The sequence below is a fragment of the Cynocephalus volans genome, chromosome 8, assembly GCF_027409185.1.
Source record: "Cynocephalus volans isolate mCynVol1 chromosome 8, mCynVol1.pri, whole genome shotgun sequence".
NCBI lineage: Eukaryota > Metazoa > Chordata > Mammalia > Dermoptera > Cynocephalidae > Cynocephalus > Cynocephalus volans.
The window spans coordinates 115048925-115121013 of NC_084467.1; the positions used below are offsets into that span (position 1 = coordinate 115048925).

A 72089-nucleotide genomic window follows, 5' to 3' on the forward strand; every position below is an offset into this window, starting at 1 on the left:
TAGGGACTCAGCCAACGGTGTTTATCATTCCTGTTGTCGGGTCCACTGTCCTTACTCACTGATGGTTGGGAATGTCACAGCTCCTAAAACAGTGGCTTATGGGAGGCATTCTCTGAAGTGGCTTTTCCTGATCTCGAAGTGCCAAAGAGCTTATCTCTTTGGTCCTGAGCCACTCTGCTGTTCTATTTGTGAGGTGTTTCTGCCCTCTGATGGTGAGAGAGGTGAGTTACAGATGTGCTGACAGATTTCTGGGATCTCAGCAGTTACCACCCTACTGTGGTTCATCTTGTAGGATTGTCACTCACTGTAGGGTTCCCTGGATGCAGGGATCTGCCCCAGGCACAGTTGCAGACTATAGGCACACAGACCTTGGCCCCCAGCAGGACAGCATCTCTGTACTCCACCATGCGTCACTCCCCAGACTCCAAACTCTGGGCTCTCTGAGCCCTAGAGAAAGCCCAGAACTGCCCTGAGGTGATGTTGGAGGTGGTTCAAGAAACAGGGTACTAGATCTTACTCAGTCACTAACTTACCAAGAAACCTTGACCAGGCATGTTACTTGGGGTATCTTTTTAAAGCCTCAAACTATTCTGTGAAATGAGTATTTTGTCCATTTTACAGATAAGAAAATGGAGGCTTAGAGCATTTAAATCAGTGCTTCTCAAAGCCTTTTAGTTTCAGTAACTCTTCAGAATCTTCAAAATTATGAAGAACCCCAATGAGCTTTTGTTTGTGTGGCTTATATTTATCCGTATTTACTGTATTAGAAATTAACACTAAGCTTTAAAAAGTACTTATGAATTTATGTAAAATTAACAATGACAAACTTGTCATTTGTTAACATAAATAACATTTAGAGAGAAGAATGGCATTGTTTTAGGTTTGCAAATCTCTTTAGGACACATCACATAGCCTCTCAAAAGCTCTGCTGTACGCTCAGGAAGGAATGAGAGGGAAAAAGAAAAATAACACCTTAATATTTTTTGGAAATAGTTTCAACCTCATGGATACCCTCAAAAGGTCTTGGGGGATCCCCAGGGATCCCAGGACCACACTTTGAGCCCCTCTGGCTTAGATCTTTTGCCTGTGGGTGCACAGCTAGTGTGGCCTCCAGGATGTCCTCTGAGCCTCTCCTCTTCACTGTCTGCCTCACTTACCACCTCTGGGCATCAGGGGCCTCCTCTGTAAACTGAGAGTGGAATCTGGGGGTGGCTTCAGGCTCTTCTGGCTCTGACAATTCATGAGTCTGTGTGGATGGCAACAGCTCTGATTCCTGGGCTACTGTCCACTTAGGGAATCCACAGTTTTTGAGCTTCAGTGAGCTGGAACAAGGGAGACCAGCGGGGGTCTCCTTCCATTCTCACACCCGCTTGATAAGGCAGCTCGGTGAGTCCCAAACTTTTCCAGGCATCTCACCCCATGCTCAACTTGTGGCAAACCATTTCAGCCCGACACAGCCAGTCAGTGCTCAGGGCTGGGAGAATGGGAGTGGGCGGCAGTCCCCATGGCTGTCACATGCTTATAGACAAAGTCCTGAAGACGGACCCCTCTGCGCTCTACTCCTACCTCCTCCACACACACACCCTTAAAAAGCTACTGAGCAGAGAAAGGTTTACAAAGTGCATTTCAGGTGGAAGGAATGAAATGGGAGAGTCATAGGAACAGGAAAGTGCCAACAGCTTTGGAAAGTTTTGTTACTAAGCCAGCATTTCACCTGGTCTTCTTGATGCAGTGTCTCCCTACTCCTATTCTTCCTATTTCACCCATGTCAGGTTTATCTGGAACATTCATTTCACTGGTTACTCCCTTCCTCAAAAACCTTTCCTGCCTCCAACTTGGTTGAGACTGAATACCCTTGGTTTTGTTTATGTGGGTTACATTTATCTACATTTATTGTATTAGAAATTAACACTAAGCTTTAAAAGTACTTGTTACTTATGTACAATTAACAATGACAAACTTATTTGTTGACATAAATAAGATATTTAGAGAAAAGAATGCACTGTTTCATGTTTGCAAATCTCTTTAAGACATGTCGAGCACCCTCTCAAAAACTCTGCCATATATTCATGAGAGAAAGAGACTGGAAAAGGAAAACAACACTTTAATATTTTTATGAAAATACTTTTGACCTCATGGATCCCAGAAAGGGTCTTGGGGGATCCCCAGTGATCCCAGGACCATACCCTTATCACTGGCTGGTACTCTTCTCTGACCTGATCTCCCATTGCTCCCTCCATACACCATGCAGCTGGTGCACTGTCCTTTGTCATGCCTCACGAATGCCCTTCTACTCTGAGTCTAGGCTGTATGTTTCCCTAACATGTCACCTGCTTCAGGAAGCCCTAACCAACCGTGCCAGTCCACGGGGCCCCTCTGGCTTCAGAATGCCTAGAACCTTCCATCAGTTTCCCATCCTTTACCATCTAGTGTTGTTATTGGCCCAAAGGAAGCCTTCAGCCACGTCTGGACAGGAAGCTCCCTGCAGGAAGCCTCTCACTGCCTTCACCCTCTAGTCCCTGTTGCCCACTGGATGCTTTATGCTGGTCACTATTTGTTGGCTCGATCCCTCCCGCTGCAGGAGCTGGAGCTACAGACCTCTCTGTGGGTGCTGAGGTGAAGCCACAGGAGGAGAAAACAGAGGCACATGCACCCCAGGCAGGGCAGTTGCTGCTCATCTCCCACAAGAGACATCACAAAGTCATGCTAGTGGCATTTTTGAGCAAAAAGATTTCTGATAGATAAAGAAGACTTTGCTCAATGCCGGCGATGTCTTCTTTTACAATGAATGCAGGAGGCAGCATGGGAGAGGAAAACAACCCAGGCTTTGCTATGAGACTTGGACAGATAACCAGCCTCTCTGACCCTTTGAGCCTCAACTTCCCTTCTACAGGAAGGATAATACCTTTTCTGTAGGGTAGCCAGGCAGAACAGACATGTTGTATGTTAAGAGCCAGCATACGACAGTACTTCAGAAAGTTTTTGAACAAATAGAATTACAAGACAATATGAATCTTTCCATGACCTTTTTGAAAACTCTTCATTTACTTGATGCTCAATATATAATACCTGTTCTAAAATTCTGAAAATTTCTTCCCAGGAGATCTTATGGATAAGATATTTCCATTAGTGTGGACAATTTGATTATAGTCTTCCATGGAGTTAGAGGGACTAACTATCCTGCTATCAGAATTTGAGGGATAGAGGCTCCCTTTACCTACCTGATGGCTTCAGGACCGGGTTCGCTGACGCGTTGCTGCCCTCTGGTGGCCAGAAGCTTACAATGCCGCCTAGCTGGTTTATCATTAAGTCCCAAATAACAAAAGCTGAGGACAATGTGGGATGTGTGAGGAACCTAGGGAGTAAGGAGATTGTGGATAATGGAAGAAGATGGTTCTAAGCTACCTGGGAGGAGGGTGACTTACGGTTCCTGGGAATTGTGGAACAACCCAGGAGTCATTTATCACATGCACACAACTGGTAAATGAAGAAATATACTTAAGACCAGCTAAGGAATGCCTTAGAGATCTGCCCCACCTCACACCACTGCTTCAACTCTGCTTATTATTGCCTAGCAGGGTTTGTGACATCCAGTCCTACCTATGTCTCCAGCCTCATATTGCTCTATTTTTGCTCTTTCTGTGCTCCAGAACCTCTGACCGTCTTTCTGTCCCATTAATGCAGCAGACTGCTCCTTCACAGACACTTTCAGGAGCTGTCTCTCTCTCTCTCTAGGGTGCTTTACCCTTCTCCTGCCGCACCTCACCTGTTTCATGTCCAGTCATGCTTCAGCTCTCAGCCCAAGCATTACTTCCTGAGGTAAGCCTTCTCCATCTAGGTCAGATTAATTTGATATACAGTTTCATACAGCCAAATTCCTTTTTCAGATAATTTTTCTCAGTTTATAATTAATCATTTATCTATGTGATTATTTCATTAATATCCGTCACTCTCACTATGCTCCATAGGCTCTGAGAGAGGGAAGGTGGGGCCTCCTTCTGCTAATCTTGAGTACCCAGCATCCAGGACAGGGCCTGAACACAGTAAGCGCTCAGTAAATATCTGAGGCACTTGCAGGACAGGACAGAAGGATTTGAAGAGTGTTAAGAGTGCTGAGGATTGTTCTGTCTTTTGCAGAACTCTTCCCCAGTGCAGATACATGGGAACCTTGCCCACTCACAGCAAAGCAGCATTCCCCATCCCACCCCCACAAGCCCCTACGTCCCAAGGAGGCATGCTGAGTTGAGAGGGGTGTGACAGACAGCTCAAGAGCAATGCTAGCCAGCTTTTAATGAGGTGGGCCTGAGCTGCCAGTGGTGAGAGTTATATGTTTTCCCAGGCCATGAGGCTTTTCTGTTCCATCTGCCAATCACTTGTGGTCTGTTTCACCTGAAGCTGGTCAACCACAAAAACAAACACCAGCAGCAGCATCACTACCAGGCACTCAGAAGGCAGGTGGGAGCCCTGACTGGGGTGGGTTCCCCTTGGGTCTGATGGCACCACTACCCTCTCCTCAGCACCATGGGACCGAGCTCCTCAATTTCACTCAAGTGAAAGAGGGACCCATGGTTTGTGATGCAGAGTGCACAGCCCGTATCCCAGGAGAGACTTATTCTTATGATGGGCTGAACATAGTCTCATGATTCTAAGCAATGGGAAAAGCTTTTGAGGAGGGAGGGTCTTGGATTGAGACTTCCAGAGTCGAGTGAATGTGAAGGTCCAGGCAAGGGGACACCTGATATGCTGTTTGTAGGAGGAAAGGTTAACAATGAGGTTGGGTAGAGAGGTTTTTCTCCTAGAAACATACTCACTCCTTTTAGGTAAATGGTCAAATGCTCCTTAGGGTAACCCAAACCTAATTGGATGGGAGTATGGTTTTTCAAAAAACTACCTCTTTAATTTCAATTTCATTTTCAAAAGGAGTTAATTTGTTCCAAAATTAAATGAGAAAACAAAAACATTTAGAATATGTTTTAAAATTTTGCCAGCCCTCTAAGTTGGAGGGTGGTGGAGAAGAGGAGAGAAAAGCATTCGGTGCTTCAAATAATTTTTTGAGAAACACTCTTTATTCCTAGAGTTAGGTGAAGAGTAGGAAGGAATTTACCTGGAATCCAGGATAGCACGAGCTGCTCCACTTCAGCCGTCTGCTGGAACTGAGATTCCAGTATAGCTTCATTATGTAGTTTGGGATGCTCTTCGCTCCAAAGAATTTTGATATCTCACAGTCAACACTTGCCTAAGTTAATAAGAAAAATGGGGCTTTGTCACCTACTTTTAATTCTTCATGTGTTTGTTCCTTTCCTCTGTTCATGCAGAAATCTGAAGCCATTCATAATTTCAGTCTAGCAGATTCACAGAGGAAAAGACATTCAAACTCACAAGTCAGGACAAGCCAAAGAACAGCAGGATGAGTGTGCATTGTAAGGGAGGTGGTGCTAGAGGAGGGGAATGAGGCCCGGGGGGAATGTGCAGCATTGGGGGAGCTGCGGGGCTACTGCATCTCTTCCTGCCCAGTCTCTAGGCTCTTAGAGAGCTCCAAGATGGCCCTGCCTCTTGGCTGCCAGGTCTTCACCTCAATGGAGTCTTTGCCAAGAGTCCTAGATCTTCATGCCATCAGTGTTGCCTCCTTTCTTGTGTCTGGCTCTCTGTTCATGTTGCCTTTGTCTTTGGCTACTTTCCAGACCAGGATTAGTAAGTAGAGTGACCAGAGTCATTAGGAGTGTGAAGAAGAGAACTTTTACTAGGTAAGCAGGATCAGATATGGCAGTGAGTGGACCCTTGTCCCCTAGGAAGGCTGGAAGTTGTGAGGAAGACATAGGTTTCTCAAAGAGAGCCAGATAAGTGGCATAAGCAGAGTGCCCACATGAAAACATGAAGAGAACTGGGCTTGCTCTTTCCTGTATCCTAGGAGTGGGTGTGGAGCTTTGGCCAAACATGAACTGATCTTGTTCCTCACATGGGGCCATTTTCCTCTGGATGTAACAGAAAAGGCAGAGGAGTTTGATCAGCAAGTTTGAACAACTGCTTCCTATGCAAACACAGTCCTGAGATGATAGTTAAATTGTCAAAACTTCTGGGTGTTGCGCAGGGCTTCTGAGGCTTTGTGATGTCACTTGAGAGTGAGGCTAGGGTCTGAGCTAAAGATTCCAGTCCAGAAACCTCTGCCCTCCAAGAACCACCTCCCTTCATGTATGGTCTCCAGATTGGAGAGGGAGTTCCCTATTGCCGTTGAAGATGCCCCTTCTATCCTCTCTTAAAAAACTTTTTGTTTTGAATTAATTTTAGATATATAGGAAGTTACAAAGGTAATACAGAGTGGTCTGTTGTACCCTTCAATGTTCCGCAATGTTATGTCTTGTGTAACTATAGTACAAACTCAAAACCAGTAAATTGACACTAATACAATGTGTGCATATAGGTCTTTGCTATTTTATTGTACACGTAGATTCTTATAACAACCACTGCATTTGAGGTACAGAACTATTTCATCACCACAAAGATCTACTTGTGTCCATATCTACCAGTTCGAGACAAATGTAGAAATCTTACCTTCCTTTAAGTCCCTTACTCTCCCCATTTGTAGTGTAATTTTATTAAATATTTCCTCTGTATACATTGAAATGTGCATTCAGACAATGTTATAGTTTTTGCTTCAGCCAGCAAATGTAATTTGGAAAACTGAAGAGGAGGAGAAAAGTTTATTGTATTTGCTCAATTTATAGTTGTTCAGCATGTGTCACTTATATTGTCCTATCTTCAAATTCACTGATTATTTCCTTTGTTCCCTCCATACTTCACTTGAGCCAATCCATTGAGTTTTTAATTTTGGTAGTTATATTTTTCAGTTCTACAATTTACATTTGGTTTTCTGTATGTCCTCTATTCACTAAGATTTTCTATTTTTTCAAGAGTATTTATAATGGATCATTGAAGCTTTTTTTAAATGATCCTTTAAAATCCTTGCCATATTAATCCAATACTTGGCGTTGTGATCTGCTGATTGTCTTTTTTCATTCACGTTGAGATTTTCCTATTTCTTAGGATGTTGTGTAAATTTTTTAATGCATACTGGACATATTGGGTGTTAAGAGACTCTGGTTCTTATTTAAATCTTCTGATTTAGCAGGCTTCCTCTGACACTGTGCCAGTTGGGAGAGGGGGTGTTACCTTACGAATGCCAGGTGGGGGTGAAGGTCCAGTTTCTCCACTCGGCCTCCTTCAACAACCCAGGTTAGGAGGGAAACGTACCTTCTTACTGCTGGGTGGATGTGGGATTTCATACCCTCTAGGTGGCCTCCTCTGACTCTACCCTGGTGTGGTTGGGAGGGGTGCCTCGTTTCTGCTGGATAGGGAGGTAGTTACCTCTGGACAGGGAGGAAAGTCCTGTTTCATCCTGGCCCCACACTCTGTCTTCTCTGATAACATTCTGGTGAAGGGTGGGAAATGGGGAAGGATATATCATCACAGGTTGGTAAAACTGAATGTTTAAGCTCCCTCCTTGGCCTATGCTAGCAGATGTGGGGGTGGGGCTGTGATTTTTCCATGGTGTTTGGTTGGAGTAGGTCAGTTATTGTTTAAAAGTTTTCTGTCTTGCTGGATTGCCTTTTCCTAGTGCTTTGGCTAGAGAGAGCAAGCAGGCTTTTCTTGGGACTTCATTTTGTCTGTGTCCATTGGCATTTCTGGGATGCTTCTCTAGCACCTAGTCTAAGATATGTGAGTCAAAACAAAACAACACAAAACAAAAGGAAGAAAAGCCCGTGAACTCACTGCCATTTTGATCCTTGGATCTCAAGGTCTCTTGTCACTCTGCCTACTTTTCCTCACCTCTCAGGTCTTCTTATGTTGGTTTTTAGCTGTATAGAAGCCCTTGGTACTATGCCAAGATTCAGGCAGGTGATGGCAGAGTGGGAGCTACAGGATTTGGAGTCCAAAGGCTCAGGTTAGAGTCTGGGCCCTAGTACTTCCCATGCTAGTGACCTTGGTTAGGTCACTTAATCTCTCTGAGCCTCCATTTACTCATCAGAAATGGAACTAGAGTGATGATACCAAATTTATGGGTTTTTATGGAAATGAAATGAGCTGATAAATCCATAATAACTTTCAAGCCATAAAACTTCATATAAATGTAAGTTATTTTAAATAGTAACTAGGACCAAAAGGAAGTGAAATGAAGCGGGGTTTGTCTGGAAAAGATAAGGCAGTTCAATTTTTCTCAAGTAGTTTCTCCTAACTTTCCTATAAAGTCACAAAGATCTGTAAATAAATTGCCCATCCTCCACCCCATTCTAAGATATCGATGTCAATTCCCCAGAACAGATGAATGTTACCTACATGGCAATGATGTGATTCAGTGAAGGATCTCGAGAAGAGGAGTTTGTCCTAGATTATCCAGCTGGGCCCCAAATACAATCACATGTATCCTTATAAGAGAGAGAAGGAGAGAGTTTTGAGAAAGACACTCAGTAGAAGGTGATAAAAAGCAGAGAAGAGAGAGATGTGGCCACAAACCAAGGAATGACAATGGTCACCAAAAACTAGAAGAGGCAAGGAATGGGTTCTCCCCCAGAGTGTCTAGAGGGAGTGTGGAATTGACAACCTCATTTTGGAGTTGCAGCCTCTAGAACTATGAGAGAATAGATTTCTGTTATTTTAAACCATCAAGTTTGTGGCAATCTCTTACAGCAGCCCCAAGAAACTAATGCAGGAACCTTAGAGATCATCTAGTTCCACCCGTTTACCTAACAGATGAAGAACCTGAGGCCTAAAGAAGGGAAGTGACAGAAATCACAGTTATTGACACAGTAAGTTAAGGACTGGAGTTCTAGTCTCTCCTTTCCCAACGTACTAAAATGCACTGTCTATGTCTTCTTTTCTTAGCATCTTTATTGACATATAATTTATGTACCTTACAATTCACCCTTTTAAAGTGTATAATTCAGTGATTTTTAGTATATTCAGTAGGTTGTTTTCAAACATCACTACATTCTTATTTTAGAGTATTTCCATCTGCCCCAAGAGAAACCCCAGGCCCATTAGCAGTTTCATCTGTGCTGTTTATGGCTCCTCATTTCAGGCACACTGATCTCATCTTCCCAACCAGACTAGGCATCTCAACCCCTTACCTTTTGTATACCTTTCTCATTCCCTCAGCTGATGCTTCCCATGAGGCTGTGGTTTGATTGGTTACCCCTGACTCACTTTACTTCTGAAGGACTGGTACTGAGGAATCTTTAGTGGAGCTCTGGACCTGGTGGTTTCCTTGTCTTCCCATGTTAGGTTGCTGAACTTCAGGAGATGGGTGAGCAACTCATGGTCCCCTGCACCAACTACTGAGGATATCAAGTTTGAATTGTTCTTCATTTACTTCTAAAGAGGCAGATCCCAGAAACTGAGTCGCATAAAAGTGCCAGGCAGCTTGAGCTCCCTCCATATCTCCACTGACTCCCACTACCCTCTGTTGGGCTAGGGCCCACAGACACTTCAAACTCATTGTGCAGACTGGGTCACAGCCCCTTCACATGCAGGCCCATGAGCTAGGTAATAGAATAAGATCCTGGGAGCATTGGATAAAAATTAATAGGCTTTATTCAGGTGCAAGCTCAGGTATCTAGCAACAACCGCAGCACTGTGGTGGCCTCCCAGGGCATCCTGATGGCACTGCAGATCAGAGCTATGTCCTCTATACTTTGCCAGTCATAGAACCAATGAACACCTGGTTGCATGTGTGCATATTTACATTAAACTGGCTAGGTCATGCTGGGCAAGATTATGAACATCTGAGGGATCCTGACCATACATATTTCAATTTTCCTTACATCCTCTATTGAGGAAAAGTTTACCCCTGGCTTATGCCAGCATCTCTGGACGACCTGGGTGGTGGTATCTGGAAGCCTCAGTAGAAAAAAAGTAACAGAACATGACATTGAGGATCACTTCTTCCACTATCTTGGTGTTTTCTCTTCTGGGGCAGAAACCCTATTAAACTCACACTCCTGGCCTCGCTTCACTCTGTCTTTCACTTCCTCTTTCAGGGTACAGAAAGCACCCAATTGCATCTGCCTTCAGTAAATTTTTCAGGGGCACACCCCTATGAGTGAGAGGCCTGTAGTTTCCATCTGTAATTATGATGTGGTGTATGTCAGTCTAATCCTGAACTTCCCTGTTAGGAGTTCACTGTGTCTGTACACCTAAGCCAGATCCTCCAGTAGGGTCTTTATTGGTTATGAAGGTGAGTTTTGCCATGTGCTTCATTTCTCAGTCTCCATTGGTTCAGAGCTTGGGTGAGGAAAAGAGAGTAATTATATAGGCAGGTGGGGAAAAGAGAGATGTTATGTATTGGCTGCTTAAGTCCCAAATACCAGGGTCCTTTATGAATTCTAAGCCATGCCCTTAGTCTTCTCACCTGGTTGACAGCAACAGTGTCTCTCAGGCACTGAGAATTTAGTTTAAATTTCTAATGTGGAAGAGAAGAAATTACAGTTTACTGAGCCTCCATTAAGATGCTATCCTAGGTGCTTTGGTATGTTTTATTTATAACAACAACCTTGAGAGAGTAATAGCAATGATTCATTTTGTTATTTTTTTCCTTCCACCAGCTACTGGGCTAAGAGCTTTACCTACATCAGCTCACCTTATCCTCTCAGGTAACTGAGTGTATGTCTACTGCAAATCATAACTAAAGCCAAAATGTTTCATTATTTTAGTTACACTAAGTTTTCCATTTGGATTGTCAGGGCTAGAGGTTAGGGCCCACAGACCTCTCAAACCCGTTGTATAGACTGGGTCACAGAACATTTATATACAGACTGGGTCACCAGACCCCTCATATGCCTGGCTGGGTCACCAGGCACTTCACACATAGGTTCATGCTAGGTAATTGGGAAATATCCCAGGAGCCATTGGCAGATGACATGAGCTCAGTTCTCAGCTTCCTCCGTAATGGCAGTGGCTGTGGTGTCGGCAGCGGTGGCAGCAGCGGTGGCAGCAGCCTCCAGCAGCAGTATTGGCCTCCACATGGCCCCCCTGGGGCCATCCTGGGTGCAAGGGGCACCATGGATCAGAGCCACTCATCCTTTATACTCAGTTCCAATAACCTAGGACACCTGGGTGCGAGTCTGACATCCAAGGAAAACCTGGGTGCACATGCATATTTCTATCAAATGCTCAGCAAGATTCCAAACTCCTGAGGGACCCAGACCATTTATTGTCACTTTCCCTACAATCTGCCCCTTCAGGGTCCCTCACTGAACAATGTATGCAGGTGGAATCTTCTGAGATGTTCCCTAACCAAGGATAAATTACCCTTGCATTCACATAACCTCCATACGTATCGTACGTTCTATACACCTTGAGGCTTATCTCCATAGCTCTAGCCTTTCAGCTATATTCCATCCCAATAGTCCCAGAAGTCTTTAGTTTGTTGCAGCATCAACTCAAAAGTCCAAAGTCCAAAGTCTCATCTAAGACCAAAGGCAAAACTCTTTCCAACTGTGAGCCTGTAACAATCAAAAACCAGTTTATCTACTTCCAAAATATAGAGGGACAAACATTGGGTTCACATTCCCATTCCAAAAGGGAGGAATAGACCAGGAAAGAGGAAAAACAGGCCCCAAACAAATCCAAAACCCAGCAGGGTAAACATTAAGCACAATGGGTCATCTGGGCTCCCAAAGCAATGGTCAACCTAGCTCCTCCAGCTCATTCAGGTGCAGCCCATTGAGTTGCCCTGGTGCCTCCGGCTTTTCCAGCACTGCACATTGCCAGCAGCCCCACAGTTCTGGGCTCCTGGTGCCAGTCCTGCTGTCCTAGCTCCATTAGACATTTATCCAGTGGGGGTTCTCTGTGGGGGCTCCAACCCCACTTTTCTGCTCCGCATTGCACCATAGATGACCTCCATGGTGGCTCTATCCCTGCAGCAGGCCTCTGCTTTTCCATATGTCTTCTGCAGTCTGGGTGGAGGCTGCCACACCTCCACTGCTCTCATGTTCTGCTGGCCTGCAAACTTAACACAACATGAAGGCCACCAAGGTTTCTGGCTTGTGTTCTCTGGGGCTGCTGCACACCCAGTCCATCGAGGAGTAGCTTCCCTGCCCCTGTTCATATCTGTGGCTGTTCTGCAACTGCTGCCACAGAGACAGGCATGTAGTAATGGACACTAACTTTTCCACCTTTTCACCAGGTGAAAACATACTTTAAATTCTGCAGAGGCACCCATCCTTAGGTCATTTGCCCCTCTGCATGTGGCACTCTTTTGTCAGGTTTATATAGCATGTGGTGAGCCTTCTTGGGCTTAAGTGGCACCCAGTGAAACTTCTCGGGTTTAAGTGGTACCTGGTGAGCCTTCTGCTTTTGGGCAAACAAGACATGTGTTTACTACATCTTCTCCAGAGCACACCCCACCATCCATCTCTAGGTCCCATAGCTGCAGTAGCCAGGCAGCTAGGGGCTCTCCCTGTTTCGGCTGCTTTAATGTTTCCCCAAGCCAAACAATTCGACCTGGGTATGTGGGACACAGGTAGTGAATTGAGTCACCTATAGGTTGCCTACTGGTTCACCCAGTCCCATAGGCTGCTGGTGCTTCACTTTCTGGTGAGCAATAGGTCATTCCAGGAGACACATAGTTCCCCCCTCCCCAACTCACTATCAAGTTCATCATCATCTCTGGTGTAGGAAGCAGGAGTTACCTGTTGCAGTACTTCAGCCTTCAGGGCATGTACTTGCATTTCCAACCTGTCTGCCTTCTGCTGCAAATCTCAAAACTGTGATGCTTCATGGGGTTTCTGGCCCATGTTGGCTCACAGTACAGTGAGCAACAGCCAGACCCTGGTCAACAGGAGAGCAAGCCACCAGGCACCACATACCCAAGGGTAGCCCCATTTCCTCCCCCTCCTGAAGGGCTTTCTGCTTTTTTACCCACTTGGCATCCTACCCACGATACCAATTGCTGAGCTCTTTTACCTGCCAGGAATCCTGCCAACTACACCAATTGTATGGCTACTGCAAATCATAACTAAAGCCAAAATGTTTCATTATTTTAGTTACATTAAGTTTTCATTTGTATTGTCAGGGCTAGGGGTTAGGGCCCAAAGACCCTTCAAACCCACTGTACAGACTGGGTCACAGACCCCTCACATGCAGGTCCACACTAGGCAATTGGGAAAGATCCTGGGAGCCATTGGCAGATGACACGAGGTCAGTCCTCAGCTTCCTCAGCAATGGTGGCAGTGGCAGTGGTGGTGGCAGCCTTCAGCAGCAGTAGTGGCCTCCCCTGGCCCCCCTGGGGACATCCTGGGTGCAGGGGGAACTGTGAATCATAGCCACTCATCCTTTATACTCAATGCCAATAACCCAGGACACCTGGGTGCGAGTCAGACAACCTAGGATCACCTGGGTGCCCATGTGTAATTACATTAGACAATAACCAAGGAACACCTGGGTGCACCTGCATATTTACATCAAATGCTCGGCAAGATTCCAAACTCCTGAGGGACCCTGACAATTTGTCTTCACTTTCCGTACACCAAGGCTCAGTGAGATTGAGTCATTTGCTCAAGATCATGCAGAAATTAGTTCTAGAATCAGGCACTTAATTTAGGATTAAAAACGAATTCCAACACACTGCTCTTTTCATTCCAATTCTCTTCCTATTGTAGTGCTATTCTTATATTTCTCAGAAAACTAGAGTTTAAAATTAGAAATTTTTTTCTAATTTTCATTTTTAAGTAAAAATTGTGTCTTTAAGGTGCATGACATAATGTTCTGATATACATATACTTAGTGAAATGATTATTCCTGTCAACCAAATTAACATATTCTTTTCTTCACATAGCTATTTATTGTTTAGTGATGAGAGCACCTGAAATCTATTCTCAGCAAATTTCCAGTATACAGTGCAGTGTTATCAACTATTGCCAATTTATCTTGTATCATTGCAAACACATTCTTAGGGGCGTGCAATGCCTTTTACTGATCACCTGCTCAATCAGATCAGCCAGTGTTTTCATTCCCACACACCTCTTTGCACTCCAGTCTTTCCATTTCTACCTCTGAAGAATTCCTCCCATGTGGGACAACTCCCTTCCTGTATTTTAAGTTCTCTCTGTCAGCCCTGCTAAAACAGGAAGTCCTCACTGTTGGAAGCTAATATGTTCTGTTCATCCTAAACCAATGTTCTCCCAACCCATTAAGGTAGTTCATTGTTCTTTCATTAATTCATTTATTTATTCATTTCAAAATGCTTATGGAACATCTATTTTGCAAAAGAGACTGAACTGGGAGCCCTGGAGGAATCAATGATAAATTTTGGGGAGTTTGCATGATTGTATGTAGTGGGCTCATCAGGCTGAAGAGATGACACAATGATCCTTCCCTAGTGTAGGCACACTTGGGAAATAAGGCAGGCAAACAAATATGTAGTGAAAGCTACATTCCAAAATTATTGCCAGCTGTGTGTATATTATCTCACCTGATAGCCAGGGGCCAGAATATCCCTCCCTCTAGCTGTGTTCTGAGACCCATCCCTTTTGGCCTAAAGGGTTCTTGTTTCTTGTTTTCTTTCTCTCAGTCTCTCAGTCTCACCCACTGCCCCCTTTCTCCTCTCTCTTTCTCTGTCTCTCCCGTGTTTCGAATGTCTTTCTTTCTGATGGCTCTTTCTCCTCAGCATAGAAATATTATTAGTAGTAAAAATGTTTTTGAGCACTTACTACATGCTAGGCAGATAGCATATATGGGAGGTAGAGTAATGATTCCCCAAAGATGCTCACGTCCTAATACCCAGAACCTGTGGATGTTACCTTATCTGGTACAAGGGACTTTGCAGATATGATTAGGTGAAGGATCTTGAAATGGGGAAATTATCCTGGATTATCCAGGTGGACCCAGTGGAATCACAAGGTCCTTACAAGAGTCAGGCAGCGAGCAATGTGACAACAGAAGCAGAGACAGGAAGGCAGGGAGGGAGAGTGAGAGAGAGAGATTGGAAGATGCTAAACTGCTGGGTTTGAAGATTGAGAAAAAGATGCAAGCCAAAGAACACAGGAAACCTCTAGGAACTAGAAAAAGCAAGGAAAGAGATTCTACTTTACAGCCTCCAAAAGGAATGCAGCCCTGCAAACCCATTTTAGGACCACTCATCCTTTATACTCAATGCCAATAACCCAGGACACCTGGGTGCGAGTCAGACAACCTAGGATCACCTGGGTACAGTTCTGATCTTCAGAACTGTAACATAGTAAATATGTGTTATTTTAAGCAACTAATTTTGTGGTAATTTGTTCCACCAGCAATAGGAAACAAATACCCTTTGCCAAGTCTCTTTTATCTAAAAAACAAACAAATAAAAGAATGACCAAAAACGAAAAGCCTCCCTTGATCCTGTGTTCTCTCTCCCTTTCCATCAAAGCCAAGCTTCTCAAAAAGTGCTGTGTCTACCCCTCCTTCCCATCGGCTCCTAAACTCACTCTGTTCTTGCATCCTTACCCACCAATCATTTTCCTCAGGGCCAACAAGAACTTATTCATCCGAAATATATGAGCACTTCTCAAATTTTACCTTGACACATCAGAACTGACCAATTCCTCTTTGTCGAAACTCCTTCCTCCTCTCAGCTTTGGTGGTAGCCTGTCTGCACAATGTTTCTCCCCCCTCGGCTCCTCCTCCTTAGCCCCCTTGCATCAGTTGCCCTTCTGTGTGTTTGGTGTTTCCCTGGAGTCCACCTTCAGTCTCTTTATCTTCTGAAGTCTGTGGGTTATCTCATCCATTCTCATGATAAGCTATGTGCCAATGGCTCCCTGAAATGTGTCTCTACCCAGATTTCATTCCTAACTCCAGGCTTATAAATCTAACTTTCCATTGTCTTGCCTAGTTGAATTTTAAACTTTTCTATATGCATCTTAAACCCATTCCCCGCAATCCCATCCTGATTATCTTCCATCTGTGTCTCTGCAATGTCTCAGGTGTTTATCCAGGTACAGCGGGCATTGTTGGCAATTGCACACACTCCTCCCAGTTGGGCTAAGTAAAGTTGAGAGCAATTCTTGTCTAAAACAAACATCCTGAGGGAGTTGAGGGATGTCTGCTGGGGTGCCAAGGCCATGGCAGTGGAGGAGACAACATCTGCCATGGTCAGGGGCAGGTTTCTTATCATTTTTCTTGAGTACTGACTCCTATGTGTGGTACCAAATATCTCAGATAGAACATAAACAAAGAGTCAGTTACACCTCCTGGCAGGTCCCTAGTGAGCCTGGAGCACAGCTTCAGGCTGCTGGCCCAATGCCATGTCTCATTCCAGGGGCACCTCCAGAACACTCAGAATGAGGAATCCCATCATTCATCAACTTCCAGGCATGACACTTCCCATCCCATATTTGTGCCATGTCCAACCACCTATAGAGAAAGATGTAGCCCTCTGTGCACACAGCACCCCTTCCCTCATTTTATTAATGGGTGTGGAGGAGTTGGTGTTCACTGCCCAGGCCTTATTACTGTCATTGTGTGGTTATGTGAGCTCAGTTTCCCTTATACAATATTGCTCATGAAGCCCTTAAACAGAGGATGAGTATTAACCTAGTAATTGTTATTGTCATCGCTGGTAGTGCACTTCTGGTTCAAGTAGTCAAAGGACCATTGTGCGTCAAAGCACCAGCCCACTGAGATTTTGTTAGTTGTAGTCATGACACTTTGTCATAGAGTCAGTTAAGTTACAACATGGCACCTCTAGCTCCCTCCCATGAGGTGGGTATCAGGTCTTTCCCCGTAAGCCAGGCACAGGTTCTGTTGGTATACACCATGGTTTTAGGGGTGTTGGTATTGTTTACTACTAGCAGGAGTAGAGGGTTTCTCTGGCTGGTGACAAAGCAAGGTCTAGGATGGCAGATCCAGCACTTTGTCAGTTTACCTGTGGTGGTCATAGCTTAGGGGAGCCTAAAGAAAGCATTAGGCTTCCAGGTGTCTACTGCTCTGTCCTTGTGTAAAAAGCAGATTGACAAGTTAGTATTCCACCTCCCACACCTCCTGAGGTCCCTGCCTATCAGACATGGGTTGGCTGAGTTGGTGTGGTGCCCAGCCTGTCTGTCCTTGTCACAAGGCAACTTCTATTGGCACTCATTGTGTTGGAGTGAGCAAGACTGAAGCCATGCTGGGACATAAAAGTGCCTGGGATTTAGAAACATTTTTAAAAGACACATTTTTTCTCTTCTTTCTTCCCATCCCCTAATATTATTATCTTGTTTACTAAGTAGAAAAACAAAGCTGTTTGAAAGAAAGTGAGCTGAGATGCTGGGTACTGTTCAAGTTTTACTAAAGGAATAAAATCTGCTGGGCTGTGCTCAAAGGGGCAGGCAGCCCGGGGCTGCCCTGAAAATGGTGGACAGCCCCAACAATGGGTTTGCGAGAGTTTATATTAGCATTTGGGCACGAAATGTATGGGGGAGAGACCATTAGGTTGATGTAACTGGGTGGAGAACTGCACCTTTGTGGAAGCAAAAGGGGTTTCTGTTTAAGTCAGGAGGCTTCTCATAAAGGGAAGGGAGGAGGGGAGGGGAGGAGATGGGCAGCGCCATTTTGTACTTGGGCTTGTCTAAAGTGGCACTGTTTATGTTGCAGATCTATTACTGTTGAGAGATAAACAGTACCTTGCAGAACTAACAGTCCTCCTCTGAGGCTTGCAGAATTCCGAGAAGTGATCGAGGTCAGATGTCTGGAAGCTGACCATGGGCACCTGCAAGGCCCATCAGAGCCCTGCAAAGCTGCACCAAGACTTTGCAAAGAAGCCAACTCCCTTTGCATTCCACTCCCTCAATGCCCTCCTCAAAAACCTCTCAGTAAATATGAGTCTGGGAGGTGGTTTTAGTCAGGCCATCTCCTTCAGGTTTACTGGGGAGATGGGCAGCCTAACATCTCCTCCAGGTGACCAGTCATGAATAAAGGTACCTTTTCTTTTCACCAACATTTAGCTTTCAAGTCTTTTGTTTCTGTTTGGCAGCAGGCAGCTGGACTTGGATTAAACACCAATTGCCTTTATCATTTGACCCAGACGTTTCAGTGTCAGTCATCCAGTCCATAAAGGGAGGTCATGTCCTGCACAAACTTGACATGTCTGCTAATGTTGTCCACCCAGCCCTAAAGATCAGATGTTCTCTGTGCAATGAGAGTGGCCCTAGAATCCTGATATTCCTTGGTTCTGTCTCCCACCCCTATGGGAGCCTATAGAAGGAGGGCCCTAGGAGATTATAGTTGCCACTGTATTATAATTGGCTGGGACCCTGTATGGGTACTGTGGTGGCCTGAATTGCAAACCCACCCCCAGGACATGCACTCTGAAGGGGGAAAAAAAAAGAATGGCTGGGAATGAACAAAATAATGTCCTGTTCTCCTTTCAATATGTAGTACTGCTCTTGTTTAACAACCCACTGGGGCTCGGGGAACTTAGGTGGCAGGAAGGAGTAGATATGCACCATTGTTATAGCTGGAATCCTTAGCTGTGAAGGGACATGCCCCCTCGGGCAGCAGTGATGTTCTGTGCCCAAGAAGATATCAATGTCTATAATGCAAGCAGTAGTCAGGACCACAGTCCCTGGCACTTGAATTGACCAAAGGGCCCCACCCTTAAGCAGATTAGGACCAGAAGCAGATAACCACCATGGGTTACCCTGTTTGTCCCCAAACTTCCAGATGTCATTGATATTTTTCCACTAAGACGACTTGGAAATATTATTATGTGGGCTCCAGTGTATAAGAGCCCCAGAAAAGTCTGAATTCCCTTCCTTTCTCCTTTGATCTTGACAGGAGTATAAGGCCACTGGCTTCTGTGAGGACCCAGAGACCTTGGCCCCATTCCTAACTGCACCATTCAGTCTGAGACATTTGGGTCTGCAATGTCCCTTCAAACAAGCAGAGCAACCAGGTTGCACAAGACTTCCCGGCCCTCCTCCTTTACTCAGTGAGTCTCGCCCAGTGTGAAGGCCCACTCCGTCCATGTTAGTTCCCTCTCATATGCACCATGGACTGTCTGAGGACCTCTTTCCCATTCCCTCTCAGGTGCCTCATGGTCCATCGGAGTACTCACTTCCCGAGCTCTCCAGCTTGGGAATGAGCAATCACATAAGTGCCCCAAACCAGGGGATCATGTGCTGCACTCCCGTTTCCACATTCCATTCTCTCTGCCTCAGTCCCTGCAGCCAGCTAATACACATCTATGTGTGTGTGAGACCAATGTCCCATCCTTTCTTCCTCATAACTCATCCAGCTACATGTCCAGCCCCTGCAAACCCAGGCTGACATTGCCTCCCTGGGCCAAGTCCTGGGGGGGGGGGGTATTGCCATGCCACTTCACCAGATATCACTAGTTCTATAAGACTGGACCCGGCTCACAGTGCCAATTCTGTGAAGCAGATTCACTAATTACCAGTCCCAAGGGAGGACTCCTGTTTTGTGGAGGATAGCAGAGATTATCACTATACCAACCACCAGGAATGGCAGTCCAAACACTTCTGCCCACTGTATCTGGGGCTGAAGTGCTACCAGTGCCTGCGTCCAATGAGACAGAATGTACTCACATGCTCCAAGTTATATGCAGTGGGTTTATTACTTACAAATACAGAGCAAGGGACAAAAGATGCCTAAGATTCATTGTAAGCTGGTCTCTCAAGGTTTAGGAAAGCTGCCCAGGGTGGATGGAGTCTTGATAGTGTGTGCTCCACTTGCACCACAGCTGAGGGACCCTGAAAAGCAGCCCATCCTGGGTTATACACCCCAGGGGCCATGTGACTCACTGAGCAAAGCTTTGAAGGATATGCAGTTTCCAGCACAGAGAGAATCAAAGCCTGGGCTGTCCTGGGCAGTTCCTCTATAACTCAAGATGTTACATTCACTAGAAGGGACAGGAGCAAGGTCCGTGCTGCTTCAGGCAGCACCTTCCTGGCTCAGGATAGTGCATTCCCAGCACATTCTACAGTTATTCTCAAGAACTACAAGCAAGAAAGGGAGGGGAATTGGGTCAGTCCAAGGCCACCTGAAGAAGTGTTCTGCAGTAACATTCTAGAGATATTACAAAGAAGCGGAAAGTCATTTCTACTACTACTTCAACCACACCCCAGCACACCATCTTCTACCTCCCTAGGATATAAACAGAAGATGATATGGAGATGAAAAGAAAAATGGCATTATTTTAATTCATTTCTGTTGTTTATTTGTAAAGAATATTTATTTATTCTTTACAATATTTATTGCTTACAGTGTTGGAGGCTGGGAAGTCTAAAGTACTGAGAACACATCTAGTGAGGGCCTTCTCTGGTGGGTGGTAGCAGCAATGTAGGGTATCACATGGCAGCGAGAGAGAGAGGGAGACAGAGAGAGCACTCCTCATGTGCTCTCCTTTTAAAGTCCTCATAACCATGCCACTGACCACCATTAAACCATCAACTTGCCACAATCTAATCACGTCTTCAGGGCCCATCTTTCAATTACCATCATAGGATTTCCAACCCTCTTAACACTGTCACAATGGGGGTTGTTTCTAATACATGGATTTTGTTGGACACAATTCAATCCACAGCAGACAGTGATGGAGTCATGTGTCCCCAGCCAAGGGATCAAGTTCTGTGCTTTTTGTCCTCACCTCCTCCAAGTGAGGGAGTCTCCATAAAATCTTTCATAGAAATTGGTGGGCTGGTGAGGAGACACTTGCTTCTCTATCCTCAGTTGGATATCTGCTGACAAGATTGTTGATCTGTTCTCTGTGATTACTGGAACAGGGAGAGAAGTTTGACAGGGAAAGAGCCATCACTCTTAACATTTGGTTTCGCATGGATGTGTGAGTCAAACGAACAGTGTGGAAATCAGTGAGAGTTCCCTGTGAGTCAAACAAAATCAACAGAGCTTAAGCCATCCTGGTTCTCCTCCCCAAAAAACTCATGCCCAAGTCAGGGAATCTAGTTATACCACCATGGGCAGGAATTCAGGAGTTGGGGGATATGGTTAAGGTGGACCAGATTTCCCATCAGGGGACTTCACAGTGGGGAGACCTCGCAGAAAACTAATGATGTGCCCATAAGAACCAGCATTTGGGCACCTTCTGAATGAAGGGTATATCCATGACCAGGCAGCCTTTGCCTGAGAGGCAGAGACAGCCAACAAATGATTGTAATTTCATGCCCATACAGGCAAAAGGAGTTTTGGCCCTCACTCCCCCACCCTCCCTAATTCGTCCTCTCGGTCCCAACACAATAAGTATTTTAGGGAAAGGGAGACTTCTATTAAAGTACAGAACACAGCATTTCCCCAAACCAAGTCCCTCTGCTGAAGTCTAGCTAGTGCTGAGGGGGAAGAAAGGAGTGTAAAACTTGTGAGATTGACATTTTAAAGTGGACTACATTAGATTGGGCTTGTAATAACTAAGTGAACAGAAAACTACACAATGCCAGGGATGGAAAGGAAGAACTGAGAGTATGGTAGAAGGCACTGGTTAACACCAAGTCAAGATTGTGTTCAGCAGAGTTCAAAATGTTCATCAAATTGTTTCTTTATGCTAAAAGTCCTTTAGATAAGAGGCAGCCTGGTGTGTTAAAGGAACTGATAGTATCTGAATATGACTGGAACACAAAGGGAGAGAAGGAAGTCTGCAGGGCTAGGAAGAGGCCAGGCAATGATAGCCGTTTAAAGACGTTTTGATTTTATCCTAGGGGCAAGGGAAGTCATGACATGTTTTAATGATCAAGTTTGCATTTTAGAACGATCCAACAGGGGGCGGATTGGGGACTAGAGACAGTGAAATCATTTAAGCAAGAGATGTTGGTGATCTGTGAATGGCAGGGAATGAAAAGTAGGAAGATATTCAGGTAGAGAATCACGAGCAATTGCTCATCAAGGAGACCAGGGCTCAAGGGAAAAGCCGAGGAAGCATCTCGTTCCATGTCTCTCTTTCCAGCTGATCCCGCAAGGCTGTTCCGTGTCCAGTTTCTGCTCTAACTTCATTCAGTGCTAGACCAATACCAAGCTCGGGTTCTGTTCTCTGGGGCATTGTGCTTTGGGAGGCACCTTGGCCTCGAAACGACTGCCCCTCAGTGACACGGTGGGTTGTGGGTACCAGCAGTACCATTTCCACACTGTCCTCCAGCAGGGGGAGGAGGCAGGATGAGCCTCAAGTGTCATCTAATTTCACACACAAGGAAGCCGAGGTCCCTACGTTTAAGTGACTTGCCTAGGACTCCGCGGCTGGTTTGTTAGATTCCAAATTTTACCCTCAGCCTTAAGGCTCTTTTTATAACACTTTATTGCTGAATACCGAAGTTAAACAAGTGAAAGAATACTGAAGATAAAAGGGAAAGCGTTACTCAAAACCCAATGCCTCCAGCACAACAACAAATAAAAAACAACCAGAAAGCCTCAGCCGGCCCTGGGGTCTTTCTCCAGCATGGCATGCGCCCCAGGTCAAGGTCCACCCGAAGAAGTCTGGAAGTGCGCATGTACCACGGGTCACAGGTCTGCCCCGGGAAAGCTGGGAAAGTGCGCGTGCGTCCCAAATCCAAGGCCCTCCCGGATATGGGTGCGGAAGTGCGCATGTGCTCCAGGTCCCTAGGCCGCTCTGCAAGAGGTGGGGAGCAGACCTAAAGGAGAGGGCGGGTCCTAGCGATCCGCCCAAGCAACCCTCCTTGAGTTACTGTAACCCATACCATGGCACATCCCTTCCTGAGACCCAGGAATGACGCCTCACAGTCTGGCAGTAAGCCGAGCCACCAAGGGCAAACTGAACGAGCCACGGGGCTGAGACGCCCTCTTCTCCCCTGGCTTTCCCGCGGGCGGAGGAAGTGGGCGGAGCCCATTGGCTGGTGGGATCGGAAAAGGCTGGACCACTCCCCTGCGTGCGGGGGACTATGGGTATGGTAGTTCTAGGAACCGTGGCTTTGGAGACGAAATCTTTGAGGCCAGTAGGTCTGAGCTAGCTCAGGGAAGTTACTTGCACCGGAGAATGGAGTGTTGACTAGCTGTGTGGGTGTGGCTTTGTTCGGCTCTTTGTCTTTCGGGTGAGACCTCACTATTTCTGCCTTTCCTTCAGGGACGCTCAGTTCCTCCCATACCTTTGGCTTTTCGCTTTCTAAGACCCTCGTTGCCTGCAGGCACTCTTTATTTTCCCAAGCTGGTGCCCACTAGTTTTAAGTACCTGGTCTTGGCCCTCTAACTCATACAGTCCCTGGCGTCTTCCCCCATCCTCTGTCCCTCGTGAATACCTTGTTTCTGGTCTGGACAGAACCCTCACACTCTGCCCTTGTCCCAAGAATCGTGGGCCCTGAGTAAAGGCTCCCGCACTGAATGTCCGTAGGCACAGGCACATCTGAGCCCTCCCATTTCAGCTCACTTCTTTCAGCTTCTCTTGTATTTGTGATTTTAGCATCATGGTCTCATACTGTTTCAACCTCTGGTCCTTTTACCCACTTCTGATCATCTCCTTTGTCCTTTTCCCTGAGTTGTAAATGAAAGTAGAAAAGACAATGGCTGAGGAAGAAAAAGATTTGTTCATAGTGGCTTTAACCATGGCATTTGCCTTCTGTTTTGGTCTCCTTTAATATAGAAAGTCTTTCCTGACCCCTCACACCCTAGGCTGGGATAGGAGCTTCTCGTCAGGCTTATTTGCCCCTACTTTAGCACTTAATTATGCTGTATTATATTTTCAGGTTTGGTTGTATATCTTTCTTACTAAAGGTAAGCTCCATGTGGGGATGGACTATGTCCTATTCACCATTATGGTTTTAGTACCTGGCATACAGTCAGTGCTCAATAAATACTTGTTAAAGGAATTATAGATGAGTGAATATGAAGCTCTTGTCTTTACTAAGCCCCTTTCAGCCTTGCTTCCCTTTTCCCTATCATTTCTCCATGGCTGTGAGCGTCCTTTCTGTCTTCACTGCTGTCACCCACTAATGGTCATACATGTCACTTAGTTAAACCCAGCCTGCTTGTTGCTGGCTACATGGAAAGGTATTGGATGTGGATGATAACTTTTGGTATCAAGATATGTCAGAAATGCCTATATATTTTTCTTCCAGCCTTCAGTTTATTTTATGAAATTAAAGGATGAAGATTCTATAGGTCCTGAATTAATACTACTCAAAGATGGAATTTTCCTGGTAGAATAGTTTTTTCCTTGCTGCTGGTATTAAAATAAAAGCAATTTTTGTAAGGTTGATCAACTCAGAGTTATACAGTTGTGAAGAGAAGAGGCTTGAGAAGAGGCTGGTATTGCTTTAGTTTGGGAACTGTGTTTTCATTTGATTATATTTAATGTTGGGAAGTCATACCATTTCCCAGCTATCATGACACTGTGGTGTGAAGTTCCAGTTTAGGAGGTACTAGAAATCTTCCTTATTTCGTTCCCTGCTCAATTTCTGTCATCCTTCTGGCTGTATTAATTCTGACATGTCTTCCCTGATAGGTGTAGGTGCCCTGGAGGAAGGCACACCTATAACCATTCCTTGTTCACCTTCCTAATTTTTTGTAAAATCATTTGTCTTCAGTGGCCTCAGTTTTTGCCAATATTTCTTTTCTCTTTTCACACTTATGTCTGAAAAACTGCTCTGGAATTCAAGAACTGTAATTTAGATCGTTTTAAAATCATTAAATAGTTTCCCTCTATGCATTTCATTTTCACTTGAAAAATGAAAGAACTAGACTGGCTGAATGCTGAAGTCATGCCCAGCCCCTTTTGTAACTGAGGTTAAGTTTTGGTGTCTCCCTAATATTAGGTATTCCTTTGGATCTTCCCAGGCAGGTGACTCATACAACCCTATTTGAGGAAGATGTTGCTGGGAAAATAAAGTATACAGTAGAAGGGGAAGTAAAAAAGGGGAGAACAGTTTTACTCAGAATGGTACTTCTGAGCTTAGCTTTCTTTTCAGAGATCCTACAAGATCTAGCCTAAAGTTTTCCTTTTGCTAATAGTGGAATCATTTTATCCTCTTTCTTTTAAGTCCATGGATTCTTTCTAGGCCCCGTGAAAGATTTCCCTGGGTGATGTGTCCACTTGAAACGCAAGTACATGCAAAGAATCCTTATAAGTTGCAAGAAAATGACCAGGATTTTCATAAGCCAGCCTGGGCAGGGGGAGGTATGTAGGGAGGAAGGGGGAGATGTGGAAGGTCAGGACTGTGACTGCCCTAAGTTTAGGCCCGTTTTTTTCTTGATCAAAATGAATATTGGGAGGATGTTTAGTTGATTAAAAGAGTCCTGAGAGAATGGGGATAAGGGAAGGTAGGGGGAGGTAGAAGGGACCCCAAGGAGGTCCACTTCACCTAGACTGTGTACTTCCTTTTCCTAGGGAGCATTCCTGGAATGTGCAGAGTTGTCTTTTAGGAGAGTGGTCCTGGTTGATCTTTCTCCCACTTTAGGCATTTTGATCACAACTTTACAGATTGTGAAACAAATAACTTGTCAAAAAATCTCACTGTCGATGATAGAGCAGATTAAAGAACCAGGATCTGTTTGACTAAAAAGCTCTTACTCTTTCCCTAACACTCAGTTGGATAAGGCAGTTTGGTGGGGGAGGGGCACAGGTTAGGGTGGAGTTGTTCACATTTCTGGTACATTCCTTGTGTTACTCATTAATAGGGAGGGGCTGTGGGGATGTGAACATGGACCTGGGGGAGGTACCTGCTGAATGAGGACATCTTAGGCTGTTGTCTCCTGTCCTCTTGTTCTCCTTATGCTGTGACCTTGATCACTCAGTCAGACATACCAGTGGTGTTAGGCTTACACTGCAGCATCTTGACAGTATGGAGAGACTGAGGCAAGGGAGGAACATTTGGGGCAAATGGATAACAACCTAGGTCCATGGGTATCTTTGGAGATTCTGCTACTTTTCCTCAAGTACTCTATCTTTCATCTGGTCGTGTGTGGGGCAGGGTGGCTGGTGCTTAAAGAGGAAGGGCACCATGTACTGGGACCTGTGACTTCATCTGCTCCTTGGTGCAGGCAAATCCACCTGGGAAATTCTCCCCCTTCCTGTCTACTTATTCAGTCTTTTTTTCCATCCTCAAAACTCCTGGGCTATCTCCTTCCCTTCCTACTAAAAGACCTTTGCAGATAGTCTCCTGAGGGAGGTGATTGAAGAGAATTAGCCCACAGTTTGACTTGTTTCATTTGGTTCTTGGGTTAGAAATACCCACAAGAAACCCTAGTCTTTCCTCTTCATAGCTATGGGAAACAGATTTTGCTTGCTATACTTTATCAGGCTTGGCTGTTTGATTATAAGTTGAAGGTTTTCTTCCTACTTTGATTATAAAAGCAATATATGTATATAGTGAACATTTCAGAAAAATTAAACAATCATGAAACAAAACAAAAAATCACCTGTTTATTTCTTTATCCAAAGAAAACACTGAGCGTTTTAGAAATTTCACTTCCAGTAATTTTATTTTATAAAAACTTAAAAATAATATATGCAGCTATTTTTTATAAAATATCTTTAAAGTCTAAACTTAAAGTTTAAACAAGGCTGTGGAGGAGGAACCAAACTATTTCTTATAGTTGGGGAATGAACAAATCTTTTTTTTAGTTTTTTTTTTTCTCCTGTGAATGCTTACTGCATGTCAGTGGGACTGATAGAACAGGGTTGCCACAATTGTGAGGCCACACTAAATAGAGTGCTAGAGCTTCAGTAAGTCAAGCACCATTGCCTTGAAGCAGCATTGTAGTCCGTGGTTAGATTTTCTCTACCTGTCAGTGCATGGTTTATGAGAGGGCCAGAAACATCTAAAGGTCAGGTCAGGGTGGACAGCAGCAGTCAAAAGATGAAGCAAGACATTATTGTGTCTGGCCTGAGGGTTGAGTGAGGCTCTTCACAGTATGGTTAATCTCAAATTTAGAAGTTACAATGGTGTAGAATAGAGCTACCTAATGGAAATATAATGCAAGCCATGAACGGAGTTGAATTTTTCTAGTAGCCATGTTACAAAGGTAAAAAGAACCAGAAACAATTAATTTTAATATATTTAAACTGACATACCCCAAATATGACCATTTCTACATGCAATCAATATTTTAAAAATTATTAATAAGATGTTTTACAGTGTTTAAAGTTTCAAAATCTGGAATGTATTATATACTTAAAAACTCATCTCAATGCAGACTAGCCATATTTCACATGCTAATGGTTACCATATTTGATAGTGCAGATCTAGGGAAAGTTGGGGTTTTGTAGGGAGAAAAGGGATAGTGTAAGTGGTTTGGAACTAAGGACGTGAATAATGTGAAAGTGTTGAAGGTCTGTTTTAAGGTGCTGCCAAACTAAAATGCATGAGTTGGGCTCATGACTTAAAAAGAGCTATGAGGTGCAAGGATGAATAATTTGATTCAGTGTTATTGACTTAAAACAACCAAATTCATCATTTTACAGTTCTCAAGGTCAGAAGTCTGAAATGAGTCTCACTGGGCTAAAATCAAGGTGTCAGCTGGCCCATGTTCTTTCTGGAGTCTGTCTAGAAGCTGTCTCCATTGCCTGGCTCATGACCTCTCTCTCCATCTCCAGAGCCAGCAAAGTTGGGATGAATCGTTATTATGCTGCCATCTCTCTGACTTTTCTGCCTCCCTCTTAGTTTTAAACACCCTGTGATTACATTTGGCTTATCTGGATAATCTAGGATAGTCTCCTTATTTTAAGGTCAGCTTATTTCAATCTCAGTTTTATCTGCAACCTTAGTTCCTTTCCAGGTAACCTAACTATAAAGCTACACAACTACACCAGTTGTCAAGTAGGGCAAATCATAACTAGATCCAAAAATGTTTCAGTATTTTAGTTATACTAAGTTTCCATTTATATTGTCAGGGCTAGAGCTCATAGACCCCTCAATCCCATTATACAGTCTGGGTCACCAGACCCCTCACATGCAGGTCCAACCTAGGTAATTGGGAAAGATCCTGGGAATCATTAGCAGATGACATGAGCTCAGTCCTCAGCAGCAGCAGCAGCAGCAGCAGCAGCAGCAGCAGCAGCAGCAGCAGCAGCAGCAGCAGCAGCAGCAGCAGCAGCAGCAGCAGCAGCAGCAGCAGCAGCAGCAGCAGCAGCAGCAGCAGCAGCAGCAGCAGCAGCAGCAGCAGCAGCAGCAGCAGCAGCAGCAGCAGCAGCAGCAGCAGCAGCAGCAGCAGCAGCAGCAGCAGCAGCTTACAGCAATAGCAACAGCATTGGCAGTGGTGGCAGCAGCCTTTCAGGGCATTCTTGGGGCACTGGCAGCAGCAGTAGTGGCCTCCCTTTGACCCCCCAGGGGCATCCCAGGGGCGGAGGGCACCGTGGATCAGAGCCACTCATCCTTTACACTTAAGTCATAACCCAGAACACCTGGGTGCACATGCATATTTACATCAAATGCTTGGCAAGATTCTGAACATCTGAGAGGCCCTGCCCATTTTCTTTCACTTTCCCAACACCTAACATAATCATAAATTCTATGCATTAGGACATGGTTATCTTTGGGGGCTACCTAAGTCTTTCCAATTGCCATAAGCGCTTACCCCTTGACTGTAAGTTTTATGCACGCAATAACATTGCAATACAGTGCGTATGTGTGTTTTTTCCCCTCACATCAGTCAAATGGGTGAAGTCTTTTTCAGCACCACTTCTCCAACACCAACTAAGCGTCCTACGATTCAATTCAATTCTGACGCTAACTACTGAGAGTTAGCATCAGACTCCACAGGTTTAAGATCTCTATCCCACAAGACTGCTTCCATTTCAGATGCCAGTCACAAGAATTGGGTCCTCGGATTCCCCACTCTTTTGTTCCACTTGGCTACAGTTGAGAGTTCCCCTTGTACACCCCCCTTTCATGTTTGGTAATTTGCTAGAATGATTTGGAATTCAGGAAAATACTATTACAGTTAACTAAAGCATGCAAATGAACCATTAGATGAGGAGGTGCACAGGGCGAGGTCTGAAAGGGTCCTGAGCACAGGAGCCTCTGTCCCTGTGGAGTTGGGGTGTGCCATCCTCACACCATGTGAATGTGTTTACTAACTTTGAAGCTCCATGATCCTGTCATTTAGGAGATTTTGAAAGTTTTATTATGTAGGCATGGTTGACTAAGTCACTGGCCACTGGTGATTAACTCAATCTCCAGTTCCTCTCCCCTCCCCAGAGTGGGGGGATGGTGTGGAACTGAAAATTCCAAACTTCTAATCAAGGCTTTGTCTTTTTGGTGGCCAGCACCCATTCTAAAGCTATCTAGGAGCCTACCAAGAGTCACCTCATTAGAACAAGAGACTCTTCTATCATCCTTATTACTCAGGAAATTCCAAGGGTTTTAGGAACTCTTCTGCCAGGAATCAGGACGAAGACTAAATATCTTTCTTATTATACCACAGCATATACTACTCAAGCAGCTGTAACTTATTGGTGCTTTGTTTGTACCAGAAATCATGCTAAACACTTTACATACAGTATCTTTTAAAGTATTTACAGGTGCTGGCTGGTTGGCTCAGTTGGTTAGAGCTTAGTTTTGTAACATCATGGTCAAGGGTTCAGATCCCCATATCAGCCAGTCACCAAAAAAAAAAAAGAAAAGTATTCACAAAAACCTCTATGAAATAAATATTAATATATACACTTTACAAGTGGAGAAACTGAGACCCAATAAAATTAACTAAACTTTCTCAGTTACATAGTTAGTACTATATATGTTTTTGGCAAAAACCAAAAAGTTAATATGCAGTTTAAATAGGTGGAGTTTGATCTATTTATCTATATACATCAAAATTTAAAAAACTTACCCCTTTCGGAACTTGCACAAAAGTCATCAAATTGAAAGTGCTTGTATAATTCAAGTTGACATTTTTTATGCTGATCGTTAGCCAGGTCTCCACCCCAACCCCTACTCTTGTTCATTATGTCGTCAAACATCACCTGTGATTGGCGTGACATACAGTTGTGAACAAATGTCATATAGATTGGCATGTCCAATTAAACTGTGTATTCAGTTACTTAATGTGAAGGACTTTATTTTTAAACATTTGACTATTACAGCTGTTCAAGGAAAAAAATCTCATTTTTTAAATTAAATTTATTTAACAAATATTTTGTTGACTGCCATAGATGTGCTTTGTAATGTTCTACATGCTGGGTGTACAGCAGTGAACACAGCAAAGGCCCTCATGTTGCTTACATTGTAGTGGGGAATGACAGACGATGAATAACTAAACAACTGATATATATAATATGACATCAGGTAATTATAAATATTATAAAGAAAAAGCAGTGTAAGGACATAGAGAGTGACAGGGAGGATGAGACACTTCATGTAAGGAAGACTCACAGAGGACGTGACATTTGAGCAGAGTTCTTAAGAAGGTGAGGGAGTAATCCATGCTGATATCTGAGGAGATGAGCATTCCAGGTAGAGAGAAGCAGGGCAAAAGTCCTGAGGTGGGAACTCGATTGGTAGTTCTGAGGAACAGTAAAGAGGCCCATGTGATTGTTATCAAGTGAGTGAAGAGAAAAGGGTAGACAATTGGGTCAGGAGGTGTGGCGGGGACCAGATCCCATAGGCTTTTGTAGGCCACAATAACGGCTCTAAATTTTACTCTCCATAAGATCTCAGCCATTAGAAGCTTCTGAGCATACAAATAATGTGATCTGACTTATTTTGAAGAGCTCTCTCTGGCTGTTAATATCATGGACTGTAGGATGCAAAGATGATCAGAGACCAGTGAGGAGGCTGTTGCAATAGTCTGAGTGAAAAAAAAAAAAAATTGGCGATATGGACTAGGGTAGAGGTAGTGGAGGTGGTGAGCAGAAACAGGATGCTGGATGCATTTTAAAGGTGGGGTTTATGGATTTCCTGATGGGATAGATGTGGGCTGGAGAAAAGAAAGGAGTGAAGGATGATTCCAAAGTTTCTTGTCTGAGTAACTGTAGGAACAATGGTGCTACTGATTAAGAGGAGAAAGCTGGTATAGCATAGTTCTGGGGGTGGGGGAGGAATCAGGAGCTGATGGTGGACATGTTGGGTACTTTTGCCCAAAACATGATAATGTGCCAAATCCTTGCACCATCACGATCGATTCTAGTAACACAACTCTGTGAGGGGGCATTAATTGACTCAACTTTCCAGAAGAATCAATTAAGATTCAGGGAATTTAAGAATCCTGTCCACATTGACACAGCTGGTATGAGTTAGATTTGGTGCTGAGACAAGGACTTCCTGCATGGTCCTGTAAATTCTCTTAAAGCTCTCTGATTTGCCTCAGCTGCTCACCACAATAAAGCAAAACAATCAGGCCTCCAATGTTCTGTATTGATCATGACCTGAACTACCTACTTCAGCCCCTCCCACACTTCCTCCTAATTTGCTTCAAGTTTTCTCTTTTCTCACCTTGTGATTCATACTCCCTCTTTGCCCTCTCAAAGTTGATTCCAGACACCACTTGTCAGACAATAATCTTTTACCTTGTCAAGTTTTCTGATAGACTGTTCCTTTTGAATTCATGGCAGCTTTGTAATTGAAAATTGAAAATTTTATAACACAGGTTAAATATGGAACATGTGTCTCCACTTTTGCAATTTGTGTATATAATTCAAATCTGGGGTTTTATATTCATATACAGCCTTGGAAAAAGTTTCAAAAATATCTTACATACATATTTTTATATATATTTTATCCATACAGCCATTTTACTGGGTCTGTACTTTGGATGGGAGTGCTGGCAATTTTGCATGATAATTTAACCTTCTCATAGGTTTAACCTAACATTATAAAGCTTAAAAAATCAGGAAGTTGCCAAACAGTTATATTAGGTGATAATTCTTGAGTGTGGGAAAAAAATAAATCACTAGGTTCTTTTACTCAAAATATATTCTCTGCATGTGAGTATTTGCTACCAGATCATTAACAATTTGGCAGAGAAGCTATTAGGCAACATAACCTAAGGAGAAAATAAAACTTTGCGTTTGAAGACCAATCTGAAAGACAAGTCAGAACATCCTAAAATGGTTAAGTGAGCCAATGTGAAACCAGCATTTGATATTCACTAAACCAATTTTCACTAAACTTTCTGGGAACATACTTTTTAGTCACTGACATATGCTTTCTTAAATACAAAGTAGTAATTGCATTTACCTATTTTTCATTCAATAATGCTAGACACTGTTTGGAGGGAGACATAGAAGTGAACAAATCTGATAAAAATCCCTGCCTTCATGGAGATCAATCTCTAATGCAGAAAGATGTGTTCAGGGAAAAGATTTAAAGTCCAGGGTGGGTAAGTCCAGGGATAGAAGAGGACATGTTTGAGTATTTACGGGATTCTGTGGTAGAAAAATTTTTTAAAAAGTGAGGGACACGGAGGGGGTTACAGTGTGTTCAGTGGGTGAGATAGGATGTCAGGATGGAGGGGAGTCAGCCTCGAGGTGGGGAGACAAATGCTTAGTCTGAGAGAGCCTTGTTCAGTGGGAAATAGCATTTAAGATCTACTCAGTGCTCATTACATATTTATTGAGTTGAAAAAAATTCATTTCATTTCTCCTTGCCCTGAGAACTTATTTTATATATTCTTTTTGTTAAAAACTTAAAGAGAATTCTCTGTCAAAGGCTGTTGAAAGATTGAATCATAGAAATATCAGAGGCTAGTTATTTTATAAACTGAGGAACCTGTTTAGAGACACCAAATATAGAATGGGGGCAAGTGGATTGTTTTTTAAATGGGGAATAGATTTTGGGTGCTTCTGGCAGTCAGAAGAACATACAATTTTCAGTACAGATAAGTTCTACGATCTTTTCCCTTTTCTGAAAGAGGTAGCAAGAGGTAAGTTGGGAAGTCGTGACACAGAAAGCATTGGTGGTGTGTCAGGGCTCCATCAGTAACCCGGCCAGATGCCCCAAGCTCATAGACTACACTAAACTCTCCAAGTATTCAATCAGCCAAGTGAGGAGTTTCAAACAAGAAAATTCTCACAAAAGTTTATAGGTTACAAAGTGGAAAGTAAGCCTATAAATAGAAAAATATAAAGGTAACATACTAAGGAAGAAAATAATGCAAGGTATTGTTGATATTAAATATTCCAGAATAACACTTGAAGTACTGACAATAATATTTGAAGAAGAGAAAACTCTATGTTTAAAAAAGTCTCTTAAGGCTAATAATACATAGACAAGATGTACAAAATAGCTACAATATACGGAACAAATTTTTACAGTTGGGAGGGGATCAGAGGTCCACTGGCCACCCTATTCAAAGTTACCTACCACATACCAGGAAAGGAATGGATCTCAAATTTATTTCAACTGATTTTCCAAAGGTACGTAGTTTTATGCTGTTGTAACTGAAACAACACCAGGCACCACTAAAAATTCCACATCTTGGAAGCCAATCAACACAGATGTATTCTTGGGCAAATCCATGCTTAAACAGAGCAGGGGACAGCAGAATGAGGGAGAGAAATGAAGCAGGATCTATGTAGAACACTGAGTAACCCTAAAGTAAGGAAAAGAATTTTAGTTTATTTATTCGTGGCTGTAGATAAAGGGAATTGACCTCCTAAGCACAGGCTAAAAACAGTATGAATTCTTAGTGTCTAAAGATGACTATTAAGAAAAATTGGGGGTACAGATAATTAGAGTATAAAACCAAGAAGAGCATGGGCCAAGGATGGAACATTTTTAAGGAAAATTGAGAAAGAAAAATGAAACTAAATGGACAATGGATTAGAATTATACCACCAGCTTTCCTGGACTTCCAGCTTGCAGAGGGAAGATTTGGGGACTTCTCAGCCTCCATAATCATGTGAGCCGATCAGTCCCTCATAATAAAGCTCTGTGTATGTGTGTTTGTGTGTGTGTGTATGTACTCTTGGTTTTGTTTATTTGGAGGATCTTCCTAAGGCAAATGCACTTCCCCAAATCATTCATCTCACTTGTTTTGGCCAATTTCCTACCCCAAACACACACCCTTGGTGACATGAATAGTACTCCTGAAAGGACGAGTCGACACCAGTTGACGATCCACTGGAGAGAGCCCGTTTATTAGGCAGCACACACACACATATATAGGGCTTTAAGGGGAAAGCTGATTGGCTTAAAATACAATCCCTACTTAGCATACCGCATGGGGTTTGGGGGGAGCTGATTGGTGTGTAATTTGCGCCGGCAGGAAGGAGAATACGGAAGAGAAGGGCAACCAGCGCCATGATGGGGTGTGGCCGAGAAGGGCTTATGTGATCGGGGTGTGATCACTTGGGGCATTTGGGTCCCTACATTTTTTCCTTTTTCTTGTTTTAGGAAAGGGGACGTTGAAGTCATCGAGCTACTTCATGCTGAACTGGGGCGTTGTGGGGGGGGGCAAAAGGAGGAAGGTACATAAATACCCATTATGAAACCCCAAAGGAGGGTGGAGAAACAAGTAATTTCAAAAGGGGAAAAGTCCATAAACGTTCCTTGAAGCCACAAGTCGAATATGCACTGGTTCCATTGTTCGTAGTTGGAGACTGGAGGGAGCAGCCAGGCATCGGTGGCAAGAACTTGTAGGAATGCGTTTCCTCTGTAAGGTGGTGTCTCTTCAGCATCGGCTGAGGCGCTCACGAGATGAGGCGGGGGGTTCATCGGTACCTAGAAGCTGGTAGTTTTTAAGTAAAAGCTGGTTAAAAGCCTGATTAGAAATTTTTCCTACTCGGGCTTGAAGAAACCTAATGATACAGGGCAAGAAAAGGCAGGTTATGAGGACAATGATTAGAGGTCCCAAAATGGGCCAAATCCAAGTTAGGATAGGGTTTAAGATAAAAGAAGAAAAGGGGTTAGAACTGGATGTGGTTCGTAGGCTGGAAGCTAAGTCGGTGAGTTTGATGATGTTTGTTTTTACTAGACCGGATCCATTGATATAATAACAGCATTCTTTTCCAAGGAAGATGCAAGTACCTCCTTTTTCTGCAGTGAGGAGGTCTAGTGCTCTACGGTTTTGGAGGGTGACCTGAGCTAAAGAGGTGATCTGTCTCTGTAGAGAGGAAAGAGATTCGGCAGTGGAAGTCAGAGCCCCTTCAAGTTTAGTATTTATGTCTTTGACCGCCCATAAACTGTGTCCTAAGGCTCCTCTCGACAGGCGGGCTCCGACCGCTGATGTTGTTAAGGAAATACCGACCATGATTGGGAGGAAGGCGGCCCTTTTTTGTCTTGAGGGTGGGTGAAGAAGATGGAACAGTTCTGAATTGGAGTACAGAGTGAGTTGAGGGACAATGGTGACAAGAAGGCATGGGGCAGTAAGATTAGGCAGGATGGAGGTAGAGAGGGTTCTATTGTACCAGAAGAAAGAGCCTGGTGGGGTGAAGGTGTGGTTATAAATGGTTGAGGAAGGGAAGGACAAGGAGAAGGTTCATGTGTCCAGAATTTGGGGTAAGGAGACAATTTAGTTAGTATGGTTTTCTCTACCTTTCCAGATGCCTGAGGTCGGTAAGGGCAATGTAGGTGCCAGGGGAGAGAAAGTGACTGGGAGAGTTTTTGTATTATCTGGGTGGTAAATTCAGGTCCATTGTCAGATTGAATGGAAGTGGGCATCCCAAATCGTGGGATGATTTGGGAAAGGAGAGTCTGGGCTACGGTGGACGCCTTTTTATTGGATGTTGGGAATGCCTCTACCCATCCTGAAAAGGTATCAACAAACACCAAGAGGTATTTGAGGCGCCGGACGGAAGGCATGTGTGTAAAATCGACTTGCCAGTCGGCTGCGGGTGTGAGACCTCTGGCCTGGTGGGAGGGGTATGGCCCAGGTTTGAGAGGGGTGTTAGGATTGGTACGCTGGCAGATTGTGCATGTGGAGGAGATTTCTCATAAGTGGGCTTTGTCAGATGGGGTGATTGAGAAGAAGGCCTGTAAAAACTGGGATAAAGCTTGGGGGCTAGAGTGAAACAGGTCATGGAGCAAGCGAAAGACAGAGGACTTATCATCATTAGGTGGTTGGGGCTGAGAGGGTGTCTGTGAACCCTGGGGGCCGTAAGGAAGAATGGGAAGTTGGTTTTGTGTCTGTGGGTGCCGTGCCGCAGTGCGTGCGGCGAGGTCAACCTTACAATTCCCGCGAGTGATTGGGGAATCATCCCTCTGGTGGGATCTGCAATGAATGACTCCTAATTTACAAGGTAAATGGGATGCCTCGATTAATGTGGAGATTAAAGCTGAGTTGGTGATTGTGTTATCCTTGGTGTTAGAAGTATATGAAAGACATATTTGGAGTCAGTGTATAAGTTAAGAGTTTTTCCTTCAGCTAGAACGCAGGCTCGCGTGGCAGCGATAAGTTTAGCCTGCTGGTTGGTAGTACCCCTGGGTAAAGGTTGGGCTTCTATAACCTAATTCGGTTAAGGGAGACTATGGCATAACCTGCGTAATGAGTGTTTCCTTCCTTGAATGAGGATCCATCTGTGAACCATGCGAGATCAGCGTGAGACAGGGGCCCCTCAGTGATGGAAGAGCGGTAAGGTATGAAATTCTGAAGGCTTTCTATGCAGCTGTGCAAAGGCATGTCGGGGGAATCTGGTATAGGCAGTAGAGTAGCCGGGTTTAGGGGTGGGCAGGTATTGAAGGATAGGGCAGGATTTTCCAGAAACGAGGTTAGGAGGGTTAGAATTCTGGAAGGTGGGAGGGATTGGAGAGCCTTATAGGTAAGGAGGTCTTTTAGGTGATGTGATGAGAGAATTCTGTCCTAGAATGCCCAGAGCTTGTCATGAACATAGAGGAAAAAGGGTTTAGTTAGATCAGGGAGATGAAGTGCAGAGGCTGTTAGGAAGGCCTGTCGAAGCTTGAGAAAAGGGCGCTGAGGTGAGGAGAGTAAAGGTTCTTCAGGAGGACCCTTACTCATATTATAGAGAGGTCAGGCTAGCAAAGAGAAATTGGGGATCCATGCTCTGAAATATCCAGCTAGACCCAGGAAAGATAGGATTTCTGTTTTGGTTTTGGGGATGGGCAGGTCAGTAAGAAGCTGTTTCCTGTCCAGGGTGATTTCCTTTTTTCCCAGGGAGAGGAGAAAACCAAGGTAGGTTACAGATGGCAAGGAGATTTGGGCTTTGGCAGGGGACACTCGATATCCCTTACCCACTAGGAAGTTAAGCAAATGGGCAGTGTCAGCTTGGGATTGTTCCCATGAAGGACTGCATAGAAGGAGATCGTCCACATATTGTAATAAGGTGGACTCTGGATGGTTTAAGTGAAAAGATTTGAGATCCTGTGCTAGGGTCTGCCCGAAAATATGAGGGCTATCCCGAAATCCCTGTGGCAGGACTGTTCAAGTGAGTTGTTTGGAGTGGCGGGAATGGGGGTCGGTCCATGTGAAGGCAAAAATGTCCTGAGTGCCGGTTTCCAGGGGTATGGAAAAGAAGGCATCCTTTAAGTCCAAAACTGAGAAATGAGTAGAGGTCGCTGGGACCTTGGAAAGAAGAGTGTATGGATTTGATACAAGGGGATGAATGGGAATGACAGTGGCATTAACAAGACGGAGATCTTGGACGAGACGAAAGGTGCCATTAGGTTTTTTTACAGCGAGTATGGGAGTATTGAAAGGGGAGTGAGTGGGACGGAGATACCCCTTTTTTAATAGGTCCTGAATGATGGGACTTAACCCGAGGAGGGTTGCTGTGGTTAATGGATACTGAGCCTGGCAAATATATTTGGAGGGGTCTTTTAGTTTTATGTGTACAGCGGAACACTGGGCCAGAGCGGGGCTGGCAGTGTCCCAAACTGTGGGGTTAACAGGGTGCGTTAAGATGGATAAGGAATTCCTTGGAGGGGTGGGATCAGTAGTATCTTGGGCTTGAACTAGTGCTAGGAGGAAGGAAATGGGGGAAGAGGAAGAGGACAGGGGCAAGGTAATGGAGACTTGAAGCCGTGATAGAATGTCCCGTCCCAACAAGGGGACGGGGCATTGTGGCATGACTAGAAAGGAATGGGAGAAAACGTATTGAGTGCCTTGAAGGCAGCAGGTTAAAACAGGGGTTTTTTGGGGAAAGATTTGTTTACCTCCTACCCCGACTATAGGAGAGCTGCTGGAGGTGGTGGGGCCTTTATATTCCCTTAAGACCGAAAAGGTGGCTCTAGTGTCCAGGAGGAAAGATATTGGGTGGCCATCCACAACCATGGATACCCTGGGCTCCTGCTTTGTTATAGAGATGGTCGAGAAGGGCCCAAGGCTCTGTCAATCCTCCTCAGCAAGGCCCACCATAGGTGGTGTCCACGGTTCGGGGGACTGTGGGGCAGTTGGTCCCTCACCCCTTCAGGTGAGGGGGCAATCAGATCCTCAATGTCCCTTCTTTTTGCATTTTGGACAAGGAGTGGTGGGTGGCCTGGGGGTGGGGCAAGCCTTTGCCCAATGCCCTTCCTTTCCACATTTAAAGCAGGCTCCAGGTGGAGGCTTAGAGGTGGAGGCTGTGGGAGGGTGCCCAGGGGGTTTGATAAGCCGGGCCAACATCTGGAAGTTGGCGTGGTTGGCCTTTTGTTTTTGACGTTCTTTTTCCTTCTCCCGATTATGAAAAACCTTGAAGGCCACTGACAGACAGGATTTCGGTCTGAGGGGTTGCAGGACCCTGCTCTAATTTTTTAAGTTTAGTTTTAATGTTGGGGTAGGATTGGGCCAGGAAATGGGTCATAAGGACATGCCGGCCGTCTTCTGAGTTGGGGTCTAAGTTAGCGTATTGTTGAAAGGCCTGAGTTAATCTATTGAGGAACTTGGAGGGAGTTTCCTCCTTTTTTGGACAATTTCTTGAATTTTTTGGAAATTGACAACCTTGCGAGCTGATTTTTTGAGGCCAGTTATTAAGCAAGAGGCAAAACGGTCTCGAGCCTGGATTCCCTGGGCTGTGTTATAATCCCAATTGGATTCCTGTTCTGGGACTGTTTGGGGGGCCTGGCGGGTGATTCGGATTGGTACGATGGGTGTCAGTGGCATGGGTTTGGGCTGTATCCCAGACCCTGCGGAATTCCTCGGGAAGTAGGGTATTGGCTAGGAGCATGAAGATGTCATGATGTGTGAGGCTGTAGGCCTACAGGATCCATTGGAATTCTTTAATGTAGGTGGTAGGGTCGGTAGAGAAAGAGTCTAGTCTTTTTTCTAATTCTATAAGGTCAGCTAGGGAAAAGGGAACATGGACCCTAACTACTCCTTCAGCCCCAGCTACCTCACATAGTGGGGCGATTGTTAAAGGGGCAGGGGGATGTCCTCGGGAATGGGTGAAAGGGGGGCTTACTGGGTCAGGAGTAGGTGAGTGTAAAGACGGGTGAGTGGATGGCGCTGGAGGTGCAGAAGGTGATGTGGATGACGGGGGAGGAGGAGCGGACGCTGGAGGCACTGGGGGAGGAGGAGGTCGGTAGGGTGGGGGTTCATCAGCAGGGTCGAAGGTGGAAGGATTGAGGGGTGACTGTGAAGAGGGTTTACAGGCTAAAAGGACTTGAGAGGGAGCACAGGAGGAGCAGAGGGCGGGGTTCTGAGCCAAGAGGTGAAAAGCCTCGATGTAGGGGATCTCCTTCCATTTTTTTAGGCGCTGGCAGTAGTTAAAGAGGTCAAGTAGGTTTTTCAGAAGGCATTGAAGTGGAGAGTCCTCTAGGGAGGAGGAGGAAGCACCCATTCTGGTCTCTTAATGGGAATTTTAGACAGAAATTGGACAGAGATTAGTGATAAGACAGATCCTTCGGCCGGTTGGGAAAAGCGGGATCCTAGAGGGCATCCCCAGTAGGTTACATCAGTCCTGGCAGGTTCAGGTACGAACCAGGAGGAGAGAAGGGAGCTGTGGGTCGTCACCCAGACCTTCACTTCTCTAGGGCAAAAGCCCGGTGCCTGAAGGAAACCTAGCGCTAGGAATTTCTGGTCGGTCCCGGACCGGGAAGTGGAGAGAGACAAAAATCGGACAGAGATTAGAAGAGAGTGGTGGACAAGAGTGTGAAAGAGAGAAGGAGAGAACAGAATGGGGCTTTTAACCTCCAAAAATGAAAGTAAAAGTTTACTGGGGCTTTGGAACCTGTTATAGTTTGGGAATTTATGGTGGTCGTGAAGACCGTGGTGGAGTGGGTATGGGTGTTAGGGGCTACTGGACGATCTGGACTCCCTGTGGTAGCCTGAAAAGGGCCAGTGCCCTTTAAAAAAGGGGGCTTACCTAATGATGAGCCGGTGGTGAGTGGAAGAAGCCAGCGCCGGAAACAATGGATGAGGGTGGACCGTCAATGGTGAGCAGTGGAAGGGAGGCCGGTCCTGGTGGGACGGAGTTCCCGAGGGGCGACTCAAGAGGTGCTGCTGCTGTGATCTGAAAAGTGTTACAGCTCAAGGGAGCCCTGAGGGGTGACTCGGAAGGTGCTGTCGCTGCGATCCGAAAAGTGTCGCCGCTCAAGAGAAACTCCGTCCCGGGTTTCGGCACCAAATGAAAGGAAGAGTCAACACCAGCTGACGATCCACTGGAGAGAGCCCGTTTATTAGGCAGCACACACACACATATATAGGGCTTGAAGGGGAAAGCTGATTGGCTTAAAATACAATCCCTACTTAGCATACCGCATGGGGTTTGGGGGGAGCTGATTGGTGTGTAATTCGCGCCAGCGGGAAGGAGAATACGAAGAGAAGGGCGACCAGCGCCATGATGGGGTGTGGCCGAGAAGAGCTTATGTGATCAGGGTGTGATCCCTTGGGGCATTTGGGTCTCTACAACTCCATCATGGCCCTTTTCCACAACACCAGGCCTTTATTGCAGATGACTTTCAAATCTTTGTTTGGAACCCACACTAAAAAACACATTTTTATTTTGACTCAGTACACGCATATAATTGTTTCATAAATAATATTTACCTGTGGTATTCGTGATTTACTCTGATAAATTCTATCCCATCCTACTTCAATGTATTCTATTTCTTTAAAACAGAAATACTTGAAATGGCCCACTATCTTGAGTTTGTAGCTTTTTTTTTTTTACATTTTAGCTCTACCATTTATTGACTGTGTAACTGTAAACAAGGTAATTAACCTCTCTGATTCCTAATTATCTCATTTGTGAAATTATAATGTTTTTTTTTAAAATTTTATTTTGTCGATATACATTGTGGTTGGTTATTGTTGCCCCTTACCAAAACCTCCCTTCCTCCTCCCTCTCTTCCCTCCCCCCCAACAATGTCCTTTCTGTTTGCTTGTTGTATCAACTTCAAGTAATTGTGGTTGTTATATCTTCTCCACCCCCAGGCTTTTTTTTTTTTTTTTTTTGTGTGTGTGTGTGTGTGTGTGTGTGTGTGTGTGTGAATTTATATATTAATTTTTAGCTCCCACCAATAAGTGAGAACATGTGGTATTTCTCTTTCTGTGCCTCCCTCATTTCACTTAATATAATTCTCTCAAAGTCCATCCATGTTGTTGCAAATGGCAGTATTTCATTCGTTTTTATAGCAGAGTAGTATTCCATTGTGTAGATGTACCATGAGTGGATACAGAGTTCGTAGCTTTTTAAGGGCTCTTTCATTATAGTTTGAAAAACAGTACTTTAGAGGACATCTTCACAAAGTAAACAAATATTTGCGTTCTGAGGACTTCCAGGCTGGGTGAGAACCATGCGGTTTCTAGCTGGGCAACTTCTCTCACATTACCATTGAAAACAAAATGTGTTTGGTTAAGACCACAGTTGACATATTTTTAAAATAGGACTTTAACTATAAAAAAAATTATTGAGCACCTGCGATGTGTCTGACTCTTTACTGGTACTGGAGATATGGAAATATATGGAGAGGTCCTCATCCTCGAGGAACTCCTAGACTAGTTAGGGAGACAGCTTGGTAGACAGCGGCAGTGTGATGAGGGCTGTAATAGAGGCATCCACAAGGTTCTTTGGAACAAAAGAACTGTCACTTAGCTGAGATTGGGTGGTGAGTAGTGGTGGTGAGGGAGGTTCCTGGATTAAATATCATGAGAAGTGAGGGATGACTGGAAATTAGCCTGGGATAAGAATGGGTAGGTTGCAGAGGCTGGAGTGTGTTACTAAAAGAAATTATATGCTATGGGCCAGATGATTTACATAGCTTATCGAATCTCCTTTATAATCCTCACATGAGATTCTCATTTCATAAGTAAGGAAACTGAGGCTCAGAGAAATTAAATGACCTTCTTGTGAAGGGAAAACCTTGTTTTTCACTTCTCTTTTAGTATCCTTTAGGCCATAGTGTCTCCACTTTTAAAAGTGAAGTAGGAAAAGCTAACTGAATCTTCTTGCTCAGTTTCTCTTGGTGTCACCGTAAATAAAACTCTGGAATTATTGTTTGCAGGGATGTCTTACCTCACTCTGAATATGCCAGACCATTTCTGTTCCTAGCATACCATTGGTTGGGAATATGGGAGGAGCCAAGACCCCCATCCCATATTCCTCAGTCTTAGTGGGAGGCTGTATTGTCTAGTGGTTAAGAACATGGCTCTGAGTTCAGACCCCATCACTGCCACCCTCTAACTGTATAACCTTGGGGAGGTTACTTCACGTTTCTAAGCCTTGGTTTTCTCATCTGTATAATATAGTTAACAATGGTACCCAACTTATTAGGCTGTTGTGAGAATCAAAAGAGAAAAATGAATATAAAGTGCTTAATGTAGTGTTGGCACCTGGAAACTACTCAAGAAATATTAGCAATCAAAGCATTATACTAGGAAGCAAGTTCACTTCTCTAAACTCAAGTTTCAGTCGTTGATCTGAACCGTCGTTGATCTGAACCTTCGCTGATATCTTATCTTTCATGAAGCCTACACTGCAGCCATACGCTGTAAATGAAACAGGAACTCACCACAGGGTCTCGCCATGGTTCTGCCAGAGAAGGCAGGGTAGCCAACTGTATAAATCCATTTCTGCTGCTTATAACAAAACACACGGAACTGGGTTATTCATAAAGAAAAATGAAATTTATTATTTACAGTTTCTGACGCTGGTAAGCCCAAAGCCCATTTGGTGGTGGTGACAGTGACCCAGGGTTTCACATTGCAAGATGGTCAAAGCAGAGAGAGAGAGGAAGACAGACTCTCCTCTTCTTTTAAAGCCCTCAGAACCACATCCTTGACCACCATTTTTAATCCATTCACTGCAGCAAAGTCCTATAATCCAATCGCCTCTTCAAGGTGCCACCTTTCAATTACCATGATAGGATTTTCCACCCTCTTAACAGTCACATTGGGGGCCAAATTTCTAATACATAAAACTTGGGGACACAATTTAAGATTCAATGAGTTTGGGGGGACATAATTCAATCCACTACACCACCCAATTTCTGTGCCACTGGATGCAGCTTTTAGCCCATAGAATGCTACAGACACATTTCTATTTGGGATGTAAGTGAGGACTCTAATTAGGAGCTGGGGCAGAAAGGAGGAATGAGACAACAAATTAAGGAATAGGTGGGGAAAAGAATATGGGATAAAGAAGGGGAAATAGTATGACCTGGCAGGATGTTCATATACATATAGGACAGCTAGGAAAAGAGAAGAAGGAGATAGATGAGAGAGAAGGAGAGGGAGGAGAGGGAAGGGAAGAGGGGAGGTAGAAAGGAGGAGGGGGAGAGGGAGGAAGGAGAAGAAAAGGAAGGAGGAGGGGAGAGTGATGGGGGAGAAGGAAATGAGGAATGAAAGATCCCAGAGATAAGACAACACATAATTTTAAAAAAGTCTGGCAGGTGTAACTAGGTGTTTGTTATGTGGTGTTCACTCGTCAAAGGCATTTGCTTTGTAAATTGTGGGTCATGGAAGGGAAAAGGGAAGAATAGAAGATGGGAAGTGCTTCCCCTTGAAATCGAAGTCAGAAATTCTGAGAAAGCAGCATTAAGATGTGTTTCCCTCGACCTTTTGGCACTTTATGAACTTTGTTCCATTTCCCTGATGTCTAAGCTATAAGCTACTTGAGTCACAGACCATGACAGGTAAGCTCATGAGATTAAGATTTTGTCACAAAACTGAAGAATCTTTGAATTGGACGACCGCACTCCATGCAGTAATCTCTTCAACAGGACATTTAGCGGATGGTCAAGTCCACCATGGACTTCCCTAACAGTTCACAAAAAGTCAGACCACTATATAACTCCAGTAGCTACACAATTTTCTGGTTATTGCGTTAAGCTACAATTTGTCTTCTGGTAATGTTTACACGCTGGACCTAATGCCACCAGCTTAAGCGACTGAGAAGCAAGTGAGCTCCTATTTCTTCATGACAGACCTTCAAACACTGGCTAGATATCTAATCCCTTCAGTTGTTCCTCATTTTGATGATTTCAGAAACTTATTCATTCTAAATGACCTCTTCTGGATACAGTATAATTGTAAACACTCCTCTTTGATCAAGGTGCTTAGAACAATACAGCATCAAACATGGTGGACAATTTCTGGCAACAAGGCAGAGTACAATAATAGATCGCCCACTCATCAAAATACATCAAAAACTTGTGAGTGCTGAATGATGTGTAACGTAAAGATTCCAAACAACATAGTTAAGCCTAAAGGAGACTGCCTGTAACAAAGGGAAGCATTGAATACAGAAGAGTAAGAGTGAGCTGACAGAGGGGCAGCTCATAGGTGTTTTGGTCCTGGTTTTGCCCAGGTGCTGGTAGTTTCCTAATGCCCATGCAGGGATGGGAGACTTTGCCATCTGATAGTGGATGGTGACACATTGCAAAAGAGATCCCCTACACAGAGTGGGATCCTCTGACAGGTGTAAAGTTTATGACAAAGGGACAAGAAAACCCTTTCCTGCTGCCCCTAGGAAATGTTGAAAATACTTGCTAGAGTATTGGAGAGACTAAAACCCCAGGCATGTGATGTGCACTGATTTGGGGCCTCAATATTTTGTTGTCTGCATTGAGTATAAACCACAAGTTGAGAAATTAACACAAGAACTGATCCTTAGCCATTGACATTCCTAGGGCCTTGGCAGAAGCAAATGCAAAATAGACTTTTTTACAACCTAGAGCAAATGGCACTCTCACAGAGGAAAAAAATGAGAAAACATCAGCAAAACCCTCTATAAAGATAAGGACAATAAAAAGGACAAGTTACACTGGGAAAAGAGACAGCACACAGTGAGAAAATTTACTTCTCAAGAACTGAAGCTAATAACATAATGTGAAAAAGATAAAATAAGTATGCTTAAAATGTGTAATGAGCTAAAAGAAGGAATAGAAGGCACAATAAAAAATACAGTTTGATAAAAAGAACAGAAGCATTTATAAAAAGAATCAAATCAATTTTCAATATATCCTATAAACCAAATAGAGCCAAATCAAACAAGTCAAAGTTCAGATTATATAGGCATTTCAATAGTATTTGAGTCCAATTGGTTTTGTTCAGGGTGTGATGGCAACCATTTAGTTTGGTGTAGAATGCTCTGATTTAAAGAGTTATTCAATTTTGTTACTCCATGATGAGGTATGGAGTACAGAACTTTCAATAACGGAAGCTTTAAGGACTCAGGAGGACCAGGAGGCCATTCAGTCTTACCATGAACCCACACTTAACACTGGATTTATATCCTCTTAAATACTGATTTTATTTTTCCAATTTAGGTGCATAGCACTGCTTATTTAATAGGTTATCAAAGGTATTTTGACTTGGATCAGTCTTATGGGCTTTATTCAAATTGCATATCTTAACAATTTCAGTATTGGCTAACTTAGCATGAAAATCTGCCAAAGTATTTCCTTGTTACTCAATTCTTGTTCTACAAGATGTTGGGTTAGCAGATTTGTAAAACCAGCTTCTTCATGAGAGTTCTGAGAATTCTTATACAGTCCAATGGCATAACACTAAAATTATTACAAACCTGTACATGTCAAAGTCCTTTCCATGAACCTCCTTGAAAATGAAACATTTCAGGTTTATAGTTGCTCAGGAAATTACCAAAGTAAACAATTAACCAAGACAAAATGGCCACAGTTAAAGACATAATGAGAGTTCATTACCATGATGACACAGTAGACAAGGAAACTTAGCTATTTCTGTTGCATACAACATTTTAAGATACTAACTAAAATCTGACTGATACCATTATACAAGAACTAATAAATTTCTATTAATTTCATACAATTTCTAAAACACACCTCTGTATATTCACAGGTTTCATATCTGTTAATTCAACCAACTTCAGATCAAAAATATTAAGTAACAAACAATACCACAATAAAAATAATAGAAATAAATAATACAGTATAACAACTATTTCCATATTATAAGTAATCTAGAGATGATTTAAAGTATATGTGAAGATTGTGTAGGTTATATGCAAATATAAAAATATAAAAAAAACCCATTTTATATGAGGTACTTGAGCATCCATTAATCTTGGTATCCCCCTGTAGATACTCATTATTTGACAATGCTTTCCATATAATTTAACATATAAAATAAGGTCAGTTAGTTTTATAATTCTCTTTCTATAAGGAGAGGTATCCTTATGAGAAGTTCCAAGGCCCATCTTGAAAATACCAAAGTCAATTTGAAGTCAAGAAAAAGACTTAATTTAGAATTTGATTTTGGGCTCTCTGCTCTCGCTGCTTCCACCATCTTGCAATGTGAGACCCCTGGGTCATTCTTGCCACCACCAGATGGACTTTGGACTTCCCAGCCTCAGAAACTCAGTAACTCTTTCAAAGACATTCTTGAGGCCGTGTGACCGAGCAAGCAGCCCGAGGAGGAGGGAACTGAGAATGGGGAAGGTGACAAACCAGAGGCAGAGAGTAAGCGCCCGACCTGACACAGCCCTGTGAGTGACACCTGGCCTAGCCCTGCTCGGGAGGGCTGACACCCTCCCGGCTTTGGCCTGCATCACCAGGCCACTCACCGCTCCGGGGCTGCCTCCATTTTCCCAGGTGGTGGTAGCTCTGCCCGGCTCGGCTCCTCACTGAGCCTTCCCACTTGCTTGCCCCGGCGCGGGGCTTCCCGGGGCCTGTGGGCTGGCCTCCCCTCCCACTCCCTCGGTGGTTCTCTGGTGGGGCTGGTGGCGTGGGGCATCCCCCGGCTAGTGTTGGGAGGACAAGGAAGTACGGGTGGGGCCGACTGTCACTCCACTACACCCTGGACTCCGGCCCCCGGTAAACTTCCTGTTACTGGTAGGCAGATACCATCTCTGTGGCCACCAGTTCGGAAAAACGCCTAACCAATTTCTGGTTGGGAACAGTGTGGTAGGAGAGTTCCCAAGTCCGCTTGAACCTGCCAGAGATATGATTGCAGGCAGGCGCTAGACTCGGTCCATGCCGGGGGATACAAAGGTGAACAAGTCCCGAGAAAGATCTACAGTGCTACAAAGGCACCCAGAGCAACCGGTCATCAGTGCCTAGCAGAAACCTGGTAGACTTCCTGGGCGAGGCGGTGCCGAGCAGGGCCTTGAAGGCCCAGCTGATAGACGAGGGTTGCAGAAGACACGTCCCAGTCCAGCCCAGTGCGCACAGAGTGGGGAGACGTGTGGCCAGGGAGGCAGAGACTCGACAGAAACCACACACCCTGTGGGGTTGCCACTGCACGATCCAACAGCCTGGGCCAGAGCACACAGAACAGGGAGTAGTCCTGCACAGGAAGTGAAAGCTCAACAGAGATCACACACCCAGTGGTACATGATCCACCAGCCCAGCAGAGTCCAAGCTGACCAGAAAGGCGGCTCCCCGGAGAGGCCCAAGACCCGAGGCAACCATACACACAAGGCACTAGAGGCCAACTGAGCAGTCACGGAGGTAGCCATACGAAATTGGCAACGACAGCAACATCTTAGTTAGTCAATACTCTCAAACAGGTGGACTGTGAAACCCCCTGCCACAATGAATAAACATAAAAAAAAAAGATACCAGAAATAGAAAAAATCAAGAAAGTACACCACCAAAAGTTAATAAATCTCAAACTCTAGATCCTATAGAACAAGAAGCCCTTGAAATGACTGACAAGGAATTTCGAGTGATAATTCTAGGGAAACTGAATGAGAAACAAGAAAACTCAGCTAGACATAATAATGAAATGAGGAAAAGTATACAGGGTCTGAAAGAGGAAATGTACAAGGAAATCAATGTCCTGAAAAAAATGGAGCAGAACTTGCTGAACTGAAGAAGTTATTCAGTGAAATAAAAAAGACAATGGAGAGTTTAACCAGCAGGCTTGTCGAAGTTGAAGAGAGAACCTCTGAACTTGAAGATGGGCTGTTTGAAATAACACAAGCAGACAAAAAGAAAGAAAAAAGAATCAAAGACATTGAAGAAAATTGGAGAGAGATATCAGACAACCTTAAGCGCTCAAATATCCGAGTCATGGGTATTCCAGAAGGGGAGGAAAATGGAGATTCCATTGAAAACATATTCAACAAAATAGTGGCAGAAAACTTCCCAGGTATAGGAAAAATCACAGATCTTCAGATCCAGGAAGTTCAACGATCTCCAAACGTATTCAACCCAAAAAGGCCTTCTCCAAGACATGTCATAGTCAAATTGGCAAAACTCAGAGACAAAGAGAGAATCTTAAAAGCTGCAAGAGAGAAGCGTCAAATCACCTATAAGGGAGCCCCAATCAGGCTAACATCAGACTTTTCATCACAAACCCTAAAAGCTAGAAAGGAATGGGATGATATATTCAAAATACTAAAAGATAAAGATTGCCAGCCAAGAATACTCTACCCTGCAAGGCTATCCTTCCAAAATGAAGGGCAAATAGTATATTTCTCAGACCAACAAATACTGCGGGAGTTCACTACCACATGACCACCCTTACAAGAAATCCTCAAGGGAGTACTGGGTTTGGTTCCTGAAAAATAACTACCACTGCCATAAAAACCCAAGAAAAATCAAAACCCACTAGTATAATAAAAATGGCATTCATGAAGAGAAAACAATCAAACAGAAACGCTATCTACACCCTAAGGAACCAACAAACACAGAAACCAAACAGGAAATCAGAAAGCAAGGAACAAAAGACACCTAAGACAACCAAACAACCAATAAAATGCTAGGAATAAATCAATACCTTTCAATGACAACGTCTTAATGTAAAAGGCTTAAATTCACCAATGAAAAGACACAAACTGGGTGACTGGATCACAAAGGAGGACCCAACTATATGCTGCCTACAAGAGACCCACCTCACCCATAAAGATTCACATAGACTAAGAGTGAAAGGATGGTAAAAGATTTACCATGCAAACAGAAAAGAAAAACGAGCTGGAGAAGCTATTCTTATATCTGACAAAATAGACTTTAAACTAAAAACCATAAAAAGAGACAATGAGGGACACTACTTAATGATAAAAGGACTGATCCATCAAGAAGACATAACAATCATAAATATGTACACACCCAATGTTGGAGCAGCCAGATTTATAAAACAAACTCTATTAGACCTAAAGAAGGAAATAGACACTAATACCATAATTGCAGGGGACCTGAACACCCCACTGTCAATATTAGACAGATCATCTAGGCAAAGAATCAGTAGAGAAACACAAGATCTAAACAATACTCTAGACCAATTGGAATTGGCAGATATCTACAGAACATTCCACCCAACAACCTCAGAATATTCATTCTTCTCATCAGCACATGGATCATTCTCCAGGATAGATCACATATTAGGTCACAAATCAAGTCTCAATAAATTCAAAAAAATTGGAATTATCTCATGTATTTTCTCAGACCACAATGGATTAAAACTAGAAATTAATAACAAATGAAACTCTGGAAACTATACAAACACATGGAAATTAAACAGCATTCTACTTAATGACATATGGGTCCAAGAAGAAATCAAGCAGGAAATCAAAAAATTTATTGAAACTAATGAAAAGAATGATACATCATACCAAAACCTGTGGGATACTGCAAAAGCAGTATTGAGGGGGAAATTTATTGCATTAAACGCTCACTTCAGAAGAATGGAAGGATGGCAAGCGAACAACCTAACACTTCACCTTAAAGAACTAGAAAAGCAAGAACAATCCAAACCTAAAGTTAGCAGACGGAAAGAAATCATTAAGATCAGAGCAGAACTGAATGAAATTGAGAACCAAAAAACAATTCAAAAGATCAATGAATCAAAAAGTTGGTTTTTTGAAAAGATAAATAAAATTGACAAACCATTAGCATGGCTAACAAAAAAAGAAGAGAGAAGACTCAAATAATAAAAATTAGAAATGAAAAAGGCGATATTACAACTGATTCATCTGAAATACAAGGAATCATTCGAGACTACTATAAACAACTATATGCCAACAAATTTGAAAATCTGGAGGAAATGGATAAATTTCTGGACACACACAAGCTCCCAAAACTGAACCATGAAGACATAGAAAATTTGAACAGACCAATAACAATAAAGGAGATTGAAGCTGCTATCAGAAGGCTCCCAACAAAGAAAAGCCCAGGAACAGATGGATTCACAGCAGAATTTTACCAAACATTCAAAGAGGAATTGACACCGATTCTTTACAAACTATTCCAAAAGATTGAAACGGACGCAAATCTCCCAAACTCATTCTATGAAGCAAACATCATCCTGATACCAAAACCAGGTAAAGATATAACCAAAAAGAAAACTACAGGCCGATATCCTTGATGAATATAGATGCAAAAATCCTCACTAAAATACTAGCAAACAGAATACAGCAACACATACGTAAAATTATCCACCACGATCAAGTGGGATTCATCCCAGGGATGCAAGGTTGGTTCAACATACGCAAATCAATAAATGTGATACACCATATTAATAAAGTCAAACACAAGGACCATATGATCATCTCTATAGATGCTGACAAAGCATTTGATAAAGTTCAGCACTCATTCATGACAAAGACCCTCTATAAATTAGGTATAGAGGGAAAGTATCTCAACATAATTTAAGCCATATATGACAAACCCACTGCCAATATCATCCTGAGTGGGGAAAAGCTGAAAGCTTTTCTTTTAAGAACAGGAACTATACAAGGATGCCCACTCTCACCACTCCTATTCAACATAGTGTTGAAGTACTAGCCAGAGCAATCAGAGAAGAGAAGGAAATAAAGAGCATCCAGATTGGAAAAGATGAAGTCAAACTGTCCCTGTTTGCAGATGACATGATCCTATATATCGAACAGCCTAATGCCTCTACAAAAAAACTATTGGAATTGATAAATGATTTCAGCACTGTAGCAGGATACAAAATCAACACACAAAAATCAGTAGCATTTCTTTTCTCCAATAGTGAACATGCAGAATGAGAAATCAAGAAAGCCTGCCCATTTACAATAGCCACGAAAAAAATAAAATACTTAGGAATTGAGTTAACCAAGGAGGTGAAAAATCTCTATAATGAGAACTACAAACCACTGCTGAGAGAAATTAGAGAGGATACAAGAAGATGGAAAGATATCCCATGCTCTTGGATTGGAAGAATCAACATAGTGAAAATGTCCATACTACCCAAAGTGATATACAAATTCAATGCAATCCCCATCAAAATTCCAAAGACATTTTTCTCAGAAATGGAAAAAACTATTCAGACATTTATATGGAACAATAAAAGACCACGCATAGCAAAAGCAATGCTGAGCAAAAAAAATAAAGCTGGAGGCATAACACAACCTGACTTTAAGCTATACTAGAAAGCTATAATAACCAAAACAGTATGGTACTGGCATAAAAACAGACACACTGACCAATGGAATAGAATAGAGAATCCAGAAATCAACCCACACACTTACTTCCATCTGATCTTTGACAAAGGCACCAAGCCTATTCACTGGGGAAGGGACTGCCTCTTCAGCAAATGGTGCTGGGATAACTGGATATCCATATGCAGGAGAATGAAACTAGATCCATACCTCTCGCCGCATACTAAAATCAACTCAAAATGGATTAAGGATTTAAATATACACCCTGAAACAATAAAACTTCTTAAAGAAAACATAGGAGAAACACTTCAGGAAATAGGACTGGGCACAGACTTCATGAATACGACCCCAAAAGCACGGGCAACCAAAGGAAAAATAAACAAATGGGATTATATCAAACTTAAAAGCTTCTGCACAGCAAAAGAAACAATTAACAGAGTTAAAAGACAACCAACAGAGTGGGAGAAAATATTTGCAAAATATACATCTGACAAAGGATTAATATCCAGAATATATAAGGAACTCAAACAACTTTACAAGAAGAAAACAAGCAACCCAATTAAAAAATGGGCAAAAGAGCTAAGTAGGCATTTCTCTAAGGAAGATATACAAATGGCCAACAGACATATGAAAAAATGCTCAACATCACTCAGCATCCGGGAAATGCAAATCAAAACCACATTGAGATACCATCTAACCCCAGTTAGGATGGCTAAAATCCAAAAGACTCTGAACGATAAATGCTGGCGAGGTTGCGGAGAAAAAGGAACTCTCATACATTGTTGGTGGGACTGCAAAATGGTGCAGCCTCTATGGAAAATGGTATGGAGGTTCCTTAAACAATTGCAGATAGATCTACCATACGACCCAGCTATCCCACTGTTGGGAATATACCCAGAGGAATGGAAATCATCAAGTCGAAGGTATACCTGTTCCCCAATGTTCATCGCAGCACTCTTTACAATAGCCAAGAGTTGGAACCAGCCCAAATGTCCATCATCAGATGAGTGGATACTGAAAATGTGGTACATCTACACAATGGAATACTACTCAGCTATAAAAACGAATGAAATACTGCCATTTGCAACAACATGGATGGACCTTGAGAGAATTATATTAAGTGAAACAAGTCAGGCACAGAAAGAGAAATACCACATGTTCTCACTTATTGGTGGGAGCTAAAAATTAATATATAAATTCACACACACACACACACACACACACACACACACACACAAACCGAGGGGGGGGAAGAAGCTATAACAACCACAATTACTTGAAGTTGATACGACAAGCAAACAGAAAGGACATTGTTGGGGGGGAGGGGGGGAGGGTGGTGGGAGACAGGTTTTGGTGATGGGGAGCAATAATCAGCCACAATGTATATCGAAAAAATAAAATTAAAAAAAAAAGACATTCTTGATGAACTGATAATAATAATTAATTCCCTAAATAAATACTGTTATAATTATGTTCCAGATAACATAAATGTCCTTACCCAAATAGCTAAGTAAAAGATACTGTGGAATATCACACAGCCATTAAAAAGAATGAATACAAATTAAAAAAAAAAAAAAAAGAATTTGATTTTGGGAAGTTTGCCAAAAATATCAAATGTTTAAAACACTTGATCAAAATAGCATCATAGGTGTCTGTGAAATAACAATTATTCATTTAACCAAAGTGATAATTAAAAGATTTCAAGGGCAAATACAGAAAGTTAAGTAGTTGTAGTAAAGATCTTTGGCCTTTAATAGAAAGGATTCAGTTTTCTTAAGTGATCAAAATCCCAATAAAGACAACATAAAGCATAGGAAATCATCTTGGTAAAACACAGAATCTTTGTTTCCTTGTCTAGTTACAAAAAGATAAAGAAAAACCTTTCACTATTTTCTGTTAAGAGTGAAGGACAGTACTTCAAGTAAACCTTGTTTTAACATAGAGAACCAAAATCTAGTTTTGCATCAGTGTACTTTTGATACTAATGCTTAATTTTTAGAAAAATATAATTTCCTGCTAATTGAAACTAGCTTGATCACATGTAAAATTCCTTTCACAAGACTCAAGTTCTAGAAACCTTCTACAACTTTCTTATTCAGTTTTTGTTGTGAACTTTTCCTCTTCTCATTTTGTAACAACCAATCTTTCTACTTTAGGACAAAAGTTACTCTTTTCCTCTTAACAAAATCACATCTTCCATTCCTCATAGTTCCACTTACCAAAAACATGTCTTACTTTCCTTGAATACAAATTTATTTCCCTTACTATTTCTTGTTTTAATTATTGTATATTAATTAGAATTTTTAACTCTTAATAACCATAATTTCTAGTAAAATCTCAAGAAGGAAAGCAATTTTGAACTGTCTGTCATATACCAACATTTTGTGAATATGCATTTCATAATTTCTGTAAAAATGTACTTTCTCATAGAACAATTTATTTTCATGTTGACTATCAGATACAAATATATTTAGCTTCTCTGAACTGGGAAAAACCCGATGCCTAAATATTTATATAGTTAAAACTAGAAATAGTAAGGGAAATAACTTTGTATGTAAGGAAAGTAAACTTATGTTCAATAATTAATGTTTCAGTATTTTAACTCAGAAGTAACTCAGACACTTTATAAACATCTATTACTTAATTTAACATAGCATACCTTTAAGATTTCAAATTACTGTAAAAGATTTTTGAAATGATGTCAAGTTCATTTACAAATTTTACACCATTTACATTCACCCAATTTACTCGTTCTTAACAATTATGCTCAAATTCCTCATTAAACAAAGCTAGCCATTGAAGGAGTTCAGGAAATGCCACCCCAATATATGCATATTGGTATACATATTTTTGGTGTATTGATTACTTTGAGCTGACGGTACTTGAAAAACAGTAGAATGCAGCGGCTTTCACAGTTCTCCTCCATTTGCCCAAAGACAGATCTTATAAAAGGAGCTCAATTGTCATGAATCTTCTGAAGATTCACTCTTGCCACATGACAGAAGGTCAGAAGTCCACCACAGCTAGACAGACCCTGTTACAAACTATCACCTATTTTTTAAAAGACCATTCATCTTTTCCAAAACCATTTCCACCGAGAATCTCTTTTCTTCACCCCTGACCATTTTTCCCTTTACAGCAGGGTGAGGGGGAGATGAGTCAAGGGACACTTGCCCTTTTCTTGATTGATCTGCCTGATTATTATTCTCAACAATTGCTAGCTAGATTTCTCATTTTCACCCCCAAAAAACTAATGTGGAAATCTGACCCCCAACTTGGCAATGTCGGGATCGTTTTGGGTCACGGGGACAGATTCCTCATGAAAGGATTAATGCTCATGGCAGGTGGGGGCGATAGTGAGTGAGTTCTCACTCTATTAGTTTCCTCAAGAGCTGATTGTTTAATGGACCCTGGCACCTTCTCTCTCTCTCTCTCTGGCTTCCTCTCACCATGTGATCTGCTTGTACCTGCTGGCTGCCTGCCACCTTCTGCCATGAGTAATAGCAGCTTGAAGCCCACACCAGATGCAGCTGTCCCAGAATCATAAGCCAGATAAACCTCTGTTCTTTATAAATTACGCAGTCTCAGATATTCTGTTATAGCAACACAAAAATGGACTAACAGAAAAAATTGGTACCAGGAGTAGGGTTGGAGCCCTCACAGAGAGCCTCCACCAAGGAAGTGTCTAATAGAGCCAAGGCAGCATGGCTGCCTCCAGGACCCCAGAACTTAAAGGCCATTGGCAACATGCAATGCCAGCCTGGAAAAGCCACAGGTACCCGGCAGAGCTGTAGTGGTGGGGCTGCCCTAGGCCTTGGAGGACCAGATGCCTCACTGTGCCCAGGATGCAGGTCTTGTAGTCAAAGATTATTTTGTAGCTTTAAGATTTGACATGCTCTGCTGGGTTTTGGAATTGTTTGGGGCTTGTTTCCCCTTTTTTTCTGGCCTATTCCTCCTTTTAAAAATGGGAATGTGTACTCAAAGTCTGTTCCACCATTGTATCTTGGAAGTAGATAAATTTGTTTTGATTTTCACAGGTTCACAGCTGGAAACAATTTTGCCTTTGGTCTCAGATGAGACTCTGGACTTTGGACTTTTGAGTTGGTGCTGGAACAAGCTAAGACTTTGGGGACTGTTGGGATGCAATGATTGTATTTTGTATGTGAGTGACATGAGTTTTGGACGGCCAGGGATGGAATGATAGAGTTTGGATGTATTGTCACTCAAAAACTCATGTGGAAATCTGATCCTCAACTTAGCAATGTTGGGAGCATTTTGGGTCATGGGGACTGTTCCTTCATGAATAGATTAATGCTCGCCCTGGGTGGAGGGGGTAGTGAATGAGTTCTCACTCTATTAGTTCCCACCGGAGCTGGTTGTTTAATGGACCCTGGCACTTACCCTCTCTCTCTTTCTGGCTTCCTCTCACCATGTGATCTGCTTGTACGTGCTAGCTGCCTGCCACTTTCTGCCATGAGTAGAAGTAGCCTGAGGCCCATGCCAGATGCAGCTGACTCAGAATCATAAGCCAAGTAAACCTCTGTTCTTTGTAAATTAGCCTGTCTCAGGTATTCTGTTATAGCAACACAAAAATGAATACAGGGTCCATCTGGTCTGTCCAACCTTTGGTAGATTTAACCTTTGTTTTAAAAGCATCACTGTTTATTTTATTCATTCTACTTTTAACAGCTATCTAAAAGTTTTCTACGTTAAATTTGGATTTCCAAAGGGATGGTTTTTAGATAAAACAAGGTACATAATCTTCATTGAGACAGGAGCTAGAGACAAGCTGGTTGTGAAAGGTACTGAAGTGAGTCAGGACTGCTTGGACACCCACCATGGCTCTTTGCAGCTGGAACAGCTAAAGGCGAGGGAGACCATCTGGCAGAAGCAAACCGCCAGCAAGCCAGAGTGGAGTTCTGCCTGTGTCAGGGCTTGGGAATTGGTTGGCAACCTGAACAAAAGGAACCTGAGGTGAGCCTGTGGGGCAGGGCGCGGGGCGAACAGAGGAGAGTGGAGGTCAGAATCGCGTGCTCGACTGAGCTCCGCCAGATTCCCACGCCCAGCAACATTAGGCACCTGCTGTTTATGCTGCTCTGGGGGCTCCCCCAGCTTGGGGGAAGTTTCGAGAGTGAATGGAAGGAGGGTGGCCAGATACGCGCGCCGGGGAGGGTGGAGAGAGGGAGCCCCGCTGGGACTGAGGGAGACGCACGTTGGGGCGGAAGGAGGCGCGGCTCATGGCAGGAGATCGAAGCCCACTGGGTGATCCAGTCTGCGTCTCCCAGCTCCGGGGAGAGGGACTGGGGCTCAGAGCTCGCAGACACCGCACCTCCTAAGGAAGCTCATCCAGCGTTGTTTCTTTCTTTCTTCCTTCCCCTTATGCCGTCTGCTCTCCTGGCCACCCGTGCACTCCTCCAATCTTCACTCTCTCTCAGTCCTGCAAAGGAGTTTCCCCGTACGCTGCCTCCAGATCTCGTCCTTCAACAGCAGCAGGAGGTGCACGGACTGCTTGGTGTGGCTGGGGGAGCTGCAGACCCACAGTTGGAGCAATGACTCGGACACCATCCACTTACCGAAGCCCTTCCTGGTCTCAGGGAAAATTCAGGGACCAGCAGTGGGAGACACTGCAGCACATATTTCAGGTTTACCGAAGCAGCTTCATCAGGGACATTCGGGAATTGGCCAAAAAGGTGCACATAGTCTGTGAGCTGAGGGATGGGATCCTGGGCAGGTATCCAAGGGGAAAGAGTGGGTGCAGAAGCCCAACTGAGAGTCTGTGGCCCCACCTGATGAGACTCTCCACTCTCTCTGTCCTCTTCTGATGTCCTCTTCTGCCTTGAGATCTCCCAGCCACTGACTTCTCACAAGATCTCTTATTCCTTCCTGCTCTACCTCTTTCATTTCCCTGAACTCTGAGTTTCCAGTTTAATCCTCACATCAATTTGTTTTCCAGTTTTTAAAACGTTAAAAAAAAAATTCTATTCTTCTCCTCAGATCCCATTGAGATCCAGGTGTCTGCTGGCTGTGAGGTGCACCCTGGGAGAGACTCAGAAAGTGTCTTCCATGTGGCATTTCAAGGGAGAGATATCATGAGTTTCTAAGAGTCTTCTTGGAAGCCAGCCCTTGATGCCGCACAGTGGGCTGATATGGCCCACAGCGTGCTCAACAGGAAAATGGTGCAGCAGCTCCTCAGTGACACCTGCCCCCAGTTTGTCAGTGGCCTCCTTGAGGCAGGGAAGTCAGAACTGGAGAAGCAAGGTCAGCCTGCCTTCCTTACTCCCTGTGCTCCATTTTGGGGCTCCATCCAGGTCTTTGCACTCAAGGATTTTTATCCATTGAGTGTCAGAGGAAGAGAAGGGCCCAGGATAAGGCTTGTGGGTATTTAGTCATTCCACAGACATTAACTGAGTGCCTTCTGGGGTCCATAAATTTAATTAAATAAACACCAGGTATCAAAATTGAGTCAGGCAGGCAGAATCTCTGCTTCTGTGAGAGGATGAGAAGATAGATTAACAATTAAAGCAGTATTTGAAACCTGCTACAGCTGAACACAGAATGTAATAGGAGTACAGAGGAGAACCATTTACAGGAGGCTGATTTCAGGGAAGGAATGACTATCAGGGAAGTCTCTCCCAGAGGTGACACAAATGGATTGACGTTATAAGAGACTTCATCTCCAGAAGTGGAAATGTGGGAAGCATGAGCCTGGCATGAAGCCTGGAGACTGTAATGGAGAGTGCTTACTTTAAGATCCCCCTTCTCTTACTAGATACAGTGAAGCCCAAGGCCTGACTGTCCAGTGGCCTCATTCCTGGGCCTGGCCATCTGCTGCTAGTGTGTCATGTCTCTGGATTCTACCCAAAACCCATGTGGGTGATGTGGATGTGGGGTAAGCAGGAGCAGCCAGGCACTCAGAAAGGCCAGGTCCTGCTCAGTGGTGATGGGATGTGGTATCTCCGAGTGACCCTGGATGTGGCAGCTGGGGATGCAGCTGGCTTGACTTTCCAGGTGAAGAACAGCAGTCTAGGAGGCCAGGACATCATGCTCTACCAGGGTGAGAAGGAACCAGGACGCAGACTGCAAATGGGAGCAGGAGGTCCTCAGGCATAGAGGAAGGGACTGGGGAAGAGTGGGGCTTGACATACCCAGGATAGAGTTTCATATATGAGGCCCCCAACCAGAAGGGGATTCCAGATACAGGGAGGAGGGAAATAAAGACCTGAAACTCATAAAGGATTGAGATAAGATTCTCCATATAGAAGAATAAACGAGACTAAAATCTCAGAGATCCAGAAGTAAGTGGGAAATAAAGAATCCAAGAGGATTCATTTTTCAGCAGAGAGAAGACCAAAGACCTTAGAAAGGCAGGTTAACAAAAATAGCTGTGGTTTAATGACCGCTTGCTGCATGTGGGCTGACCACTCTGCATACAATAGTTTGTCTAACCATCAGAACTCTCCTTTGAAGCCAGTACTATTATTCTGTTTTGTAGATTCGGAAATTGAGGCTAAGACAGATTAATTGCACAGAGACATGTAGGAAGTAGAATGGCTGGATTTAGACAGGTCTGCCTAGCTACAAAGCTGCTGCCCCTGCCCTCTCTGCTACACTATCATGTGCTGAAGTGAGCTGAATTAGGGATACACAGACCCTGAGAAGAGATGAGGAATTAAAAACTTATGAAGAATAGAAATAGGCTCTTTAAAGGAAACAGGCAAGTCACATGGTGAGAGGAAACAAGAGAGTGAAAGAGGGGAGGTGCCAGGGTCTATTTAACAACAATTTTTTGTGGGAACTAATAGAGTGAGATCTTACTCAGGACCCCCACTCCCAGAGAGAACATTAATCCATTCATGAAGGATCCACCCTCATGACTCAAACAGCTTTTAGCACTGCCACATTGGGGATCAGATTTCCACATGAGTTTTGGTGGGGACAAACATCTGTATTAGTCTGTTTTGTGTTGCTATAACAGAATTACTTGAGACTGGGTTATTTATAAAGAAGAGAGGTTTATTAGGCTTATGATTCTGGGACAGCTGCATCTGGCATGGGCCTCAGACTGCTTCTACTCATGGCAGAAAGTGGCAGGCAGCCGGCAGGTGCAAGCAGATCACATGGCAAGAGGAAGCAAGAGAGAGAGAGAAGTTGCCAGCGTCTTTTAAAAAACAAGCTCTTTTGGGAACTAATACAGTGAGAACTCACTCATTTATTCCCCTTCCCCCAGGGAGAGCATTAATCCATTCATGAGGGATCTTCCCCCATGACTCAATCAGTTTCCAACACTGCCACATTGGAGATCAAATTTCCACATGAGTTTTGGAGGAGACAACGCATCCAAACTCCATCAACATCCAAACTCTATCAAAGTTCTCTTGCTGTTTGGTATGAATGTTAGGCTTGCTTTTCTCTATTTCTGTGAAAAATGTCATTGGTATTTTCATTGGGATTGTGTGAATTTGTAGATCACTTTAGGTAGTATGGTCATTTTCACAAAATTAATTCTAACAATCCATGAGCATGGAATGTCTTTCTATTTTTTTGTGTCCTCTTTAATTTTTTGATCAATGTTTTGTAGTTTTTATTGTAGAGATAAGTTCATTCCTAGGTATTGTATTTTTTTTTGTAGCTATTGTAAAAGGCTTGATTCTTGATTTCTTTTTCTGCTAGTTTATTACTGGTGTGTAGAAATGCTACTGGTTGTTTTTGTATATTGATTTTGTATCCTGCAACTTTACTGAAATTGTTGATCATTTTTATGAGTTTTTTGGTAGGAGTCTTCAGGTTTTTCTATGTAAGATCATGTCATCTGCAAACAAAGACAATTTGGCTTCCTCTTTTCCAGTTTGGAGTCTCTTTACTTACTCCTTTCTTTTGCTTTATTGTGTTGACCAGAACTTCCTGCTATGCTAAATAAGAGTGAGGAATGTGGGCATCCTTGTCTTGTTCCAGATCTTAGGAAAAAAGCCCAGTTTTTGTCCATTCAGTATGATATTAGTTGTGAGTTTGTTGTATATGGCTTTTATTATGTTGAGATACTTTCCTTCTATACATATTTTGTTGAGAGTTTTTATGAAAACTGCACTCTAGACTAAATGGACTATAAAATTCAACATAGTGAAGCTATGTTGAATTTTATCAAAAGCTTTTCCTCCTTCTGTAGAGATGATCATATGGTTTTGTCTTTCATTTTGTTGATATAGTTTATCCCATTTATTGATTTGCATATGTTGAACCATCCTTGCATCCCTGAGATTAATCTAGTTTGTTCATGTTGTAAAATATTTTTTATATGCTGTTAGGTTCTGTTTTGCATCTTAGTTCATCAAGTATATTGTCCTGTAGTTTTCTATTTTTGTTGTGTCTTAGTCTGGTTTTGGTATCAATGTAATGCTGGCTTCATATAATGAGTTTGGGAAAATGCTCTGTACTTGGACTTTTTGGAATAGATTGAGAAGGATTTGTATTAAATCTTTAAAAGTTTGGTTGAGTTCTGCAGTGAAGCTGTCTGTTTCTGGGCTTTTCTTTGTTGGGAGACTGCTGATTCCTGATGCAATTTCATTGCTGATTGTTGGTTTGTTCAGACTTTCTGTTTCTTCTTGTTTCATCTTGGTAGGTTTCATGTGTCCAGAAATTTATGTTTCCTCTAGATTTTCAAATTTATTGTATAGTTGTTTGTAATTGTCTCTAAAGATAGTTTGTATTTCTGTGGAATCAGTTGAATTGTCTTCTTTTTCATTTCTGATTTTTGTTATTTTGGTCTTCTCTCTTCTTGATTAGTCTAGCTAATTGTTTGTCAATTTTACCTTCTCCCAATCCAATTGTTTCTTTCATCGAACTTTTTTTTTTTTTTTTTGGTATTTATTTCATTTAGTCCTATCTAATATTGAGTATTTCTTTCCATCTATTAATTTCAGGGTTGGATTGTTCTTGCTTTTCTAGTTTCTTTAGGTGTAATATTAGGTTGCTTATTTTAGTATTTGAGATCTTTCAACTTTTTTAATGTAAGCATTTATTGCAATAAATTCTCCTTTTAGTACTACTTTTGCAGTATTCCATAGATTTTGGTATGATGTGCTTCTATTTTCATTTGTTTCAAATAATTTTTTGATTTCCTGCTTTATTTTGTCTTTGACCCATTGGCTGATAAAGAGAATGTTATTTAATTTCCATGCATTTGTATAGTGTCCAGAGTTTTACTTGTTGATTTCTAATTTTATTCCATTGTGGTCTGAAAAAATACTTGATATATTTCAATTTTTTAAATTTCTGGAGATTTGATTTGTGGCCTAACATGTGGTCTATCTTGGAGAATGAACCATGTGCTGATTAGAAGACGGTATATTCTGCAGTTGTTGAATGAAATGTTCTGTAAGTGTCTGCCAAGCCCATTTAGTCTAGAGTGCAGTTTAAATCCAATGTTTCTCTGTTAACTTTTTTTTGTTTAGTTGATCTGTCCAATGCTGAGAGTGGGGTGTTGAAGTTTCCAACTATCATTTTACTGGGGTCCATCTCTCCCTATACATCTAGTAGTAATTGCCTTATATATCTGGATGCTCTTATGTTAGGAGCATATATATTTATTATTGTTACATTCTTGCTGAATTGATCATTTTATCATTACATAAATATTCTTCTTTGTCTCTTTTGATAGTTTTTGGTTTAACATCTATTTTATCTTATATAAGTATAGCTACTCTTGCTCCATTTTGTTTTCCATTTGTGTTGAATATATTTTTCTATCCCTTTACTATTAGTTTATGTGTGTCTCTACTGGTGAAGACAGTAGGCTTTCTTGCAGGCAGCATATAGTTTGTCCTAGTTTCTTTTTTTAATCCATTATTCAAATCTATATTTTTTAAGTGTGAAATTTAATCCATTCATGGTCAGGGTTTTCATTGAAATGTATTGTCTTACTCCTGCCATTTTATTAGTTTTTTCATGGTTGTTTTGTTTTTCTTTTGTTCCTTTTTTGCCTTTTGTTGTTTTCTTTGCTCTTTGATGTTTTTTGTTTGTTTTTTTGTAGTGATAAGATACACTTTTTTTCTGTTTCCTATTTGTGGATCTACTCTAATAATGGGTTTTATTCTTTCTTGTGTATTCATGATGGTAGTTACCACTCTATTGATTCCAGATATAGGATTCTTTTGAGGGTTTCTTGTATGGGATTTCTTGTGGTGGTGAATTGGTGAAGTTTTTGTTAGTCTGGGAAAACTCATTTCTCCTTCATTTCTGAAGGATGGCTTTGCTGGGTATAGTATTATTGGCTGGCATTTTTTTCTTCTAGCATTTGGAGTGTATCATCCCATTCTCTCCTGGCCTGTATAGTTTCTGTTGGGAAGTCTGCTGTTAGTCTGATGGGGATTCCCTTACAGGTGACTTGACACTTTTCTCTTGCTGTTTTAAAAATTCTCTCTTTGTCTTTGACTTTTGACAATTTAACTAAAATGTGTCTCAGAGAGAGCCTTTATGGACTGAATCTGTTTGAGGTAGTTTGAGCCTACTGGATCTGGAATATCATATCTTTCCCAGTATTTGGGAAGTTTTCAGTTATTATTTCATTAAATAGATATTCAATGCCTTTTCCTTTCTCTTCATCTCCTGGAATGCCCATGATGTTGATGTTTGTATGCATAAGGTTATCCAATAGTTCTCATAGGCTTTCTTAATTTTTTAACGTTCTTTTTACTTTTTCTTTTTTGGCCCAACTGGGTTAATTCAAAATTCCTGTCATCAAGTCCAGAAATTCTTTCTTCGGTTTCTTCTAGCTTTTTGTTTAAGTTATTGGTTGTATTTTTTATTTTGTTGAATGACTTCTTCAGTTCCAGATTTCTGCTTGGTTCTTTTTTATGATACCTCGTTGCTGAATTTCTCCTTAAATTTCTGGAATTTTTTTTTTTTTTTTACTTCACTGTGGTTTCTATCCACATTTTCTTGTATCATGTTGAGTTTCTTTAAGATTATTCTTTGGAATTCTTTTTCAGACATTTCATTCATTTCCTGTTTGTTTGTGTCTGGTACAGTAGAATTATTGTCTTATTTTGGGGGTGTTGTGTTTCCTCATTTTTTCATACTTCTTTTGTCTCTGTATTGAAATCCAGGCATCTGATGAGGTCATTGCTTCTTCTAATTTTTGGAGTAGTTTTTGAAGGGAGAAACTTTCTTGGAGAAGTATTCTAAATTGATATGTGGGTTGGGTGTTTTAGGTTTGGTTCTGGGTGAGCAAGGTAGTGCTTTCTTTGTGTGATTTCTTTCACTTTATTCAATTTTAGAGTTGTCTGTGGTCTATGTGGCCTGTATGGTGGGACCCTTGGTTGTTTTATTGAGTGGGTGAGAGTGGACAGGGTTGTTGTGGCTGTGGGTCTGGCACTCAGTGAGCAGGTGTACTCTGGAACAGCGGATCCTGGAAGGTCTGTAGAGGGCCATGAGATTAGCTGTTGAGCCTAGAGCAAGCCTGCAAAAACACTGCAGGACCCAGTGACTCCATAAAGTCCTGTAGTGAAGGGAAAAATTTTCTACCTAATGTGCTATTGGTTCAGAAGGTGGTGTACCCTGGTGTAGTAGGACATGGTAGCTCTGGAGTGCTGTTTCAGGTTCAACAGCTCTGGGTCTGGCTTGAGCCAGAAACAAGCCTGCAAGGGCACAGCTAGGCCCAGCAGCTCTGTAGGGGCCTGCCTTGGGGGATCACGGCCCCTGCCTGATCTGCAGTTGGTCAAAGGACAGGTGTGTACTTGTGCCACACATCCTGGCACCTCTGTATCGGGTGGTTGCTACAGCTTCTGACTTTGTAGCCAGCCTTTGTGGACAGATAGAACTGGTCCTGGAGACTGTGGAGGGCCATGGATAGGGGAGGAGCTACTGCAGGGCTAGCTGACTGCTGATGCAGGTACCTGTGAAATCAATTGGCCAGCAGGTAGTGCAGGTGGGTGTGGACATGAATGTAGGGTGGCCCAATTGGTGCCTTCCCCACTCAGAAAGTCTGTCTGTGGCCTGTGAAGGAGGGGATACCACATGGGTTCATATGCTGGGGTCATGGTCATTCTGTCTAACCTAGGCTCTAGGCAGCCAGAGTGGTGGGTCTACAGGCACCTATGTGTATGTGGCAGAATGTAGGTGGGGCCTCAGGATGAAGGGAGTCAGTTTTGCCTGGTCTAGGGCAGGACATACTCTAGATCTTGCCAGGGGTTCAGTTTCAAAATGGTGCTGTCTCTTAGCCACTTGGACTAGGGCGGGGTAGGTACCAGTCCTAGGGCTTTTTCTTTTAACTTCTCAATATACATTTAGTTGATTTTCATGACGCTTTACCCATTCCTCTTACCCCATCTCTGTCTCCCCTCCCCACAACTGCATCATATATGTTAACTTGTCTTAACCAAATCAAGGAATTTGTGATTGTTGGGTCTTCTTCCCCCCTCCCCCCTTTATTTGTTTATGTGTTTATTTATTTATTTATTTATTTATTTATTTATTTATTTATTTATTTATTTATTTATTTATGTTTAGCTCCCACAAATAAGTGAGAACGTATGGTATGTCTCTTTCTGTGGCTGACTTGTTTCACTTAACATAATTTTCTCTAAGTCCATTCATTTTGCTGTGAATGGTAGTATTTCATTTTTTTTAATTACAGAGTAGAATTCCATTGTGTAGATATATCACAGTTTCCTTATCCATTCATCTGATGGTGGACATTGTGCTGGTTCCAACTCTTGGGTATTGTAAATAGTGCTGCAATAAACACAGCACTACAGGTATCCCTTTGGCATGAGGATTTCCATTTCTCTGGGTACATTCTTAGCAGTATCTAGGGATAGCAGGGTCATATGCTAGATCTATCTGTAATTGTTTGAGGAAACTCCATACCATTATCCATAAAGTCTGCACCATTTTGCAGTCCCACCAACAGTGTGTGAGTTCCTTTTTCTCCACAACCTCCAGCATTTATCATTCTCAGTCTTTTGTATATCAGCCATCCTAACGAGTGAGATGGTATCTCAAAGTGGTTTTGATTTGCATATCATGAATGCTGAGTGATGTTGAGCAATTTTTTTATGTGTCTGTTGGGCATTCGTATATCTTCCTTTGAGAAATGCCTATTCAGCTCCTTTGCCCATTTTTTAATTGGGTTACTTGTTTTTTTGCTGTAAAGTTGTTTGAGTTTCTTCTATATTCTGTATATTAATCCTTTGTGAAATGTATATTTTGCAAATATTTTCTCCCACTCTTTTGGTTGTCTTTTCACTCTGTTGATTGTTTCTTTTGCTGTGCAGAAGCTTTTTAGTTTGATATAATCCCATTTGTTTATTTTTCCTTTAGTTGCCTGTGCTTTTGTGGTCATAATCATGAAGTCTGTATCCACTCCTACTTCCTGGAGTGTTGCCCCTGTGTTTTCTTTAAGGAGTTCTATTGCTTTAGGATGTGTATTTAATTCTTTTATCCATTTTAAGTTGATTTTGGTATATGATGAGAGGTATGGGTCTACTTTCATTCTCTGACATATGAATATCCAGTTTTCCCAGCACCATTTGCTGAAGAGGCAGTCTCTTCCCCAGTGTGTGGACTTGATGCCTTTGCCAAAGATTACATGGCTGTAGGTGCATGTGTTGATTTCTGGGTTCTCTATTCTATTCCATTTATCCGTGTGTTCATTCTTATGTCACTACCATGCTGGTTTGGTTATTACAGCTTTGTAATATATTTTAAAGTCAGGTAGTCTTATGCCTCCAGCTTTATTTTATTTTATTTTATTTTTCTCAGGATTACTTTGGCTATGCATGGTCTTTGGTTATTCCATATAAATTTCTGGATAGTTTTTTCCATTTCTGAGAAAAATGTCATTGGAATTTTGATGGAGTTTGCATTGAATCTGTAGATCTCTTTGGGTAATATGGACATTTTCACAATGTTAGTTCTTCCAATTCAAGAGCATGGGATATCTTTCCATCTTCTTGTGTCCTCTTTAATTTCATTCAATGGTGGCTTATAGTTCTCTTCATAGAAATTTTTCACATCCTTGGTTAACTTTATTCCTAAGTATTTTATTTTTTTGGTGGCTATAGTAAATGGGCTTGCTTTCCTGATTTCTTTTTATGCATGTTCACTGTTGGAGTATAGAAATGCTACTGATTTTTGCATTTTTATTTTGTATCCTGCGACTTTGCTGACAGCATTTATCAACTGTAAGAGTTTTTTTGTAGAAGTTATAGGATGTTCAATATATAGGATCATATCATCTGCAAACAGGGACTGTTTGACTTCATGTTTTCCAATCTGGATGCTGTTTATTTCCTTCTCTTTTCTGATTGCTCTGGCTTGTACTTTGAACACTATGTTGAATAAGAGTGGTGAGAGTGGACATCCTTGTATAGTTCCTGTTCTTAGATGATATTGGCAGGATGATATTGGAAGTGTGCTTATCATATATGGCTTTAATTGTGTTGAGACACTTTCCATCTATATCTGACTTGTAGAGAGTCTTGATCATGAACAAATATTGAATTTTGTTAAATGCTTTTCCAGCATATATAGAGATGATCATATGGTCTTTGTCTTTGCTTTTATTGATGTATAGTATCACATTTATTGATTTGTGTATGTCGAACCAACCTTGTGTCACTGGGATGAATCCCACTTGTTCATGGTGTATAAATTTTTGTATGTGTTGCTGTCTTCTGTTAGCTAGTATTTTATTGAGGATTTTTGCATCTATATTCATCAAGGATATTGGCCTGTAGTTTTTTGTTTTTGATGTATCTGTGTCTGTTTTTGGCATCAGGGTGATGCATGCCTCATAGAATGAGTTTGTGAGAATGGCATCTGTTTCAGTCTTTTGGAATAGTTTGTAGAGAATTGGTATCAATTCCTCTTTGAAGGTTTGGTAGAACTCTGACGTGAACCCATCTGGTCCTGGGCTTTTCTTTGTTGGGAGCCTTCTGATAACAGTTTCAATCTCTTTTATTGTTATTGTTCTGTTCATTTTTTCTGTATCTTCTTGGTTTAGTTTTGGTAGTTTGTATGTGTTACACTTCTCACTGTGTAATGGAGATGAAATAGTGATTACTCAAAGCACCATGAATGTGTTGAGAAGCCCTAAGGGACTGCACCCCAACAACTCCTCTGTTAGAAGGAGAAAACTGGGTGCAGTCACAATTCAAATTTAGTTTCTTTTTCTTATTGTAAAGACAAGGAAGTTTCACAAGAAAAACCAGTTGATTCAATCATTACAAAAGGACACAAAAACATGGGCAGTGTTACAAAAGTTATCTATGGCTAAGTATAGCTTAAACAGTGGAAACTAGTAACATCAGAAAAATTAACACCGTGACATTCCAAACTACAATCAGTGAAAAGCTAAGTTGGTCAAACTGTGATCATTACCTAACATATAACCTCTCCTTAAATATATAAGAAAGGTTACATTCATATGTTAAAATTTAAGTATAATTATCTCTAAAGTTTCTACCAACAGGCAGCTTGCCCCTAGCAAACATTTTTTTCACATCTTTCTCTACAGCAATTCTTAAAATCTCCTAAAAGGATCAGTATGACAACCACCTGTTAGCTCTCAAATCATTAAAGTATACAATCCCATACCTAACTAGTGATTAGAGTTGATTAGATGGGCTGTTACCCTCTGGCTGTAGACTGTGGTCTCGTAACTGAGGGCTTTTGCCACATATATGTATTTACCTAAAAACCCTATTCTGAAAATCAAATGAGAATCAACATTATTTAATTAGAATTGATTAAATGGGCTTTTGCCACACTACCTGTAGACTGTGGCCTCCCAGTTGAGGGCTTTTGCCCCATACATGCATTTACCTAAAAGCCCTTTTCTAAAATCAAATGAGAACCAAGATTTCTAATCCTCCACATTTTCCCCCCATTTATTTATTTAAAAAGTTGGAAATTGTCAAGGAGTCAGAGTCAACAGAGTTAGAGTTAAGGATGTTCTGATGAAGAAGAGTCAGCATTTCTTCAGCTTGATGAATCCATTGGAATATGGAACATAACAGTTTCATCACTATAAGAAAACCCAAGATACATAAGACATTAATTACAGCAATAATTCAAATCCTTATGTTTAAACTAGAAAACCACTGGGTAGGATTAAGCTAATGGGACAAATCATTTAAATGATTATTTGTAATCTTTTGAGCTTCTTCTTGAAGCTGTGTCATTTGTTGTTGAAGTTTAATTATTAAGTTTTGAATATCTTATGTTTAAACCAGAAAACCACTGGCTAGGATTAAGCTAATGGGACAAATCATTTAAATGATTATTTGTAATCTTTTGAGCTTCTTCTTAAAGCTGTGTCATTTGTTGTTGAAGTTTAATTATTAAGTTTTGAATATCTCCATGTAAATCAGAATGAAAAGCTACATGTAAAAGTCTTCATACATCCTTCCATGCAGTAAAGGAATTAAAATTTAGTTGGAGATAGCAGCTCAGAGGTCATTTTTTGAAAAAGAGCATTCTTTTTGCTGTTTGGATAGAATGAGAACAGTCACTGTTGTAGCAGTTGTAGCTGTAGAGGTGATAAGAATGTCCAAGAATCTCTTAGGGTGTACTCTGTGTAGAGCAGAAGTGACTTGCTCCAGGGCAGAATTCCCCATCCATTGTTGTTTGAGGTTAACAGGTAACCAAGCTTCTGTTCTATGTTTTAATATAAACATGTGAGAACTATTAAGATTAGAGATATTAAAGGGTAGTGGAGATGGCAAATGCATATGGATCATAACTTAGTCTATGGTAACATTAGCTATACAGCATAGTGTATTTTCTGTAAAATTATTTGAATGGAAAGAGACCCAATTAAATACCAGACTGTTTCCAATAGCAATCCAGGAGTGAGAACAAACAGGAATATTGGGTTTAGGATGATTGTTTCCCCACTTAGAATTTTCACTGACTCCTGCAGTTTGAATAAATATTTGATGTTTCACAGCTATAATATAATTAAAAGCTGTAAAAATATTATTTTATATACCATTGTGGTTGAAAGGGAATGCAAAAGTTGCGAGCAGTAAAATTAGCACTGTAATTTATTTTGTAATCTAGTAATGGACCAGGAGACCTCCAGTGTAAGCAGTATCATGAGATGAAAGAGGGGACTCTGAATCACCCCAAGTAAGCAGATCAAAAATGGGAGGATTCAAAACATGGGTCCAATAAATATTATTACTCACAGAAGGCTGAATAAAAAGGAAAAGCACATATGTTATAAAAAGGCGTGTTACCTCTGGACCTTAGGAATTCATAGATATGTGATTCTGGAGTTCTGGAATTGGATTTGTTCTTGCATAGTGCCACACAATATAGGCAAATGGCCTTTGCTGGTATCCAAAGTGGGCCTGTAGGAGAAAGAACAGAAGGCCCTCTTCCCCAAATTAATAATTTAACAGGTTTTAACTATTGTTCCTGTCGGTAGGTGGTGTTATAAAACCAAGGGTTTAGGTTTATCCTCAGTGGTAATAAAATCTCATTGTACGGGTGTTAAATTTTGAGAATTAAAGTTTAAAAAATTTAGACTAAACAAGGCCTTAAAGACCTGTTCATGAGGGGCCAAACCTTTCTCCATACTCCCCCCTTTTTTGTTTATTTAATTGAGATTAGAGAAGGCCATTAGCTCTTTTTACAAATGTTTGGCCAGTGGGGTTATATGGGATTCCTGTAACATGTTAAATATTTTAATTATCATAAAATAATTGAAAGGCCTTAGAAGTATATGTGGGTCCACAGTCAGTTTTAATTTAAATTGGAAAAAGTACATTAAAGTCTGGATGAGCAATGAGAATGTCATTCATGTAATGATGAATCAAGGCATCTGGAAAAGCCAGACAAGCAGAGTGTAAAGCACAATCTACAAAATCTTACTGTTAACCATACCTTGAATGAGGACTTTCCATAAATATCTTCATAAAGGAATCCCGGCATTAATGCTAAGGAGGGGAAATTTAAATTTTTTTCCTATCATTTTTTTGTAGGGGAATGTTAAAGAAACAATCCTTTAAAACTATAATCTGGGTCTGAGCCTGAGGGTGAGTATAAGCTCCTTCTCCAGTTAACATATTAGTACAGCAGTGGCTTGGGCAGGTGGTGGCAGGGTAGTTTGGTCATATCTGAAAGTATAACGTTGTAATCAAATCCTTGGTAAAATAACCAGTGTTTCCAATTGTGTCCTGTTACAAGAAGAACAGATCCTTATTGAACTCATGTTAATAACTCTATTGCCATAAAATGACAATACTCATGAATAGTGTTAAAATCCTACAGAGATCAAGTAGAGATAAAAGTAAATGTTTTAATTGTTAAAAGGAGCCAACAATATTTTAAAATAAAGAAATGGTAACAACCCATAATTTTTTCAGTTAACTCAGTTTTATGTACTTAGTATTCTTTTGTTCTTTTGACCTTGGTTTGTAATTTTATAAACCCATTAGTTTTTTTTTTGAATAAACTGTATCTGTTAGTTTACGATATAACACTTTAAAATTATTATTTAACCAAGATTATGATTGATAGCATTTTTATAAGACATAGATTTCTTAGAATCTTGAACAATTTTGGAACATATATTCATAACATCTCAGTATTGACAATGCTTCCCATTTAGTCTAATTTCTCAAGTAAGCCAATAGTCTTGATACATCTCTCTCTCTCTCACACACACACACACACACACACACACACACACACACACACACACACACACACACACACACACACACACACATCATTTGAGAAGTTCCAAGGCTCTTAGAACTTCTCAAAGTTAGTTCAAGACAAAAGGTTGAGTTTTCAGAATTTGGTTTTGGAAAGTTTGTCAAATAACAAAGACTTAAAACACTTAGGTAAATAAGATCCCAAATCACTACAAAAATAAAAACAAAGTGACAAAGGATTTCAAAGACAGCAAGCACAGGAAATTATCATGATAAAATATAAAATAACTTCCCTTGGCCAATTATCTAAAAGATAAAAAAAACAACAAACAAAAAAAAACTTCTTACAATTTTCTATTAAGAGCAGTTAAGTGCTTTTAGGAAATCTGGTTGTTCCAACACAGGAGAACAAACTCTAAATCTGTATTAGAATACTACTGATATTGATGTTTAATTTTTAGAGAAACTTATACATAATTTGTTTTTAATTTTAGTCAATTTTTAAAATGTCTTTTATAAATTAACCCATACAAACAAGTATCATGACTTACTTAGACTTTCTGTTTTTGTCCTATACTTCCTAATTCCTAAATAGCCAATCATTTTACTCTAGGACAAAATTACACTGTACCAGTTGCTTTCTCACCTAAAAATATATTTTTCCTTTTAAGCTTTCCTAACCACAACTACATCTTCATATCCATAGCTTTTTTTCATATCACTTCTTTTTTACATAGTTGTTTCTTCTCTATCAATGTTAAATTGGCCTAATTTGCCTAAAAATTATATATAGAAAAGTTTTTCTGGTTTTGGTGGCATTCACAACTTAAAAGCATCTAGCAAAGACAAATGTAATCCTGTTTGATTAGTAAACC

General features: G+C 42.1%; 1 protein-coding gene and 1 pseudogene across 1 annotated transcript; one reads left to right on the forward strand and one right to left on the reverse strand.

Moving 5' to 3' along the window:
• Nucleotides 1-5605: 5605 nt before the first annotated feature.
• LOC134384297 (small integral membrane protein 42-like) lies at nt 5606-5816 on the reverse strand (annotated as a pseudogene).
• Nucleotides 5817-10910: 5094 nt separating this feature from the next.
• LOC134384298 (antigen-presenting glycoprotein CD1d-like) lies at nt 10911-58660 on the forward strand. Its single transcript, XM_063105859.1, is given in 6 exon segments — nt 10911-11106; nt 56403-56681; nt 56986-57131; nt 57133-57253; nt 57545-57808; nt 58326-58660. Coding segments are annotated over 6 exon segments (1341 nt in total).
• Nucleotides 58661-72089: the final 13429 nt, after the last annotated feature.